Raw genomic sequence first — 72,089 nt, forward strand, 5'->3', positions numbered from 1 at the left:
TTACGGGTGGTGCCCTAACAGCCCCCGCCACACGCCCATGCGGCGGCTTTATAAAGTCTTTTGTATTTGTGAATTTGTAACCTATTTTAAAACACCCTTATCACTCACCTAAATTGATCAGAGTTTCCTTACGCTGTCTGTCGACCGCTTTCTCAAAGTTAATTGGTATCCATCATGAGTTTCAGTCTCCAAATTTAAAGGTACGTGTGCATGATACCACTACCCCCGCAGTCATCAGCCCAAAGGTCGGTTTGGGGAGTGAGGATAGACCGAGTATCATACTAAGCCTTATACTGCGTTTTGAATTCACACATTAGCAGGGTTATAAGGGGATCAGTTCCTTAAACTTGCCTTGGATTCGCAGGTAGACCTGGTTTTCGAAAAATCACACAGCTTGGGTGGAACTAAGGGTACCCAGAGGTGCGCCCGGGAATCAAACCTGTGCCCTACAATCAGTAGCCCGACGCACTACCCACACATCTACCGAGTTACCTCTTGATGGGCAGGACGACTCGCCCCACCCGTAATTACAAGAATGGCGATGAAGAATTTGAACGGAATACTTAAACATGCCCTCTTAAAAATCTTCCTCGTGGGCACTCCCTCCTCCTGGAAAGTTTAAGGAATTTTTTAACATTATTCATACGATTGATCCATATTACGGATTTATCTAAAGTGAGGTCTAAATATTTTATAATTTCTACTGCTCGATTAATAGACCGGAAAATTTTTGTCTAGGGTATTCTGTGACCTGATGAAGCAATTATGCTCAACAGATTCAGACGAGATGTAGTGGAAGTTCGTCATTATGAGAAAAAACAAATTTGCACTTTTCATTAGTACGTTACAAGAAGATCAGTTGAGAAGTCCAAGTTGGTTATAGCACTTTTCAAGTTACAATGCATACATTGAAGTGCTTCCTCAAAACAACATGCTCTTCCGAGTGTCCACACTTGTACTCTGACTTCCCTCTGAAATGCGAGGGTTAATACTCCTACTCAAGTCTACTCCCTAAGAATTAAAATTTAATAATTTTCATCCATCTCTAAGACCTAACAACTTTGTTCAATACGAGGGCCGTCCAGAGAGTAACCTCCGATTTCGTGTAGCGTGAGAAGTAAGTAGTGGCGGGCGCCGAATGGTCGCTGCACACAGTATAGGTCAGTACGCCTCGAGCTGCAGTGGTTGGAAGGTCATTGTTTTACATTGTCGTTTGTTTACAATAGCGAGTCAAAATGAACAATGCAATTAAAATTCCCACCAAATGTGAAGTCCGTTCCGTGATAAGGTTATTACAGATAAAAAACTTCGAATCTATTGACATTCATCGGGGAATGGGTGCTCCGTACGGACCAAATGTGGTGAGTGGCAGTGAGAGTTGTGCGTCCGTGTTGTCATGTGCTTAAGAGTGAACACAAATGCCCATGATGATGGCAGAAGTGAGACCCCCGCCCGTCTCTGATGAACAATAAACTGCACCTGAAAATTGACGAATATTTTGTGAAAACAAGCGTTTCACGACATCTGAAATCGCAAGAAAGATTCCCACAGATTTCTACGGCTCTGTTGCACGGAAATACGATTGAAAAATTAATCCACTTCATGTTTTGCGCTCATCTCGACGAGGAACTTCCAGAGATGCCGTATCATCGGTTGGCTGCAATCTCAGGCGACAGAATTGAAATCCAGATTAGAGATATGACACATTTTTGAATCTCTTTGGCGTATATGTATAAAATAGTAGAGACGAGTAATTTTGAGATCAAAATAATAAATTTTCTCTATCTATTCTCGTGTGTTTTGTATACCATAACGGAAATCATTTTCTCGACAGCCCCCGTGGGATAGTAGCCGCCGTAACGATCAGATGGCCGACTGCATGTTGCAATTATTCTGACTCTATGTGTATCGTTCGTCCCATGTCCTTCAAAGACGCAATCATAGTATGTATGCATGACGCAAACTTTGCAGAGCATGTTACTTATTTAATGGATATATTATCGTTCTTTCTGTGTCAATTTATTAACTCATAAAATAGTTACTACCCTTTTTCATAGTTAATCTGAATTTTTCTTTACCAAACGAATTTTTGTGTTTTTCATTCAATAGTTTTATTTTATTGATGACGTATTTCCCTTTCACAAAAATGAAGAAGGGATGCCACTGTACTTGTGTGTATGCATACGCCCGGGTATGTTTCCGCGAAGTGAGTTCTCTTGCAAGGTTAATATGCCTGAGAGTGGTCTTCGCTGTCCTCATGAACCTCTTCACGGCGTCCCATCCCCTTCCTTCCCGTGGGAGGACGCCCCCTTTCCAAATCACCCCCCCCCGCCAACCCCCGCCCTTTTTACCCGCTTCCTTCCCCTCGCAGATGACGCACTCATACATTATTCCGTTTCCGAATGCTGCTGCTGTGCAAGACAAACTATTTAGGCGTGAAGCACACGAGGGAGCGGAGATATGCCCAAGAGCAAGCAGCATTCCTTCTCTAGACTTGTTGAAAACGATACGTTCCTTTGGCAAAGTAGAAACACGACATCATCCAGGAACCAATGGTTGACGCCCAGGTGGAGTATTGCCGGAATTTTCGGCAGCCTCACTGCATACAATGCGAAAGTGGTTAACTGAAGGAAACTCTCTTTTCGGTACTTCTTATTTATTCTTCTATTGAAATATTTAATTGAGCATTGTCGTATCCATGATTTAATTTCAAACCGAATTTTATGCTCACTCACCTAATCATTCAGTGTTTAGATATTTTGCTCACACTAAACTGATCCTAAGTAACAGTTTTACTGTTTATTCTTGTAATTCTCTATGCTGTGTTGTTTTTAATACTTTTTTATGATCCTTTGCCTTGAAATTATGTAATCGAAAAAACATAAATATTTCTTTATTTGCCGTTGGATTCACGTTGTTTTCATCCCGTCGGAATTGTTGGTCCGAAAGTATTGTATCGGGTCATTGTCGTTCAGGAAGCGGTTTACCGAATTTTGACCCTTTCCTTTGTTTTTTGACCTGAAGGAATTTGTTTTCTTTGCGTTGAGTCTGCAGTTAAATGATAACCTGTCTCTTAATAACTTATATTAAAAAATTGCGCATGAAATGCTTGTGCCATCATAACTGGTGACAATATTTTGCACGTATTTTAATATTTCAGACATATTGCCGAATTGTTTCAATGTTGTCGGTTATTATGCCGGATTCTGCGCAACCTACCTCAGAACCTGTTCGAAATAAGGCAATCGGAATAAAAATGGAGACGTAAAACATTTAGTGTTTTGGAAATTTTTTTCAATCTTGGAAAATGGTGTAACGATAGATCAGAAATTTCGCAGCGGAGTTTTAACAGGTTCAAAATTCAGATTACAGTGAAATTCATGATTTGGGTGGATTTAAAATTCATTGGAAACGTATTTTAATATGGTTTTATTTTGACTTTTGCCACAAAGGCCTTATTTCAGATTATACAAATTAATATTATTTCCTATGACATGATGGTTTTGGAATTAATAATGGTCATAATCTGCTTAACAACGTATCTTATTCCAATTTTTTATTATAATCTTCGAAAGAATCTCATTGTCTTCCGGTTGCATCCAAGCCAATAGCTAAGAAACTCCACTAGGACGTCCTGTTGTCTGCACGTGAGCAACTCAAGACCCACCGTGCAAAAACACGTCTCCTGTGACATTTTTCTGTTGCCAATTCAATTTACTGATGCTACGAATGTGGTGGTGCCATTCAATGCAAAATGCACATTAAATGACAGTGCTTTGAAACTTTTTTCGACGATCTTCTCGAATAATAATGTCAGCAGCACTATCACTGTTTCCTTCCGTTAAAGTGGTGATTTAAGTCTGGGGTCAGCCTTCATGTGAAATGATTTAATCTCCTCTTTGAACCATCTTTGAGCTGTGCTATAGGGATGAAAAACCCTCCCACTAGCTCCTGCAGCGTTACATAGGTCTCAGCTAACGATTTATTGAGGTGAAAGCAAAATTTCAATGGAATCTATTACTCGTCCCGTGTTGTTACCTTCTTCGTTACCATTGGCGAAATAAACATGTTTCAACTTCCAATGAATGCCGTTGACTTAATACTCGAGTCCATCCAATTAAATTGATATCGCATATATATTACGTATTGAGCTAACAAAATGATATAAAAACAAATTTTTGCAAAATCAATTGGGCTAGTAAAATTTAAGACCAATATTTAAAAAATAGTCGTTTTCCAATTCTGAGGGAATTGATAATCTTTGAGGGATTTTTTATGTACCTATAGCTTTGAGATACGGAGCGATATCAGGAGCTAAATGTTTTATAGCTCTAGCTGGTATGTTTTCGGGATCCAGGGACTTGTTGGGTTTAATATCATTCAGCAATTTGACGATTTTAATTATATTCTATATTCCTCTTGATTAATAATCTCATTACAGCAATAGCATCACGAGTACCTCTTCCCTTCCTATTCCCAAACTGATCATCTCCTAAGAAATCATTTGCCCTATTCTCTATCCTTTTTTTGATGACCTTGAGAATAACTTCAGCTACGTTGAACTTCGTTCTTAAATTCTCACTTGAAGTAGCCTTTACATTTTTCGGAATAGGAACTAACTCTGATCTCACAAATTTTTACGGCCAAAGATTCCTTTCTAATAGATGCTACGAAACAGTCTTTACATCCTGCCACATTTTCCTAATCCTTTAGTAGGTCCGCAGGAATATTGTCTACCCTCACGGCCTTATTGGGTTTCACCTCCCTCAATGCCCTTTCTATCTTGTCGAGTATGCCAGGACCTCACCTATCTTCCTCTACGACATGCTCTCCTTCTTTGTGTAACCTTGTTGGCCTAAGTTCTTTACTATACAGTTCTTCTTTATATTCCTTCCATCTCTCTTGGATCTTTTCTGTGTCAACTGTTGTCTTACCCGACTTATCTCTAACTATTAGCACAGATCTTCCCTTCTTACCTCCCGATAGCGATGTAACCTTGCTGTATAGCGCACCAATTACACTCTTTCTGTGCAAAATTTCGATATGCTCGCACTGCGTCTTCCACCCTGCTTCTTTTGCTTTATTAGTTGCCCCCCTCAATTTTTTGTTTAACGCTTTGTACTTCCTTCTGCCTTGCTCTGCGTTCAAATTCTTATATTATCCTCTCTTGCCTATCTTTGTAATCAACTCATCCGTGATCCAAGGTATTCTTGAACTTTTCCCATTAAAGGTTGCTATAGTTTCACTTCGATATCCCTTTCTTGATGTATTCCCATTTCTCTGAATAGTACTCAGCTCTTTATTCTCATCCATGATTTCCTCTACCGCCTGTTGGTACTCCTTCCTTTTCAAACCATTTAATACTTTTACATTCCATTTTCTAACCAGCCGCCCCTGCCTTATCCTTTTGAAACGGACGCTGCATTTCATAACAACTAAATTGTGGTCTGAGTCCGCATCCGCTCCCGGGAAGCTCTGCGAATTTATCACACTGTTCCTAAACCTGTGTCTAACCAGAATATAATCTAGCTGATGCCTTTCTGAGTCACCTGGCATTTTCCAAGTATACCTGCGTCTTTTGTGGTGCCTTAATCAAGTGTTGGTGATGACTAGAGACAGAAGTCAACTGTTTTCTCCCCACGGTCATTCCTCGTGCTTAAACGGCAGTCCCCAACCTCATCACCATCTCTTCCTTCCCCTACCGTCGCCTTCCAATCCCCCATCACTATCAAATGCTTTCCTCCAGCAACACACTCGATTATGTCCTCTAACTGTTCGTATCTCCTGTCGACCTCTTCCTACGTATGGTTTATCGGTTGCATGTAAACCTTAACAATGACCAAGTTCGTCGGTTCTGCTTTTATCTCTACTAGTAATCTTCTATTTTTTAACTGTTCTATGCTGACTACTTTCCTTCCTACGTCTTTATTAATTATTAGGGCAACCCCTCGTTGGGAACATATTCTCACACAATTTGTGAGGGAAAAAAGTTCTTTAATTGCTCAGTCGTTCCTGGTCTCCATTCTGAAATATAAATGCTACATTATCGGTTTTCCAGCCACTAGGAACCTTGTCGTTTACTAGGGACTTCTTTGATACCACCTATAATTACCACTCTATTTCCGAAGCTTTTCCTCAAATATATGAGTTGGTATTTGATCATATTCTTAAGATTTGTTAGTGTTAATATTTTTCTGAAAACTTTGTATTCCATGATATGAATTTTCAATTTGGAGACTTCAGTTGGCGGAAATGATTCCGTAACCTATCGGCGACATTCGGTGAGACTTTGTTTAAAGTGCTTTGTAAGTAAGAATTGAATAACTTGGCTCTTTCTAAATTGGTGGTCACCCTGTTGCCAAAATAAAACAGGATACAGTGGAAAAATTGTTCAAAATTCTTCTTGAGCGAACAAGAACCGTCACTCTATTATCAGTCGCTCTTGTTAAGGAGTAGCACCTAGTGCCTGCACAGAGAATTAATAACCACATGACCCTAACCATATTTTGGTCCCGCCTACATTGCCTTAGCAGGCGCGACCTAAACGAGAAATCTAGGGCCAAAGAGAATATAGAAGAAAACCCTGTATCCCTCAATCAAATGTTGACCTCAGGGAGAGGTGAACTTCAAGAGCGACAGTTCGAAACCGACGACACTCACATATGTGTTGCGCAAGTAAAACAATCCCAAACTATTCCAAAGGTTGCAATCTAAAACACAGAGACAAACTCCTTGGTCGAAGAGTTTGATCTTAAGACGTAAGAAAAGTGTCCCGGAGACTGAGCGTGTATAGTTGGGGATGAATGGACTTCATGTCATCCCTTCAGAGTCAAATGAGAAAATTAGCTCAACCAATTGTAAATGTATGAAATTCGCATGTAGTGTACGAAGATCAAGTTCCATGGATTTTATTGAGCACATGTAATCTGAAAGAATCTCGTGTCGAATTTGAATAAACAGAGTGACTTTGTAAACACTGAAAGACAGAATTTAATGTACGTCCACGAAACGAAAGATGGGGATAAAGTAGATAATTCAAAATTCTTATGCGGATGAATAGGGAAAATCATCCAAATATGGCCATCATTGGCTCATACAGGAGAGGGATTTCCACTAGGATTTTAATTGGCCACCTACATCGAAAACAAGCATGCATATATCGATTGCATTTCAAACACAATTATTGATGATCGGTTATTAGGACCCTTTCAAGAAAGATGAAGAGAGCAATTTTATGCTTGGAAAACGTACTTCTTTTTCCACATGGATTTTTTTCTAAATATTTGGCTAAAATTGATTTGCATAAGCACTTTGCATTAACCGGCGGTTAGAGAATAACTCGAAGGGCAAATAAACGCATTCTTTACTTTGAGCTTCCTTAAAAGACTCTTGTAATGATATTTAAGTCAAAACTACTTTCTGTCCGCGATAAAATTATTTGTTCACCCCTATTTTCCGACAATTATGAATTTTCTCCCTCGTAACTAATTTCTCCATGCTTACTCCTTCCGTACGGACACTTCTCGCCCTGGAGAAGTAAGCTTCACAAGTGCAGACGTAAATTATCCTACGTTCAAGATGTATGCCAGGCGTAAACATTTGAAACAGCAGGAGGCCGGAAGCGGGCGACACGGAGAGAGAAAGAGATAAAAGAATGCGGAGGACAGCGGGGGAGGGCTGGATGGAGTGCTGGGGTGCAGAAGGGCGAGGAGAGGAATAGGACGACCCTTTTATTTTCGGTGCAAGTCCCGAGGGGGGCGGGGGAAGGGGGGGGGCGGGTGTTGTCGCACATTTCCTGTTTTATTTCCCTCCTGTCACAGCATTGTGCTCTGTGCAGCCAGGGGCGGAAGCTGAGCCCTGGGACGGTCCACGCTACATCAAGGAGATATTTTTTGGGAAGGAAGGATATCGTGTGCGAGGTTATGAAATTATTCTCTTCTCCAAGAAAAGCCAAATTTTTCACATTCTATTACATATGTTAAAAACCCCTTTCCCTCATTGTGTGTTGTTATTATTTTCCGCATCCTTATGTTGGCAACATCTTGGTATCGCATATCGAAATAATCATCCATAGCACACTCTATGATCAATATCGATAATTTGACGACATTTATGACATACGACCATATGTATCAGAATCATTATCCATGGAGAGTTATTTATCAAAATTAGTTCGGTATTTTTAGGAGTAGTCAATAAAAATCTTTTTTTTTTCAAAAGAATAAATTGCAGGAAGGTTTTCAGTGGATTTAATACTCGCTTGCCTCGCACCTTTTCCGTCTTCTGCTCTTTAAAACCCCTCCTTTTCTGCCCTACTGCCGTCCAAAAAACATTTCCTTTTTTCTTTCTTCCGCTAATCTAACATCCCCCATTCCATCACAGCCCTGTCAACATCCCACTCTACCTCCCAATATCTCCTCCACCCACAATATTTTATTCGAAATTACAACTGCTTTCCTCTCACTTGTTCTATATTTAAAAATGTGTCGTTTATTGTCCCCCTATTGCATTAGCTTTTCCCCATTTTCCAAGAATCCATTTTTAAATCCATACTAATCCACTTTTACTAATTACCTTCTCCGAACGCTTCCGCAAACGATTCTCTCTCATAATTAATGGATTTTTCCGTAGAATCGCAAAGTTACTATTTTTTTCATTTCTGATTCTTTCTTAATCGGTACTGCGTCGCAAAACAGGCTTAAATACTTATCCAATGACTTTATCTGCACCTCTTATTCCACTTCTAGAAGAACCTTAAACTCCTATCCCATCCACACTCGCGCAGCGGCGTCATTTACCGCGAATATTTTGCCGCCATTTTGGACTTCGGTTGGGCCAACGTGGTTGGAGGCCCGTAGTCGATCACTTCTCTCCCGGCATCACGTGAGGTGCGGCCTTAATTCAGGTAAGCAGTTCACCTTTACTCAGCGGTCGCTCCCTCCGATTTAAACCCGGAAGTATACTTAGGCAACACTTTAAGCGGGAACGAATTAAAACCTGATAAAATTTTAATGAAGAGCCCTATTGCTGTTATCGTCTATACCGAGAGAGAATTTGCTGTTACGCTCTTTTATGGATGGGGACCTAACACCCCCCGCCACACGCCCCTGCAGCGGCTTGCGGGGAGTAATGTAGACGTAGATGTATTACATGTGAGAGAACTGCCGAGGCAACATCGTTCATGAATACGCTTGGGAAGAATTTATTGTAAATATTAGTTTTCTCCTCTCTGTCATTGTGAATGATATTGTTAGAATCCCTTAATAAAGCCACTGTTTACTCACCCCCTTATACTTTCCCAACATTTGAGCAGGACGATCACTGTCCAAATAATCGCACAAGAGACTTTTTTATTTCACTTAAAGAATATCTACACTTGTCCAGTAACTGTTTATTCTCCGAGGATGTATTCATACCTGTTGTCTTTACCCAAGGGCGTAACATTTTCTGCTTTCGAAGGGCTTGTCTAACGCCTTTATTGTACCACCTGGGATCGCGAGTTGTTGCAACGTACTTTAAAGAGATGAAGTCTGTGATGCCTCTTTGGATTATATTGACAAATTGTGTCCAAGTTTCTTCCACGTTGGTATGACTTAAGCGGGTTTTGAACTCGGGCAGTGAAGCCTGAACCGTAAAAATATTTCCTTTGCCGGGACTTGAACACCGGCCCATCGGTTGGACAGATGCTCTAACCCCTAGTTGGTGTCTGGAAAGGCTAAGGATCCGATGTTCAAGTCCCGGTCAAGGAAATATTTTTGCAATTGTGATCAGCTCGATACCGCATTCCCCACCTTTCCTGTGTTCGTCCTTAGAGGCTTGCCCGGAAATCGAATCCGGGCCCTCCGGTCAGTAGTCCAACTACTACTGACCGCACAACAAATGGACTATCGCGACCCACTATATGTATGTATACTATGCAATAAATTGAGATCCCCATAGTTAAGGTCCAGGCATACTCGACGATGACATAGAAATGGCACTGAGTGAGATGAAATCAAATAAAGCCTTTGGGGGATAACTTTCCTTCGGAACTACTAAAAGGTTTCGGAAAATGTGGGAGGAAGAGGCTATATCGGTGATTCGTAGTATTTATCAGGAAGGAATCTGACCGGAAGACTTCGTGAGATCAGTTCCTATTCCGAAAAGGTAGAGGCCTACGGATCAATAAGTTTGATACCCCACGCAGCTAAATTGTTCTCGGGATCATAAACAAAAGGTTAGTGAGTAGGGCAAGTGATTACTTAGGGGATGATCAGTTTGGGTTTAGGAAGAGGAGAGGTACGCGTGATGCCATTGCAGTAATGAGATCACTAATCGAGAGGAATATTGAACACAACCAGGAGGTATTTGCCTGTTTCGTATATTTCGAGAAAGCTTTTGATAGAGTGAATTGGGAAACACTAATGAGTATGTTGAAGAAGAAAGGAATAGATTGAAGGGACAGGAAGGTAATCCGCAACCTGTACATGTCTCAGACTTCTCAGGTGCGAGTGGGGAACGGGGAGTCCGGATGGGCAGTGTTAGGTGTTATCACCGTTGTTGTTCAACCTGTATGTGGAGGAAATGATTAAAGAGGCATGGGAACAACGTTGAATGGAACAAGATATTCAAGATGCAAGAAGCGCTTGAATTTCCGTACAACGACAGACGAATCAGCCATCACCTCTACAATGATCAGGTTACAACAATGCAAACGAAAAATGGAAGAAAAAAAGAAGCCAAAATAAACAAAGGTGTAAGACAAGGATGCAACCTCTCGCCAACAGTATTCAACGTATACCTGGAAGAGGCGATAAAAGAAGCCCAAGAATTGGGCATCAAATGAGTAAAGAAGGTAAATGGAGAAGAAATGAATATCCTCCGGTTTGCAGATGAGTTCGGAGTAGTGGCGGAAACGCGAGAGGACTTGTTAGCAACTCAAAGTGCTATCTATGAATCAAGTACTGGGGAATGTAAAATGAACTTCAACAAGAAGAAAACTAAAATCCTTGATTGCGGAAGAGAGAGGCTGGATGCGGATGTCACCATTCGAGGGGTTACACTAAAACAAGTGGAACCCTTCATCTACATGGGCAGCAGCAAAACAGATGGAAGTAGGTCGACCGACATCAAGCGAAGAACACCACAAACTAAGAATCCATCCATAAAGAAGAGGCAATTACATGTTAAAAGACCCTAAGGCGGGAAACAAGGAAACAATACGTCAAGACTTTCGTCTTTGGTGCTATATGTTTCCGTGATTAGGAATATAAACCATAAATACAGTAATCAACCCGAAGGTCGGTTTGGTAGGTGATGGTAGAGTTCACCCAGTATTAAGCCCGATACGGCGTGTAAAATGGACACATCAGGGTAGGGAGGCAAGTTCCTTTCCCTGTGCCGGTTATGGTTTCCCAGGCAGATCTGGTACCCGAAAAATCACTTTCGCTTGTGTGGAGCTACAGGTGCTCAGAGTGCCTCGCCCGGGAATCGAACCCGGGACCCTCCTGTCAGAAATCCAACGTTCTACCCACTGGACTACGGCGACCCAGGATTAATAATATAATAGAAGAAAGATGAAAAGGGAAAATTCCACGAGGAAGATCAAGAGACATCTACAAATGAGATATTATGAAGGACGTAAAACAGAGAAGGTATGAAGGATTGAGGGCATTGATATTAACTGGAGTAGAATGGAGGGAGGGCTGCAGTAAACCAATCCAAGGATTCAAATACTGATGATATATATATAACAAACTTGGACAGCAACAAACAATATAAGAACACATAAAAAGATCACTCACACGTTATTTCTTGATCATTTCGACGGAATTCAGCTAAACCTTCATCGGAGGAAATAAACATATATATATTATTATTATTATTATTATTATTATTATTATTATTATTATTATTATTATTATTATTATTATTATTATTATTATTATTATTATTATTATTATTATTATTATTATTATTATTATTATTATTATTATTATTATTATTATTATTATTATTATTATTATTATTATTATGCGGTAATCTACCCGTTGAGGTGGGCTTTTGGATGGACACAGCTCCTAAATAAATATTTTTTGACTCCTAGCAAAACACAACATCCAGCATCCTACTCTATACCAGGTCCATCCTCATCTCTGAGTACCTTCTTCCTCCCTTCACCCCGTCCAGTATCCCTATCCTGTCCTTCCCTTTCCTCGTCTGCCCAACATTCTCCCCTCTATCACAGTCTTCAACATCCCACTGCCGGTCAACACCCCCTTCATCCACTTTTCCTGCCTCCACAGGATTTCACGCAAAAAACCCGTCCTCGCCCACCATACCAAGTACTTCCTCATTTGTTTTCTTCTCTGTCCATTTCACCTTCTCCATTCTTCTCCACACCCACATTTCATAAGCCTCCAATCTACGTCTATTCTCTTGCTTCAATGACCAAGTTTCCACGCCGTACACAGCTACGCTGCATAACAAAGTTTTTGCGGGTCTTTTATTAACATCCTTACTCAACGTCCCCATCATCAACTCCCTCCTCCTTGTGAAGGCCTCTTTGCCTAGCGCAATTCTTCTCCTTACGTCCCTACTACTTTGACCGTGTTGGTCCAAAACACTACCGAGATACGTAAACTGTTCTACCTGCTCTAGTTTTTGCCCTCCTATTTTAATGTTAAGCTTAGCTTTTCTCTTTCTGGAAACTCGCAAAATCTTTGTTTTATTAAAATTGATTCTCATCCCATACCTGTCGCATTGAATTTCTAATTCACTAAGCAATGCTTACAGCCCCGTGGCTGACTGACAAACTAAGGCTTGGTCATCAGCAAACCTAACTGATTTTACGAATTCCCCGCCCACCTTCATTCCTACCTCCAGTTCTTCCCATGCCTCTTTAATCATTTCCTTTGCATACAGGTTGAACAGCAACGGTGATAATGGGCAACCCTGCCTTACACCTCATCCTAACACTGCCCATCCGGACTCCCCGTTCCCCACCCGCACCTGAGCAGCCTCAGACATGTACAGGTTGCGGATTAGCTTCCTTTCCCTCGAATCTATTCCTATTTTCTGAAATATACTCATTAGTTTTTTTCAATTTACTCTATCAAACGCTTTTTCGTAATCTACGATACAGGCAAAAACCTTCTGGTTTTATTTTATATTCCTCTCGATTAATTATCTCATTACTGCAATGGCATCACGCGTACCTCTCCCCTTCCTAAGCCCAAACTGATCATCCCCTAAGTAATCATTTGCTCTACTAAACAAATTCCAAAGAAACTGTGGGAGATGCCGCTGCAGTAACTTTTAACGGAGTCATCCGCTAATGTGCATTTCAATGCAACAATTTCAGAGTGTAAAAATCATTCGCCTTGACTGGGATTCGAACCCAGATCCTTTTCAATATCTTTTTTTTCGATTTTTTTTTCGAATATTCGATTTTTACACTCTGAAATTATGTCATTTTCTGAGAATTTATCGCCCCTATTGTTTCCATTTACCTTGTTACCAAAAGTGATGGATTTGCATTTGCTAACAATATCCACTTTCGGTGGCAAGACCACTTTCCTCTACGGAAAGAAGAAACTCCATCTGCAGGCAGAGGGAGGTCCTTCTGGGGTGTGGCGGGGGGAGGAAGGTCCCCAGCCGGTCATTATATATATATCTGTAATAAAATGTCATGCCTTAAAAATATTTTCTGGAAGTTCCATTTCTCTCAAATACTATTGCCTGCTGCCGTAGATGTAAACTGTGCTAGGGAAAGAGGACAGCTCGAAAAATGACAATTCGTCCGGCGGTCTACTTCACTGGAAATTCAATCCCCGCCAATTTAGCAATGCATTGATAGTGATATTAAAAGTACTTCCACGGTGAGTGGCGTAAGAGTGAGGGCGGCATAAGAGAGGAGGCATCCGATGTGAGCGCATCCATACCTTGGTGAAAGCAATAATTGCGAGGAACTTAAAGGGAGAGAATTAAAGAGAAAGGGAAAGAATGAACTAACGGGAACAGACAATGGAAACTCTCGGAACTAGGAACTTTGAAGTCATGAGAATATTGGAAGGGAGTACGGCAGAGTTTGAAAACCATATCCTAGGATTGGTAATCAAAATGATAATATCAGAGTTAAGCTCCACTAATTAAAAATTGAAGAATGCATTTGAAATTACACGCATTAATTTAAGGTTCTACCAGTTTCAGCTCGTGAAGGCCCCCCGCAAGTGCCAACGTGTTCAATTTGTCAAGTGTTTTGTGCATCTTCAAACCGTGATTTAACAAATATGAGTCGGAAACAGTCGATTCAGAATCATTGTTTCTTTTTTAAAATTTTACCCTGCTTGTGACCCCGAGTAATTCGCAATTTCAAAGTCTCCCAATCTAGGATATTTCCAGAAAATTGTAACCTTATTTTGTTCGTTAACAACGATTCTTCGCAATACGGAGAACTAATTCTGTATCTTGTTTACTCTAGAAATTAAGACCTTATTTGCCAGTGTCCCAGATTCCCGCAGCGCAATCTACATAGACCCTCCCCAGTGCAAACTTCCCACTCGCCCTTCCGATTTTATTAGAATATTTTCCTCATTTTTCATCAATTTAAACCTTATTCATCTCGGCAGACAGAGAGCCCAGGGAGGAGCGCCGCGTCGCTTCGCACTCCTTCCGGCTTCGTTGTTAACATCTCCCGCCGAAAGACTCCTCCCGGACTGCTGCGTGTGTTCCTCTGTGGCAATAAAGGAGAGCAGCAGCAAACCGTTTAAATAACAGCAATATGAGGCGTGGCGTTAAGGCCTTTGTTCGCGGAAGCGTTGAGTAAAAGGAAAATTAAAATCCCAGACCGGCGATGGAGGCATTTTAATTTCCCCTTTTTAATTTAGCCTTTCCTTACCTTCAGTTATTCATATGTGCGTTTCAAGACTGGCATGGTGGAACTGATTCAAAGAGAAATAAAATGGTTCTGAAGTTATACACATAACAATTATTTCTTTAGGCCCTTTTGAATGTCCCTGGGAAGCTTGTTCGTGGAGACGAGAGGAAGCACGGGGACGCGAGCGTGAAGGAGAATGCGGAAAATATAACGGACTGGAAGGGAAATGAAACGGAGTAGTTCCAGGAAGAGTATGAAATATCGGAATGGAAAAGTTTTGCCGGGGAATAATTTAAAGGAGGCAGTGATTTGAATGTTGAATACAGGTCATAGAGAATGATAATTAAACTCGGAAGACTACGCGATGAATTTAGAGAGAAATTTAAGCACAATGCAATTGCATTTACATCATAAGGTGGAGTGCGACAGAAGGCCACCGGCCACTGGAGCAATTGGCAATTGGAAGTCGGTAATGGCATTCGGAAAGTTCAAATATGTCACATTATAATTCCATGCTGTTGCGTCCTCGAAGAGTTTGAGAGAAATCTGATTCCTTATCCCGTTCATTGGCCCTGCGGGCACTTCTGTCCAACTTCGCCCTGCCCTCGCCTTCCAATTCTATTCGACGATAGGGGCATTCCTTCTGTCGGATAATTTCCTCCGCAAGTAGTTTGGGGTGAGCGAGTCAGGGGGAAGGGCGTGAGGATAGACTGACTATTCGGAGTGACCCCGCATTCACGCGAGGCGGCGCCACGGTGTGCGGAGGCGACCCAAGCCAAGTGTCACTTAATGCACGCATTTCAATATCTTTCTTATCACATGAACACGCAGTCATGCGGGTCTCCGTTGACCATGCGAGATTCACTAAACCATTAAATTATAATCACTGCGCGACTTTATGAGAACGCTTGGGTTCGATAGAGTCAAGATTGCGTATCGCTCGGGGAAAGAACGGGTACTTGAATCAGTGTGCCTCTCTTAATATGGCCTTGCCTTACCTCTTTGTCGCAAGAAATCTCACGTTCCTTCCTATTCCTTCTAAAAGTCTTCTTAATCCATGCATGCTCCCTTCGAGAGGGTCATGGCCTTAACTTCCTTAAATGCACGCTCGTCACGCCCACTCTATTCTCGTGGCCATTTTCATCAAACTTGGCGGATTTCCTCCGAACCTGTTGCTCCAATTCCTACAATAGCATTTTCTCCATCGGATCCCGAATAATATGGCATGACTGGAGCGTGATTAAACCTCTCTCTTGCTTTTCCATCACACTTTTCTACTACCCGTCGTAAGGGTTCTACTTCCTTTGAGCCTTGAGGCCGGTGGAGCATTCTCCTACCGACCGAAGGGCCCCGGTGGGGTTCGGGTGACACCCATGGGCATCCCATCATGCTCCAACCAAGCAGGATAATTTTTCAGTGCCTTACAGCTCTTCCTGCGAAAAACTACAGGTGGCAAAAATGGAATACAAACCGGCGCCGCCGCCCCCTATTGCATGAAATCGAACATAACAATGAAAAATTGAATTGAAAACATTCATTTTTTAAACACTATCTTGAGAATGAACACCCTAGCATAAAAATACAATGCATATTATGCGTCGAGCGACATCATTTTCTAGAGGAACTACTTTTTGAAAAAGTAACCCGCACTCAGGGCGGTGTTCAAACAAGCGGCATCATCCAGACTCGTCCAAATGACGTCACGGCATGGCGTCATTGTCTTCCTTTGGCAAAGTAGCTGCGAATGCACTGTTTGTTTTCGCATATTTGACTACTACCATTGCCTTCGTATTAACGTTTTTCGAAAACCATAAGAAAAATTTTTATATTTCCGTTCTTTCAAACAATATGGATCGTTACGAGAAAAGCGCCCATAAAACGAAAATAAGCCATGTTTAGTGCCTTGCCTCTCTTTCAAATCGATTATCACTCTTTTCAAAGCTTTGAATGTTCCAAAGAACGAAAACAAACCCGAATAACTGCTGTATATTAATGTAAAAAATATGGCATCAACAAAATTTTATCCTTAAATTTAAGAGAGGCGCAGCGGCGCCTCGCCCACGTGGTCTCTCAACCCGCAGCGGTTGCCCTGGTACGGCGCGACAACCATCATCTGATTGCAGGGAAGAATGTCAAATGGAAATGGCGGTCGTTCGGAAAGTGTGTGCAGTATCAAGCCGTAGATCACCTCAGTCACTCAAATATAAGTACGGTCGGAAAATCGTGCCCTTCTTGTCGGAGAAACGGAGGGAAGAAAACTGCCAAAATTACGCAGAGGCGCACCTCAAGAGGAGGGGTGAAAGAGCTTTCGAGCGACATGGGAAGCGAGGGAATTTGGAACAGGAAACCAACTTCCTAATTCCTGGGTATTAAGATGACGATTATGATACATTAGTAAGAATAATAATATATTGCTGAAATTTCATATCAATTTCAAATAAACTTTGATTTCGAAGTCATAATTAGGGGTGCACATAGAAGACTTTTTCGCTCACAATACCCTAGACTGTTGGTGGATAAGGATGAAGGGGGTAGCAGCGTTGTTGGGAGGCCGAAGGAAAGGGGAGAAGGGGTGTGCTTCCGCCGCTACCACCGGCGAGCGGTTGTTTCAATGTTGCCTCGGTCCTCTGCTCTCGTTGGACGAAGGGAGGTCCCGCTGAAGTTTCAGGCGTGGAATTTCAAGGAGCGCTGAGGGAGATGAGTACAATGCACATATGTAGTGGCAATATGGTCCTGTGGAAATTGCGTATGATTTAAAAAAGCTTCAAGCATATTACCTCGACCATGATACTTGTGAGACTGGTGTTTAAATTAAACTGTTGTTATTGGAACGGATTCAGATTTATTTTTACTCAAAATTGGTGATTTTCACGAAGTGACTGTCTCGTACGTTGATCGCAGTAATGATAGATCAGTCTTAGTAATATTCGTTAGTCTTTGCATACGTCACTCTAAGCATTGTGTGCGTATATATATACGTACATACCCGGTATAAGGATAAGGGATAGGAACACACATAAAGGACAAACTCTGGAGAGGTGACGAAGGCGGAATCGAAAGGATCACAAGAGAAAAAATATTGCCTTGACCGGGACTTGAATCACGGATCTTTCCACTCGCCGGGGCGATGCTCTAATCAGTTGAGCTATCGATGAAACGTATTTTACTCTGAAATCTGCTAACGGGGGTTTGTGCCATAAAGTGCCCCGATTCTTTTCCCAGGAGATGGCATTAGTTTTACCCACCAAAGGAGGAATGGACAACGACAAGAGGAAAAGACATAAGTAAAGCAATCTTACAGCGCCATAAAGAACACATATCATAGGAACAAAACGTTTCGTGGCACGCATGTTCCCCATTTGGCGGGCTTTCATGTTAGAGTGTGTATTTGGCCAATGCGGCTCGTCTCCTTTTTCTGGAATTCTTCCAGTTGTCAGCATTCCCCTTCCACTCCTTCCTTAGATATCTCGTTTTTCCTTATTGTTGTAGTTTGCATTGCAAATGAAACGAAATTCCCAAATACATTAATCACCCTTTTTACATTTTTTTCATAAACGCAGCCGTAATTTTCTTTTGAATACATTTAAGGTGGGTGAGACATGTGGCTATATATTCATGGAACCCTGTGAGCCTCCGGAAGTATGTACGGCAGGGGTGATTCAGCATCAGGCACGAAGCATCGAAAATTAAGTTTTCCTTATTTGTTAGTATTAATAAATGACTCCAATGATTCAAATAATAAAATATGGAATGTAAAGGCCTTCGGGAGATTGCGCGAAAGTTACTTGCACTAAGTTAGCATGAAATCTGAATTAAACGGCCGTATTTTCTGTCTTTCGTTCCCCAACGGTTTTCCAGCAACCCGGATCCCTTGATGACGGCCAAGTGCTTTAACAGATCCAGCCACCGACGCGCCCTCTCAATCTGTGAATATCTATCTTGATCTCTTTCATCGGACCCTATCCTTACTTCGGACTTCAATCCTCATTATCGGACGAGGCATTGAAAGTAACATTCACAGCATCTCCCGCAGGAAAGATACCATGTTAAATCCATCCGTTCTGCACTAGATCTCTCTTCTTTTATTGGCATGATCCTACCGCTCACTGTCGATCGCTGATTGTTAAACGATGAGGTTGATAACACATTTTCAACATTGTTAAAAGAGACATCCTCACAATTAATTCAAGAGATCAGAAAAAGATAGCGTTTGCCCGACCAGGCTAGGAAGCAAAGATGTTTTCGGACTAGGGTAGTCTGGTGTGTGCCCACCCCCTGCCACACACTCTGGCGGTTGCTCGCAGGTATTATATGAAAATAAAAACTAAAACCAATGATGTGCTTTCAACATCATTACTATAGAGGCATCCTTTCAATTTATTCTAGAGGTCTAATCTTTACTTTCGCTCCGTCTGAGATTCCCAGCCTAGCTCTCCTAATTATCATAGGTTACCGAGTGTATCAACTGATTAGGCAGTGAGTCCAATAACGTTTAGTTATAATTTCAGCTCTGATGATGAACCATGACAGATGATCACACACGCGGCGGAAAGTGGATGGATTGAAGTGTATTTGGAATATTTGCCGCTGTGCTTTCCTGGACGAATGTTGCGCCGAGCTGAGGAGTCGCCCGAGAAGCGACCGCCGCCGCGCCCCGCGGCCGGGGCAACCACGGCGTGATGCCGGCGCAGGGGCGCAGCCGGGCCTTCTTTTTTTAAGTTCGCAAAACGCCCTCACTCTTAGCAAAAGGTGAAACTCGGTTCATTTGGCTGACTCTCCGGGCGTGCATGTAGTTATGTGCATTTCGCCTTTGGGAGTCCCCACGGAATTTCGTAATATAGGGGCGGCTGGCTTTCAAAAGCTTTGCTGAAGGGACTTCATGGTACTAATGGAAGATCGGAGGACAGGATCGTTTTGTAAGAATGACAAACTTGGTAATGTGATAAAATAACTGATCAAATATTTGAAATTCGACATAATTTCCTTAGTTTTCGACAGGATAAACTGGTTCCTAAAGTTAATTAATGATGCCTGCCTTTGTTACCTTGGGCACTTACTAATGCAATGGAATAATTTAAACGTGCGAAGTCATTTATTCTATGTTTATTGCAGCTTATCCAACTTGCAAAATTTCGTTGGTCCCATCGCAGATTGGGAAAGGTTTTCTACGAATTACTAAATGTAACGTCCCGTTTTACAACAAAAACGTAGCATTGATTGACCAAAGGGACACCACTATTTTGCACAGAATGTTAATTTAAGTAAAACTGAACCGATATTGTAAAGCACTTCCATCTGCTTTCGTGCTCAGGGGGCACCATATCAAAAATCAACTCTACACAATTTTTAAGGATGGGTGATATTTTAATTTCTTAGGATTTTTGACTACTCATTTAATCATTTCGTTTTTTAACCAAAATGTTTATTCTTCAAATTACAATCCATTTGTTTCTCCCTGTTCTACAACACATTGCTCGTCGTGCTTTTATTACTTCACCTCAAGCTGATATCATTTGATGATAGGCACTTTAATGAATGTTATATAAAATGTAATTACTCGGAGAATACTAAGAAGAAAACTAGCGTTTTATTTGTGATTATTTTCAGATATTTTTGGCGGAATGCAAAGGTAAAAATGGATAACTACTGGTGAATTCATGTTAAAGCAAAAAATGTTTTAATGTTTATCAGTAATGAGGCATGCGATGGTTCAGTACGTAGAGCCATTAGCCGAGGTTCCAAACCAAACTGTGCGGTATCTTTGGGGTAAGCAATGCCATGTAATGTCTCCTGTTTATCATTGGAAACCGCATTCGATGCACAGAGAAGAAGAAATTGGCCAACCCTATTAATTAATACCCAATTACAATAAGTTGAGTTTGCAGTAACAGAAGGTATTAGATGAGTTTAAATACATCCGCCACACCAGCTGTGCTATCCGTACAGTATGTTTGAATATTGTCTTCTACCAATTTTAAAAGTAATGATCTCTCTTGGTGTGACAAGCGATTTATAGCAAGAAATGCCTTCTGTAAATAGCTTTTTCTTTCAGGCAAAAAACGTGGCCCGAGATGAAAATATTTTCAAGAGCAGACGACACTTAACTCTAGTCCTGAACTCTCTCAAGTGTGTTTTTATGGAAATGAACTCCATGGAAGGGAATCGCTTTTTGATGTCTCCGGCTGTAACGGACATTCGGGGAGCTAATGGGAATTTCCAGTGCACTTCCCTCTGGCCGTTACAAGTCGAAAACTTGGCAAACACTTCGATTTAATCAGTTGGAGTTCGTAGAATGTGTTTAGGATCCATGCGATATAATACTAAGTGGAAGAATTGGAAAAATGTTAGGATATTTCCTTCTGCTTTGCTGAGAATTGCCAAAATGAGACAGAAGGCGTGACATTATGTAAATATTGGAAAACTTTGGATTGTATCCCGTTGATTTACGAAGAGACCGGGCAAAGCAATTGTTTTAGAAATGCACGGAATACCCGTGCTTACCAGTGACACCGAGGGGATTCCTGTGGCTGCGAATGTCAATGAATCGCCAGGATGGGATTATTTATATGCCATTGCAAGCATCTCTAAGTACTCGTTCTTCTAAATGTACAAACTTACATTCATTTTTTTGCATTTTAAAATTTAAAGATGGACGTTGATATCACATTTTAATTTTTATAGCATGATACCGGTCAAATTGAATTCAGAAAAAGTAAATTCATAGAAGCAGTATTCTTTTATAAAATTCAGTATAAAAGTGTAAATTCCACCACCAAATATTTTCCTCAGGTTTTTTTCTTTTTTAAATTATCAAATTTATATATATATATATATATATATATATATATATATATATATATATATATATCAAATTTGGTGTGCGCCAAGTATATATCAAAAAGGTGTGCGCCAAGGTGGTGCCGAAAATTCTGCCATGGCGCGCTCGTCGTCAGACATCTCCTGGCCAAATACGGCGTTGCCACGTTGCCGCACCCGCCCTATTCTCCCGATCTGGCACCACCGGACTTCTTCTTCTTCCCCCTGATGAAAAGACAGCTCAAGTGACGACGTTTTGACTTGATAAAGGCCGTTCAAGAGGCTTCGACGAGGGTCATCAACGGCATCCCCAAAGAAAATTTCCAACGGGCGTACGGGGAATGGGAGCAACGTTATACTTAGTGTGTAGCAGCTCAAAGAGCATACTTTGAAGATTATTAAGTCGATGTAAGTATATCGTCAATAAAATTCTTGTAAAAAAATCAGTCCTACCACTTTTGGCTGCGACCCTGTATATATATATATATATATATATATATATATATATATATATATATATATATATATATATATATATATATATATATATATATATATATATATATACTATAAAGTACAATAATACACTACTTCATACAGAATTAAGAATCTTTTTTATTTAACAACTGTTTATAAACTACATTTTTTGTTTCATATCCAGGAGAAAGAATTTATAAATTTTTAGGCGAACCTACTCTGGAGCAAGCAACATAAAGTTGCCCGTGGCTAAAACATGGCGATCTTAGATGAACACCACAAAACTTTAAAGACTGTCCCTGTGATTTATTAATGGTAATTGAAAAAGCTAGCCGGACTGGAAACTGTAATCTTTTAAAGTTGAAGGGAAGATCAGTTGGGTTTAGAGGTATCCGTGGAATATATATATCTGATATAATAGCGTTGATTTCTGTTGGTTGAATCTTCCTTTTCAACCAAAATAAATTATGTGAATGTGGTAAACCTCGTTTCTGCCATTCAATTGTGTACATCCAGCATCTCAACTCTCCAAAGATGTGACCTTTTGCTATAATATTAATGAGATTTTGTTGCTTTTGTTTAAAAACTCTCGCAATTAAATCGTGGCGATCACTGGATGACTGACCGTTGATTAGCATTTATTTAATCTCTGACCAAATCGGGTTGCAGGTAAACGTAATAAACAAATCTGGTCTCCTGTATGTCCTTGCATAGGTCATTGCATCTAGTGTGTACTCATGCATGTGTCTAGGACTGCCTGTAAACGTCGCTGGCAAAATAACCAAAGTGCCCAGATTCTCAATATTTCCGTCATTTGCTACCGCATCTCTTAGGTGGTCCACTCTTAATTTTTTTTGATTCGAACGAATAAACTGAAGACGTTCACTTTCAATCTTTATATACATATCCATGATAAATTGATGGAATAATTGTCTGCAATTTATCACGTGGTTCTGTTTAGTACCTCGTATCATTAGACGGTAAGCATAATAATCCATAGCAGATACCTTTGCACTTGTTGAAATACCTGATGTTGGATTAACTTGCCTCAGATTGAAATGATACCCATCTTCACCATAGGGAAATAAAATAGGATATTGTAGAGCATCATACGACCTGTGAGTTTCGCAAATTCGCTGCAATGATCCACTATGTAATTGAAGCACGGTACCTCGCTTTTCAAATTCATTACCCGATATCACAACTGCAACTTCATCCACTACAGGAGCGTTGAAGCGCCGTTCATGCTCTCCTGCTGGTTTTCGATCTGCTTTTATAATAATTTTATATGCATCTGTGGGCATATGATCAATTGAAGTTGCAAACGTTTTAATGTAAATATTGTGTGCATGGAGCATTTGTTGTAAATCAGATACAATCTCACGTCTTGTTCCTGAATTGTTGGCGCATCTTTGGTCGGTCTCAACTTGGTCGTTTCCAATAAAATATAATTGTAAAAATTTTGGTTGCTGATCAGGCAACGGCAACAACGATCCTGCTTTATGGTATATCTGCCCTTGTACTGTGAAAATGGAATGAAATCCAGGCTGATTAATAACAGATGTGGCTCCAAATGAGGTCATTTGAAAACATGAGTTGTATTTTCGGATATTACTCAGAAAATGTCTTGACTGTGGTGTATCACCAGTTGTATATCTTAAGAGTTCTTGTGGTAATGGGTCCAGTTGGTTAAGTTTTAATTTACCATTATTGCAGCAAAGACCGGGAGGTTCTGATTTAAACTTTTTGGCTTGGCAATTGCGGCAAATTAAATCCATTTTTCCTATATTGATACTGGCGTGATGTGCGTAATCTATGTGAGGGTCATAGAATAATGCTTCACACTGTAAATCGGAGTATTCATTAGTTCGTGAACGTCTCGTTCTATCCCTGATTTGTTGCAGCCTGACCTCTCGTTTATGTTGTGTTTCAGAGGCTCTGGATGTTGTAGCTCGGTTTCATTGATCGTTTAGTCTGGCCTCACGTTGTTGTTGTGTTTCAGAGGCTCTGGATGTTGCATCTCGGTTTCATTGATCGTTTAGTCTGGCCTCACGCTGTTGTTGTGTTTCAGAGGCTCTAGATGTTGTAGCTCGGTTTCATTGATCGTTTAGTCTGGCCTCACGCTGTTGTTGTGTTTCAGAGGCTCTGGATGTTGTAGCTAGGTTTCATTGATCGTTTAGTCTGGCCTCACGTTGTTGTCGTGTTTCAGAGGCTCTGGATGTTGCAGCTCGGTTTCGTAGATCATTAAGCCTGGCCTCACGTTGTTGTTGTGTTTCAGAGGCTCTGGTTTTTGCAGCCCTGTTTCTCATTTCTTGGAGTCTGGCTTCACGGTGTTCTGCTGTTTCTGAATTTCTAGATCTTGCAACTCTTTCAAGTATCGTTGCTAATCTTTTATCTTTATTTATTTTTATTCGAAATTTATTTTTTTTGTTTCTATGACAGCAAAAAAGTAAACAAATTGCATACATACAAACAAACACTCTCCTTTATATATATATACACATAAACTATTCCCTACTCGAACTACAAGCTTAACGTGGTGGAAAGGCTTGTGCGTTCCGATGACCCCCGGAGCTGTGCTGGCGGGAGTAATAATTATTGCTCCTGGTAAGGTCACACAGAGTGGCTCCTGGTGCAGGTGCCCAGAGTGCCTAATCGAACCCGGGACCCACCGGTCAGCAGCCCAAAGTACCCGCTGGACTACTGTGACCCATATATATATATATATATATATATATATATATATATATATATATATATATATATATATATATATATATATATATATATATATATATGTATATATATATATATATATATATATATATATAATATGGGGGTGTTGTCAGGTAGTGGGATGTTGAAGACTGTGATAGAGGGGAAAGGGAAGGAACCGGATAGGGATGTTGGACGGGATAAAGGGAGGAAGAAAGTACTCAGAGCTGATAAGGGACCTGATATACAGTAGGATGATGGATTTTGTGTTTTGTTAGGAGTAATAAAATGTTTGTTTGGTAGTTGTGTCCATCCAAAAACCTACCTTAACCGGTAGATTACCTTAAAATTTTATTAGGTAATTTGCCGATTAAGGTATTTTTTTGGATGTACACAATTATCAAATAAATATTTTGTGACTCCTAAACAAATCAAAATCCCGCATCCTACTCTACATCAGGTCCCTCTTCATCTCGGAGCACTTACTTCCTCCCTACATCCCGCCTAAATATCCTATCCTTTTCCTGTCCATTCCTCGTTTGCCCAACTTTCTCCCTTGTATTACAGTCTTCAACATCCCACTGCCAGTCAATACGCCCTTCATCTATTTCTCTTGTCTCCATAGGATTTCTCCCAAAAAACCTCTCTCTTCGCCCACCAACCTAGTACTTTCTCCTTTGTTTTCTTCTCTGTCCATTTCACCTTCTCCATTCTTCTCCACACCCACATTTCAAAAGCCTCCAGTCTACGTCTATCCTCCTGCTTCAATGACCACGTATCCGCACCGTACATAGCTACGCTCCATATCAAAGTTTTTACGAGTCCTTTCTTAACATCCTTACTCAACGTCCCTGTCTTTAACTCCCTCCTCCTTGTGAAAGCCTCTTTGCCTAGCGCAATTCTTCTCCTTACGTCCCTTCTACTTTGACCGTGTTGGTCCAAAACACTACCGAGACACTTAAACTGATCTACTTGCTCTAGTTTTTGCCCTCCATAAATAAATAAATAAATATTTATATATATATTTATATAGAAAGATAAATATATGTATATATATATATATATATATATATATATATATATATATATTTTAATTAAACTTTGATTATTTTGGAGGAAAAGTGTATCACCATGGTTAACAAGACTTTAGTGGAACTCGGTCTTTTTGCACCTGTACAAGATCAACAGGGTGTATTTTATCCAGATTATATACGTGAAACTAGCTACAATGTCTTAGACTTAGAAGCATACCACGCGGATAAAAAGCCACTTCTTAATGAAGATCAGAAATTCGCGTACGAAACAATAATGGATCAAGTAGATAAACAAGAAGGAGGTATCATTTTTCTTGATGCTGCTGGTGGCACGGGAAAAACATTTTTAATTAATTTAGTTCTCGCTGAAATCAGGGTTCATGGAGAAATTGCTCTAGCCGTTGCATCTTCAGGTATTGCAGCGACATTAATGGAAGGAGGAAGAACAGCCCACTCTGCCCTTAAGTTGCCACTTAATATTTCCCGACAAGAAAATCCCACATGTCATATAAATAAAACAAGCGGCCAGGCACAAGTTCTTATAGAATGTAAATTGATAGTATGGGATGAGTGTACGATGGCTCATAAAAAATCTCTTGAGGCCCTCAACGCAACACTTCAAGATCTTAGAGGAAACTGCAGTTTAATGGGAGGAGCTCTGGTACTCCTGTGTGGAGACTTCCGTCAAACTCTGCCTGTCATTCCAAAATCGACTTCAGCCGATGAAATTTATGCCTGTTTAAAACATTCTGTTCTATGGAATCATGTCCAAGAAATTAGCCTTAAAAAAAACATGCGAATCCTCTTAAGAGATGGGAGTGCTCAAAATTTTGCAAATAAACTTTTGGAGATTGGAGAAGATAGATTAGTTATTGAAGCATCTGGTATGATAAAATTGTCATCAGATTTATGTGTATCGGTGAAAACTGTCCGCGATATGATACAATCAGTCTATCCTAACGTTAATCAAAATTATAAAAAAATTAGAATGGTTGCGAGAAAGAGCCATTCTTGCTCCTAAGAACGATGATGTTGATGAAATTAACAAGGAGATACTAGCCATGCTGCCAGGAGACGTGATTGAATATAAATCGGTTGATACCGTAGTGGATGCTGACGAAGCCGTCAATTATCCAACGGAATTCCTAAATTCACTTGACCCAGCTGGATTGCCACAGCATCGCCTTATACTTAAAGTAGGATCTCCAATCATTTTATTGCGAAATTTAGATCCACCAAAACTCTGCAATGGGACACGATTGTGTTTGACATAATTAATGAAAAATATAATCCAGGCAGTCATTTTAACTGGAAAAGGTGAAATAATTTTTATTCCACGGATACCTCTAAACCCAACTGATCTTCCCTTCCCTTCCAGTCCGGCTAGCTTTTTCAATTACCATTAATAAATCACAGGGACAGTCTTTAAAGTTTTGTGGTGTTGATCTAAGATCGCCATGTTTTAGCCACGGGCAACTTTATGTTGCTTGCTCCAGAGTAGGTTCGCCTAAAAATTTATATATTCTTTCTCCTGGATGTGAAACAAAAAATGTAGTTTATAAACAGTTGTTAAATAAAAAAGATTCTTAATTCTGTATGAAGTAGTGTATTATTGTACTTTATAATTTGTTGTTTTTATTTATGTAGTATATTTATATTATTGTTTCTCCCTAACCCGTGCAAAGCCGGGTATTCAGCTAATATATATATATATATATATATATATATATATATATATATATATATATATAGATAACCATGAAATATGATGGTGTTCGTTAAAACATATGTAGAAAGAAATGTATCAAAGAGGATCCATATGTGTATATATATATATATATATATATATATATATATATATATATATATAACCATAAACACGGTAGTCAACCCGAAGATTGGTTTGGTAGATGATGTCAGAGTTCACCCAGGAATAAGCTCGATAGCGTGTGAAAGTTACACATCAGGGTAGGGGGGTTAGTTCCTTTCCCTGTGGGTTATGGTTTTCCCAGGAAGATCTGGTACCCAAAAAATCACATAGCTTGGGGCAGCTGCAGATGGCCTTGCCCGGGAATCGAACCCGGGACCCTCCGGTCAGCAGTCCAACGGTCTAATACATTTTTTTTAGAGTACAGAGACACCTTAACCAATTATCTTCTACCTCTTACATTGCCAGAAACATTTGGAGGCAGTGGTGGTTGGGTATTTCCCCTTGAATGATTGAGGGCGTATAATTCCATAGCAGCGTTATTAGAATCTATCTCAGGCGTACCGACGGTAGACGGTAATTGTTCATTTGAAACATGAAATTTGCTTATACTCTTAGGTTTGAAGAAGAGGCATATATCCCTGCAATCTGGGCTGGGCCCCTTCTCCTGGTTGGTAGCGCCAAGTTGTGTCAAGGGATATTTGTTGTAAACTCTGTCTGCCTAGAATGCATTTAACTTGGGTTAAATCGGGATCGCCGTTGTGCGCTTTTTTAGTTATTTCTTTTCTCCTATTTCCATCAACGGACTCCTCTCCACGCCATAACCCACCAAACTGAAAGCCCCCGTTTACCCTCGAGGCAGCGACTCGACTCGTGGGGTACTTTTCGTGTCGCCAATATCCCCTCGAAGACGCGGGGATACGACAACGTTGTTCTAGAAGCATTTTGGGCATGGTTCCTGCGTGTAACATGTCTCAGTAACGTTAATTCAAGAGACTGAAAGGAGAAATTCTAAACTATCGCCGTCTCCCTTAGCGAATCGTTTTTAATTAAGGGCAGCGAATATTTAGCATAGCCAAGGCACTTTCACTCCTTGCGCCTGAAATGAAAGATGGCTCGGAAATTACCTTCTGGGGTTTGGGGATGGCCTCGGTTCACTCATTAAGGCTGCTGGGTCTCAGGGTTTGACCCCGGCCGGCTCTGGAAACTCACACGGAGTTGACCGGTGGAATTAATTATTTGACGATGAAACGGTTTAATCCTTTAGTGACAAAAAGAATAGCTGACCTTAGTAGCTTATGGGGAGGACTTACACTCTTCCAAGTGTTTGCCTAGGTGAACTTGTAAGTTGGTAGCGGTGTACAGCACCATTTCTAAGTTCATAGACGAGCGAATCTCCCAATATTCATGGAAGAATGGCCGAAGACCCTTGATTTGGTGGGAGACGGTGTGCGACAAGACGATTTATCGAAACTGTAGCGATTATTCATACCGTCTTGATATGGATAATGTGCGGGTTGCTTTATATTGGGGATCGACAATTATTGCTCCAAATGTTAACTATAAAGGGGCGACCGATTTAGTCGGTGTTTACTATGTGCTCGGAGTAGATTATGCAAATTACGCGGGAAATTTTGTCTATACATCCATTTAATAAACTATCACGGCGGGTTACATAAGCGGTCAAAAAACTAGTCATATTTTGGGAGAATATGAGATTGGTAAGTACATTCCCAATCCTAATATTATGAGAAACGACTCTGGTCATATGGGTAGCATAATTCGGTCGCAACGTAAGTATTGAAAGAGTCGAGCAAACGAAGATTAACTGGCCAATGCTCTCCTTAATTATGTCAATGGGAATTCGCTGAATGTCCGTGGGTAACTTGGGGAAATTTTTCATCTGCGAGAAGATTTATTGTCCATCCTAATTCCACGCCACCTATGATAATATCTATATAATTGATGCATAATAAAATATGTAATAAAATTCAGCAAGAGTTATGACGCTTTTCTAATTTATACGCACAAGGATTTATCCATACTAAAAAGAAAGACTCGTACTTTTCCACGGATTTAAATTAAGATTAAATCTGTGGAAAAGTACGAGTCTTTCTTTCTTTTTAGTATGGATATTAAATACTTCCACCAAGTGGAGCCTGAAACAATAGAATATATTCACAAGAATTTACTTTATTACGTTTTCTGCGATACATAGTCAACTTTATTTTGGAGTCATTGTTACTTAAGCGAAATCTTAATCGGAAGTAACGACAGAGAATTATATGTTCGTAGAGTTGTTTCATCCAATTGCGATAAGAGTAATATTTTTTATAGAATGCAGACAGGAAAACCTTATGCATTCTGACACAAAGAGGAATAGGAGGTATTTCAATGTTTTAGAACCGCATAATTCAAAAGGGTTGACTGGTGGGCCTTCACACTTTTCGTGGATGTCGTCACTTTCCTCTTCCTGGATCCTGACTTCCGTCCTCCTCTCATATCTCATTCTTGGTGTCAGTCGAATGGGTTTAACCGTGACAGAGGTCGTGCGGATTGACCAACGCGGAATTCGCCGTCACTATATCGTTATCGTCTCGTTATTGCCATTGATAAGGGGATTGGGTGAACACGGACTTCTTTCAGCATACGCTATTCTGCGGCCTATGCGGATTTTCGTCTAAGAGCCCCGAGCCACACACAGCTCTATTATTTCTTAGCTTTTACGTTCGATGTACTAGTAAATTCGTGTACTCCATCCGCAGTAATCCTCTCTAGTTTTACATTTCCTCTGAAGCTACACTCAACGGACAACGCCGTTTTAAAAAGGGCCAGAGAGGTTTATCTCATACTTTTCACTTTTTTTTCCATTTATTTCTGTCTTGTTTCACTTTTTGCTGATCGTCTACGTTATCAATTCGGTCATTCCATTTTATGTTTCTTGCGATTTAAAGAGTCCATAGTATACAGAATACAAAGTACCCCTCATAATATTAACTTAAATAAATTGGAAAACATTAATTAGTCTTGCACATGCCGATTTGGGTCATTTTCTTTCAACATTTCAGCTATCCTAACACCATTCGTGCGTTCTTCATTCCGGTGTATTCATTTTTAATAAATATGTTTTGTATTCATTAAAAGTCTTTTTGGAAGGGCTAGAGTGCCTCAAATTGTTTCCGATATTACATCCGAATCCCTCTCTTTATTTTACACGCACACGTTCCATCTTCTTCTTCCAGTCATTGGAGAGCTCTTTCAGTCACCATTCGATGAATACTTTTTATGTACCCAATAGATTGCGAAGTTATCACAAGGAATAGAGAATTTAATATACTTTATCTTCACGCCTTCCTTTCCTTTTCTTCCGGGATATGCAAAACCGAAGTACCGAAGAGGACCTGCTGAAAGCTTTTTGTCTAACGCACATTGTGTTTTCAAAAATGTTTTGTCATTGCGTATTTATTTCACCCTCATGCGCTTTCTACTGTTTCTCCTGAGATTCATAACATTCCTCGTTTTGAGTTCTCTCTCGGCCCGGTGACCCTCTCGGTGGGCGGCTTCCTCCATCACACATTTCGCCTACTCTCTCCTCCCAGGGATTCCATCAATTCTCCCTTAACATGGTCATTGTCACCCTTGTCTACACCCCAAATATTTCCCACCTTCAGTCTGCATTTATTTTTGCTTATCCCTTCGAGTAATTTGGGAAAATTTGACTTAATTCCAATTTGGATTTCAATTTGGGGGCTAGTAAAGGCGGAGGGAACCAATTAGTCGTTTTTGGCGTGAAGTGGCGTCGTGGGCGGGGCAGTTGGTCATCCCCCGAGTGGGGGGGGGGTGGAACAGGAATTCCCCTTCGTGTCCCATTTCCTCCCTCTTCCGCCCCAAGATTGAGTGTGTGACCCCCCCCCCGATTAACGACCGGTCTCCGCCCCGCCTCCTCGGGCCCTCCTTTGAGTCGGAGCGAGCAGCCGCGGTGATTAAATTCAACCCGCCCCCTCTTGGAAGCACATCCTCCCCCGAAAGACCCCCGGACCTTCAGATTTGGCCTCCGAGACTGCCCGCCCCACGCCGGGGGAAACTCCTTCCCTCCCCTGCCCTCTCCCCCCAACGCCCCAGACTTCACGTTTCCTTCGGTCCAGCCCACTTCATTCAGACTCCTTCCTTTGCGATTCCCAAAGACTCTGACGTGGCCAACATCTGGCATCCTCCAAACGGGAAACATCTATGAGGGGGGATGTTATTTTCTATTCTCATTGCTATTTTATCAAAGTTTTAGTTTATTGTTCCACATGTCACTAAAAGCTCCTCCAATGTGATTTAAATGATATATTCTACTAATTGCTTACTAGTTGATATCATAGTCTACATTTTTTCATTATTACACAGATATTGTGGCTAAGACATTTTTAATTTAAAAGGAAAGGTTAGTTTTTGATGCTCCATATCTGGTGTTGAATCAACCTTTGCCATCCCCCTACCGGGGTCTCGCAAGGTACCATGGGAATTTACTGTTTTCCTGCGCATGGCCACAGATGTAATTATAGTATTTTTTATAATTGACGCTAACTTAATTCTCTAGTAACGAAAATTATTTGTTTTCATTTTTTCTCCAGGAAGACGAAATAAAAAAATAATCTCAAAATAATCTCCTTTTTATATTTGTTCTGAAGTCCGTCATAAAATTGTACTACGAACAGTTAACAGTATATTTTTCCAAAATGGCCTTTGAATGACGACGATTATAGTGTCAAGGTGAAGAGACTACTGACGGAGGCAATGAGAAACCACCTCAACTACTTCATCCCTATATCAATGAGGAGGAGTGCAGAGACCTGGCAACTACGGGACTCGGCGGTGAGTGTTGTTCCCGTGAGAGATGAAGAACAAGATGCGATACGGCTGCTCGAAGTGAGATGGAAGGATAGTATTATTAGCATTAGAGATATTTATATAATATTATTAGGGAATCTGCAGGTCAAGGTAGGTTTTTGAATGGACACAATTATCAAATATATATTTTGTGACTCCTAACAAAACACAACCCCGCATCCGACTCAACATCAGGTCCCTCTTCATCTCTGAGCACTTTCTTTCTCACTTCATCCCGCCTAACTATCCTATCCTTATCCTGTTCATTCCTCGTTTCCCCAAGTTTCTCCCCTCTTTTACAGTCTTCAACAGCCCACTGCCGGTCAATACACCCTTCATCTATTTTTCCTGTCTCCATAGGATTTCTCCCAACAAACCCCTCTCTTCTCCCACCATACCAAGTACTTCCTCATTTGTTTTCTTCTCTGTCCATTTCACCTTCTCCATTCTTCTCCACACCCACATTTCAAAAGCCTCCAGTCTACGTCTATTTCAATGACCACGTTTCCGCGCCATACATAGCTACGCTCCAAATTAAAGTTTTTACGAGTCTTTTCTTAAAATCCTTACTCAACGTCCCCGTCATCAACTCCCTCCTCCTTGTGAAAGCCTCTTTGCCTAGCGCAATTCTTCTCCTTACGTCCTTACTACTTTGATGGTGTTGGTCCAAAACACTACCGAGATACGTAAACTGTTTTACCTGCTCTAGTTTTTGCCCTCCTATTTTAATGTTTAGCTTAGCCTTTTTCTTTCTAGAAAATCGCATAACCTTTGTTTTATTAATATTGATTCTCATCCAATACCTGTCGCACTGAATTTCCAATTCACTAAGCAATGCTTGCAGTCCCTTGGCTAACTGACAAACTAAAGCTTGGTCATCAGCAAACCTAACTGATTTTACGAATTCCCCGCCCACCTTCATTCCTACCTCCAGTTCTTCCCATGCCTCTTTAATCATTTCCTTTGCATACAGGTTGAACAGCAACGGTGATAATGGGCAACCCTGCCTTACACCCCTTCCTAACACTGCCCATCCGGACTCTCGGTTCCCCACCCGCACCTGAGCAGCCTTAGACATGTACAGGTTGCGGATTAGCTTCCTTTCCCTCCAATCTATTCCTATTTTCTGCGATACACTCATTAGTTTTTCCCAATTCACTCTATCAAACGCTTTTTCGTAATCTACGATACAGGCAAAAACCTCCTGGTTGTGTTCTATATTCCTCTCGATTAATAATCTCATTGCTGCAACGGCATCACACGTATCTCTCTCCTTCCTAAACCCAAACTGATCATCCCCTAAGTAATCATTTGCCCTACTCTCTATCCTTTTGTTTATGATCCTGAGAACAACTTTAGCTGCGTGGGATATCAAACTAATCTTCCTGTAGTCCTCACATGATGTAGCCTTTACCTTTTTCGGAATAGGAACTAAAACTTATCTCACAAAGTCTTCCGGCCAGATTGCTTCCTCGTAGACGCTACGAATTCGTCCATATAGCCTCTTCCTCCCTCATTTTCCTTAACATTTTGTTGTTCCGCAGTCATGCATTCCACCCTTACGGCCTTGTTTGGTTTCACCTCCCTTAATGCCGTTTCCATCTCATCATCGAGTATGGGTTCACCTAACCTATCTCCCTCAACGGCAAGTTGTTTTTTTATGTCCAACCTTGTTGGCGTTAGTTCTATACCATACAGTTCTTCTTTATATTCCTTCAATCTGTCTTAGATTTCTCTGTGTCAACTATTATCTTACCCGCCTTATCTCTACCCGTTAGCATAGATCTTCCCGTCTTACTTCATGATAAATATTTAAATTTGCTGTACAATGCACCAATTTCACCCTTCCTCTGCAAACTTTCCATATCCTCGCACTGCGTCTTCCAACATGCTTCTTTTGCTTTATTGTTGCCCGCCTCAATTTATTGCTTAATTCTTTGTACTTCATTTTGCCTAACGCTGTATTTACATCCTTCCATTTTCTTCTCCTTCCTTGTCCTTTTTCCGCTAAAGGAAAGGCTTTGAGAGAGGAACATAGACGGCAGTAAGAACGTATATGCCTGTTTCGTAGATTTGTAAAAGGCTTTTAAAAGAGTGAATTGGTAGAAACTCATGAGTACTCAAACATTGAAGAAGATTGAGTAAGGCAGGGTTTTCCACTATAACCTGTGCTCTTCAACATATATGTAGAGGAAATGGCTGAATGGGCGTGGAAAGAACTGGAGATGGGCATGAAAAAAGGACTATTCATAAAATCATTTAGGTTTATTGATGATGAAATGGTTCAAGTAGTGGAGACAAAAGAGGAAGAATTGCGTCATGCAAAGAAATTTTCACAAGGAGGAGGGAAAGATCACGAGGACGTAGAGTAAGGGTATAAAGAAAAATGTGGATATGGAGCGTGGTTATGTACGGTGCGGAAACGTGGTCACTGAGGCAGGATGATAGATTGGAGTAATTTGAAATTCGGGTGTGGAGAAGGATGGAGAAAGTGAAATGGACGGAAAGTAAAACAAATGATGAAGTGCTAGGTATGGTGGGCGAGGAGAGGGGTTTGTTGGGAGAAATCAGGAGACAGGAGAAATGGATGCTGAGACCATTCTGATTGTGCCTGTTGTGGGTGGGATGTAAGGTTGTGTTTTGTTAGGAGAGGCAAGGGAACGTGTCGTTGTACCATTGTATAGTCTGTCCTCATAGCCCTTAGCCGGTGGATTACCGATAATGTGACCTCAGTGACCTCTTTCCTCCGTTCGTGGCACGGTTCCATCCTTGACTCTGGAGAGGAGGATGGGCAGGCGCCGGCGCCGAGGTTTCTCCGTTCACCACATTCACATCGGCCGAAAGCAAAGCATTAATTTCCAAGCGACCGATTTTCAATAATTTTTTTTTGAGATTCACCCAAAACGGTGGAAAGAAATGCTTTGAAATTATAGCAAGAAAATGATAAATTTTACCCGCAGAGATCCATATCAGAATAAATAAATGCAGTTTTCATGTCGTTTCTTTCTTTTTCACATGTTCCCAGGATTAGTGCCACAGACGTTCAGGTGGCCTGGAAAAGTAACTTCAGGTTTATTAGAACTCCCGAATGGTGCCTGACTGCGAGCCCATGTCCTTTTTTGGGCAACGCCACTGAAACACTGTTGAGGTGAGTGAACCAGAGCTTTATATCCAATATTAATGCCTAAGGGTATTTGAGTGATTAAATTTTGAACTTAATCCACTGATTGCAAATAAAAAAATCGCCCCTGTCTCAACATGCGTCCATGGCGTCGTGCAGAATATAAATGATTAAAAGATGTTTTGAACTAATATTTTAAAACCATAGTCTGTAAATTTCAGGGCACCAAAGTTTTAATTTTCTCATAAAGGTATGATGTGGGTATGGAGTAAACAGCGTGTTTGACGATCTGTTACAAGTACGGATAAAATTATCCGATTTTGTTCGCCGTCGGTCGTATCTCCAAATAAGAATTGAATACATCAGAGGAGAAGAAATGAGATACATGTAAGATATTCGGAATTTCAGTTAACGTTGGCTCTTTTGCATGCGGTCGCCATGGAAACCGCCTTGATTCTCTTAAAAGGGGAATTACCGAATCTATTTCACCTTAAAAGTTAAAATAACTCCAGAGGAGTTAGACCTCATGAATAAACTATGAAAGAATATGAACTTGAGACAATTCCTTCATTTTGACTTGAAGGGGCACAAAGGAAAATTTTTATTATGACAGTGTAATTTAATAAGGTACTATCAATGCTGTGCTTCGTACTAGCCTTGGACAATGACACTAAAGAAAACTGTCCTTTTGGTGCCCTCAAGTCATGGGCTGGCCGCATTGGATGTCATTCGCCATCTCTACCTCAGTTTTCGATCCGTTGAAGGCCACCGTACCGAGTGAGGTGTCACCCCCCTCCACTCGCCCGTCCATTCCCTATCCCGCCTCCTTCCTCTCGCATCCGATGCCTCGCAACGTCTCCCTCTTTCAAATATTTTCGGGTGGGAACCATAATGGAGGTCCTCATGAGAACCTCCTCCTCGGGATCCCTGATTAACTTAAAACTCCTTAAGCCTCCTCCATCTCATCCCGTTTCCTCTTTCGCCCCTTCGCTCCCTCACCATCCCCCTCCGACCCCCATCCGAGTCAGCCCCCCCACCCCGCTCCAACCCACACCCTCTCCCCTTCCGCAGCCCTTCTGAACTGACGAAGAGGATTGGCTGGCTCCATTCCCAGCCATCGACAACCCGCCACTTCCCGCCGTATTACTCTTGTGGACATTTCAAGAACATTAAATTGCACAATTTATGCAAATTTGAGAAAATTTTACGTCTGCACTTTAAGCCATCATCGGCCCCACCAATGAAGATTTTTTTTAAACAATCAAGATGCACCATGAGCAAAGCAATTTGGAATTGAAGGATTAAATAAACCTTTCACAAATATAGCATTTGTCCACATGTAAACTGCGATGCAATGCCGCACACGCGCAGTTTCGAAATACATTGTCTTCTTAAGACTCGTTGAGTCCAAGATATCGGTCGGAGGGAAGTACTTTTCCGCAGACCTGGTGTTGAATCAATGCCTCGCGTAGGTTGGAGCAACGCCTCACCACGGCGGTGTGGTACACGGTGATGTGGAATCGCCGTGAAAGGGTGGAAGAGTACTTTGCTCATAGCTACACTATGGATGTGGATACGATTCCACAAAGTGAATCTTGAAAGAATTAAGTTTGCTTTTGAAGTTTGTGTTCTTTAAAATCCAGTTCATAAAATAAAAAATTTGCCCATCGATTTATGCAGTTCCTCCAAAGTTAGGGCGCGGTGTGCAATTAGTGTGATGCATCCTACTGATCAGTTCAATTGAACTCATTCGGTCGATTTATATGCTAATTCGTTCTATCATAATGTATCTTTGATGAAATCTCTTTCGATCGAAATCCGTCCTCTTAATTTACTTTGACTCAGTAGAAAAGCTAAAAATTTCCATTGTGTCGAGCGTGGACCCAAGGCATGACTTAAGGATGTCCATTAACAGCAAATATTTCGTCTTACTACTCGTAATTAAACCGACACATAGGTCATGTCGTTTAAAAAAGGGTCGCCATCTTTTATAACGGGCCATCGATTAAACTGTCATTACATATTCTGCAACAGTATTGCAGCAAGAGATTTGGTTCATCACTGAATTTAGATGAATGGTGCGGAGAAGGCAATGGGGATAAAGATGCGAAGGCCCAGCCGAGTAACAGCCGAACTTTTCGATATTTTTTCAATTTCATTTTCCACCCTCGCTTCGAGCCCTAACTTCAATCCCATCCCTCTTCATCTCTCCTTTTACGATTCCGCTTGTTTCATCCATCCATCCATCCGCCTATCTTTTTGTATTCCAGCGAGAATTCATAATTCTTATCACCAAACGATAGATATCAGGATGACCCCCCAACGCCGGCCAGGACTTTCTCGGTAAGCCTCAGGGAATGGGTCGAGCTCCCCTTTATCAGGACCAGGTCACCAATTAAAGTCGATCCTCAGTCGAGTCCACAAAAGGTTTAAAAAGTTCTTCTGGCTGGTCCCGTGTCTCTAATGGAGACTTAGAGCGGAGTTCCTACTCGGCGGTATTGAGTGCAAAAATGTTCTTCCTTTTTCTTAGTCTGCACCGAGATTCGTCTTTTTCCAGGGTATAGCAGCTCCACCCTATTCCTTCCAGCAAAAGCTCTGCCTGCTTGTTCCTGCATATGCGCACACTGCAGTGATTCAAGCTGTGGTGAGGGACAGCATCAAATGGAATGACAGGGAAGGGATATCAGGGGGCTGTAAAAAAAACATGAGTGAGGGAAATGAGCGGAGTACCATCGAGGAAAAATGGATATATATCAAGAAGTGGATCACTGAAGTATAAATAACAATGTATCTTTCCGGCCAATTTTATTCGGTACAACTCCGAGTTGTACCGAATAACATTTAATGGTAAGATACATTGGTATTTATACTTCAGTGATAATGGATTTCCATGAATTCAAGCCTGAAAACATAAAATACGATATATCAAAAATTGACATCGAAAGCCGCAAAATAAACTATACACACCGTTAGAAGGAAAAGGAAACCATGAATTACGGATGAGATGATAATTAGAAAGATAAATACGAGAAAAAAATGAAAGAACATGAATAAAGTATTCGGCCGAACGAAGTATAAAGGAGTTGAATAATAAATTTGGTTGCCCACTAAATGAAGCAAAAGAAGCATGGTGGAAGACTCAGTGCAGGGATTAGGAAACTTCGCAGAGGAAGGGTGAAATTGGTGCGCTATAAATAAAAGAAGGTTAAAATACTATGGGGAGGTACGAGGGTGGTCTATAAAGTATCCGAACTTCCGAATATCCAAATCATAAATTTTTAAGAAAAAAATTCTTCTATGTTTGTTAGGTCGGATACTTTTCAGACCAACCTCGTAAAAAGAGAAGTGCGTTAACAGTTAGATAAAATTAAGGTAGGATAATAGGCTAAACAAAAGAGATTCAGCAGAAATGAGAGGGCACTATTAAGAAGAACTGTATGGTAAGGAACTAACGCCAACAAGGTTAGACATAAAAAAAACCTTGCCGTTGAGAGAGATGGGTTAGGTGAAGATAGGTTGAGAGGGATAGGTTATACTCGATGATGAGATAGAAAGGGCATTAAGGCAGAGGAAACTAAATAATTCCGTGGGGATGGATAATATTCCCGCGGAACTATTGAAATGTTTAGGAAAACGTGAGAGGGAGAGGCTAAATGGGCTGATTCGTAGTATCTATGAGGAAGGAATCTGGCCGGAAGACTGGGAGATCAGTTTTAGTTCCTATTCCGAAAAAGGTAATGGCTACGTCTTGTAAGGACTACAGGACAATAAGTCTGATATCCAACACAGCTAAAGTTGTTCTCAGGATCATAAACAAAAGGATAGAGATTAGGGCAAATGATTACTTAGGGGATGATCAGTTTGGGTTTAGGAAGGGGAGAGGCAATAAAACCAGGAGGTATTTCCCTGTATCGTAGATTACGAAAACGCGTTTGATAGAGTGAATTGGGAAAAACTAATGAGTATATTGCAGAAAATAGGAATAGATTGGAGGGAAAGGAAGCTAATCCGAGACCTGTACTTGTCTGAGGCTGCTCAGATGCGAGTGGGGAACGGGGAGTCCGGATGGGCAGTGTTAGGAAGAGGTTTAAGGCAGGGTTGCCCATTATCACCGTTGGTGTTTAACCTGTATGCAGAGGAAATGATTAAAGAGGCAAGGGAAGAACTGGAGGTAGGAATGAAGGTGGGCGGGGTATTCGTAAAATCAGTTAGGTTTGCTGATGACCAAGGTTGGACAAGGACTAACAAGCATTGCTGTGTGAATTAAATATTCAGTTCGACGGGTATGGGATGAGAATCAATATTAATAAAACATACGTCATGTTATTTTCCAGAAAGGAAAGGGCGAGGCTAAACATCGAAATAGGTGGGTAAAAACTAGAATAGGTAGAACAGTTTACGTATCTCGGAAGTGTTTTGGGCCACCACGGTCAAAGTAGTAAGGACGTAAAAAGAAGAATTGCGCTAGGCAAAGACGCCTTCACAAGGAGTAGGGAGTTAATGACAGGGACGTTGAGTAAGGATATTATGAAAAGACTCGTATAAACTTTGATATGGAGCGTAGCTATGTACGGCGCGGAAACGTGGCCATTGAAGCAGGAGGATAGACATAGATTAGAGGCTTTTGAAATGTGGGTGTGGAGAAGATTGGAGAAGGTGAAATGGACAGAGAAGAAAACAAATGAGGAAGTACTTGGTATGGTGGGCGAGGACAGGGGTTTGATGGGAGACATCTTATGGAGGCAGGAAAAATGGATGGAGGGCGAATTGATCGACAGTGGGATGTTGAAGACTGTATTTGAGGGGAGAATGTTAGGCAAACGAGGAAAGGGCAGGAACAGAAAAGGGATGTTAGACGGGATGAAGGGAGGAAGAAAGTACTCAAATAAGAAGAGCGACCTGATGAAGACTAGGTTCCTGGATTTTGTGTTCTGTTAGGCGACACAAAATTATTGATGTGGTAGTTATGTCCATCCAAAAAAACCAAACTTAACCGCTAGATTATCTTAAAATAATATAGTGAAATACGTATGTTAGTCTACATATGCAACACAAAGTAGTAAAACGTGTTACGTGCACCTTTTATAACTAAAGAACGGCTGTACCGATTTTTATTATGACTCGTTTTTTCAATACGACTCTGCCCAAAATAGCAGAATGACCATTAAAATATCGTATATACATCGTATCGTAAAATATCGTACACTATTGTTGGTTTTAATGACATTTGGTTCTGAGGATTCGTCTCCCAAATTTGCAGAATAAAAATTTCAATATTATTAAAGTATTGTATTGTAATGCCCATTGTAATAATATTTGCTTTTTTATATTCGTCTCAATAATTCGTCCGTAGAATATATATATATATATATATATATATATATATATATATATATATATATATATATATATATATATATATCTATTTATATATATTTTAAGGTAATATACCGGTTAAGGTAGGTTTTTGGACTGACACAACCACCAAACAAATATTTTATTACTCCTAACAAAATACAAAATCCATCATCCTACCCTATATCAGGTCCCTCTTCATCTCTGAGTACTTTCTTCCTCCCTTCATCCCGTCCAACATCCCTATCCTGTTCCTTCCCTTTCCTCTTTTGCCTAGCAACCTACACTCTATCACCGTCTTCAACATCCCACTGCCGGTCAACACCCCCTTAAACCACTTTTCTTGCCTCCATAGGATTGCTCCCAACAAACCCCTCTCTTCGCCCACCATACCAAGTACTTCCTCATTTGTTTTCTTCTCTGTCCATTCCACCTTCTCCATTCTTCTCCACACCCACATTTCAAAAGCCTCCAATCTACGTCTACCCTCCTGCTTCAATGACCACGTTTCCGTACCGTACATAGCTACGCTCCATATCAAAGTTTTTACGAGTCTTTTCTTAACATCCTTACTCAAAGTCCCTGTCATCAACTCCCTCCTCCTTGTGAAAGCCTCTTTGCCTAGCGCAATTCTTTTCCTTACGTCCCTACTACTTTGACCGTGTTGGTCCAAACACTACCTGCTCTAGTTTTTGCCCTCCTACTTTAATGTTAAGCTTGGCCTTTTTCTTTCTAGAAAATCGCATAACCTTTGTTTTATTAATATTGATTCTCATCCCATACCTGTCGCACTGAATTTCCAATTCACTCAGCAATGCTTGCAGCCCCTTGGCTGACTGACAAACTAAAGCTTGGTCATCAGCAAACCTAACTGATTTTACGAATTCCCCGCCCACTTTCATTCCTACCTCGAGTTCTTCCCATGTCTCTTTGATCATTTCCTCTGCATACAGGTTGAACAGCAACGGTGATAATGGGCAACCCTGCCTTACACCCCATCCTAACACAGCCCATCCGGGCTCCCCATTTCCCACTCGCACCTGAGCAGTCTGAGACATGTACAGGTTGCGGATTAGCCTCCTTTCTCTCCAATCTATTCCTATTTTCTGCATAATACTCATTAGTTATTCCCAATTCACTCCATCAAATGGTTTTTCGAAATCTACGAAACAGACAAATACCTCCTGGTTTTATTGTTTATTCCTCTCGATTAATAATCTCATTACTGCAATGGCATCACACGTACCTCTCCCCATCCTAAACCCAAACTGATCATCCCCTAAGTAATCATTTGCCATAATCTCTATCCTTTTGTTTATGATCCTGATAACAATTTAAGCTGCGTGGGATATCAACTTAATCGTCCTGTAGTCCTCACATGACGTAGCCTTTACCTTTTTCGGAATAGGAACTAAAACTGATCTCACAAAGTCTTCCGGCCAGATTGCTTCCTCACAAATACTACGAATCAGCCCATATAGCCTCTTCCGCCCACATTTTCCTATACATTTGAATAGTTCCGGGGGAATGATATCCACCCCCGCGGCCTTATTTAGTTTCATCTCCCTTAATGCCCTTTCTATCTCATCGTCTAGTATGCCTGGACTTAAGCTATCTTTCTCTACGTCATATTCTTTTTCATTGTCTAACTTTGTTGCTCTGAGTTCTTTACTATACAGTTCTTCTATATACTCCTTCCGTCTCTCTTGGATCTTTTCTGTGTCAACTATTACCTTACCCGCCTCATCTCTTATTGTTAGTATGGATCTCCGTTTCTTACTTACCGATAAAGATTTAACTTTCCTGTACAGCGCACCAATTTCACACTTCCTCTGCCAACTTTCCATATCCACCCACTGCGTGTTCCACCATGCTTCTTTTACTTTATTTGTTGCCTGCCATCGCACAGCTTCCTGGGAGCGGATGTGGACTCTGACCACAATTTAGTTGTTATGAAATGTAGCGTCCGTTTCAAAAAGGCAGGGCGGTGCGTAAGAAAATGGAATGTAGAAGCATTAAATGTTTGAAAGGGTAGGAATACAAACAGGCGGTAGAGGAAATCATGGAGGATTGTAAATAGCTAAGTACTATCGAAGAAAAATGGGGGAGGGGGAAACAACCAGGAGTTATTTGTTTGTGTTGTAGATTTCGAAAAAGCGTTTGATAGAGTGAATTTGGAAAAACTAGTGAGTATATTGCAGAAAATAAGAATGGATTGGAGGGACAGGTGGCTAATCCGCAACCTGTAGGTGCGAGTGGGCAACGGGAAGCCTAGATGGGCAGTGTTAGAAGAGGTGTATGGCAGGCCCATTTTATCCGTTACTGTTCAACCTGTATGAAAAGGAAATGATTAAGGAGGCATGGGAAGATCTGTAGAGTAGGACTATATATATATATATATATATATATATATATATATATATATATATATATATATATATATATATATATATGTAATGGGTTATTATTTTTTAATGAGGAATTGCCAATTTAAAGAAAGGTTCACGATGGATTCCACTGAAGGAATACCCGCTGCCTGCAGTCCATCAAATGGGCCGTTTTAATTGCTGCGCCTTTCAATCCGATGATTGATGTTGACCCCTGCTGCCCATCTTTTTTCCCTTTACATAATGCTAACAATGCCCCAAGGGACCCGTATCTCTTGGCCACGGGGCAGATTGAGTGAGAAACGAGGAAAAATATGAGTTAACAAATCCTCGAATATGGTCGATGCAGGGAGTTGGCTGCTGATAAATGGAGACAGCGCCTCAGCTGACCTCTCTTCATTAGAAGTGAGCATATGCTCAAATGGTGTAGTTTTTGCTACGCGGAGGGCCATCATAGTTCTTGAGCTTTTACACCTCAATACTTCTCCTTATTCGCATTCTTGTATGGCTGTTGAAAATGTAACGAAGGAAAGTGCTTTGATAAAAATTTAGCCATATTTTTTATATCCTCTCATTCAGGCAACGCTCAAACTCTTTCTCTAGCATTGATTCGTGCATCGGCCGTTGCTCAATGTTCCAATTTGACGAAGGAGTGAAACATGTGATATCGCCGCTTAGTTTGGAGTGAATCACGAAAGGGAAGGAGGCTCAAATTGCCGCATGAAGAGGCCCTGCTCGCAATGAGTCCCTTGGACTTGATTCTAAGTATTCCTAAGAAAGTATCCAGAAGTATTTCTAAGAAAAACAAGGTCTGAAAGAGTGATGGCAAAATGGAAATCAGTGAACGTACGCAATTTTTACGAAGCTCTTTTGAGAGGGCATTTATTTTTCCTCCTTCGCATGCTTTTCGCTGACATTTACCATTTTTGCTTTCCTCTAACATTCTTCAATAAACCAAGCGTAAAAGGTGAGCCTTATTTCATGCATTCAAGAATGATGGAGGAGTCATTTTAAAACTTTCTTTCATAAAAATAAGAATTAGGAATTAAAGGTACAAAGTACGTATAAGTTAATGCAATCATAATTTTTAAAAGTGCCATCTCTAGCGTATAATACGGCGAAATAAACTCATGGTTGTCATGTTATAGCTCGTATGCTTTTGTACGTGGCTAAAAATTATTTTTTTTAGATGGAGTAGGAGATGAGACAGATTGGAGGATATGCGTGGATTGGAGGCCTTTAAGATGTGGCTCTCAAAAATAACGTGGAACATAAAATGGAAGAAGACAAACGAATGAGTCTCAGGCGTGGCAGGGGAAGGGAGAAGGCAGGGCGGGTGGGTGTCTTCGAAGTCTTCAAACGGCATTTACACAAATGTTTGCGTTATTTGATAGTTTTTACCAAATATTAATTGCTTTCTTCTTCCTATCCCATATCCTACCTTATCACCTACCCCTTCCCACCTGGTGCTTGCACCCCCTCCCACACACCGCTCTGGTAGATTGCGGAGTATTTAAGTGGATTTCGAACCAATTGATACGACGATGTCCTCTGGTCCGGGAACGACACTGTCGTCAACTAAGGAATACCAATAAGGAGGAGCATCGGAAACATTTCGGTATTACATCACGAAATATTGTATAGGTCTACGCCGGAACTACGGTTAATACTCTCTCCATTTGCTTCATGTGTAGATATTAACCTAGGATAGTTTTTATTAAGAGTAAATTCCATATCCAATATTAGTAAATTTATATTAAATATTCTATTCTCTACTAATCATAACTCATAACGAAGTGGAAATGAATTGGAGTATTTTGCGTGTGGGTAGGTTCCAAAAGGAAACTTGAAATGTTTATATTGTATCTAAATTCATTCAATCATAATTTGGCATTCACTTGCGAATTAGAAGTTAACAATTCCGTCAACTTCCTTGAATTAAATATTTCTGAAATTAGCAACCACCTAGAGTTCTCCATCTTACGGAAAAATTCTTTTCCTGTCCATGTGATTCACTGTCACTCTAGGCATTGTTTTTCCCAACAGTTATCCACTTTTTACTTCACGATTCACAGGTTAGTGAACATTCTCATGTCAAAAACCAATTTCGAAAAATAATTAGCTGCAATCAAAACAATGGCTAGAAAAAATGGATACAATGAGCAGCTCATTTATGAATTGAATTTTTTTAAACTTAATCAACTGGTAGTCAGAGACATTTATAAAACCCAACCGCCACAAGACTCCTGCCATATGACGTAGAATCCTATATCTGGATCACATTACTGTGAGAATTTGCTACAAACTAGGCCATTGGGTGTTTTGAAATATTTACCGTTAAATCTGATATAATTTTGTGAAATACCTGTTTTCAAGAGCTCACACAGTTAAAAGATTTTTGAATTTATTTGTATGAACTGTTAAAACCCAACCACTTTCCTCCGCCAATAGGAAAGACGCTCTTCATAGGGTGCCTCATGTTTTCTACCTTCCCCCAACTATCATTGCTCAATTCCCTCCCCCACCCACCCTCCGACCTTCTCACCTCCCCGCCCCCACCGGAGTGTAATATATGTATAGATGGATGTCCGTCAGAGTTGTCACCTGAGGATGACGTTGAACGTCGAAACCCGGGTCGTCTCGTATTAAATTTTCAGTGGAATCACAAAGTTACTATTTTTCATTTCCAATCTGTATCGATTCCATTAAGTTACGCCGGAAACAATCAATTACTCATAACGAAGTCACCCTTGTGCCTGACATGTACAATTAATAACAATATAAAGTACAATGAAACTGATGGCGCATTATGGAACTTGCCTCCCCGCCCTATGTCAACTCCCCGCCCTCTGCATTTCCAAATGCCTTGCCACATTCGGAACTCGAAGGGCTCCAGAATCAACTCCAACACTCCAACGCCCTTCACTCACTCTCAGCGATTCCTCTGCTGCTCGGCGACACCCGATGCGATCCCTCGATGTCGTGCACCAACAGAGATCGCCTTTCGCCCCCGTGCGCCTCTTGGCGGAGCTAAAAGAAGAGATGGAGCGCGGTGATTGCTCGAGTGGTGCACGGACCCCGGAACTCCTTGGATGCACGGGTCGGCTGCGGGTCCAATTGCCGCCCTGCACACTCACACAGGGGTAGCAGCCCTTAGGGATGCTGGGGGAAGAGCTATTGAGTGGTAGTACATCGCCTCAGTAATGCGCATCGACCCCCAGGAAAGGCCTCAGACTCACGCCGAAAGCACAGCTTTGAGTTGTTCTCCTCTAAAGTCGAATGACACCCCAAATTTATCCTGAAAATTTCAAGAAATAATCTCGATAAATACGGAAACACTACCCAATCGATGTTTAACTGATTACTCTCTCAACTGTTTTCGTAATTCGTCCCTCAGTAGTATACGCTTAACGGGGGCCCTCGTGGACGACCGTGGTATTATCAGTTGCAAAAAATATTATTTAAAGAGTGAAAACATAAACAATTTTATATACTATTCTTTTACTGATCATTCAAATATTTTCACATTTGATTGAGAATATACGCGCCACCCTACGTTACCACGGGAGGTGTTTGTTTAGGGTCCCGCTGTTTTCGAGAGATGCGTTGCGGAGGGCAAAATGGTGCCACGATTTAAATACGCGAGACTGCTATTGGCTCGTCCTCTTTACTCAATTTAACTTTATGTGCTAGTTTGATTTTTTAAATCTTGCATTCCTTTTATAAATATATGATGCGCAAATATATTGTGTGTAACATAATTGCAAATCATAGATATTAAAATGAACATATTCAGTAAATATCTATCAATGTAACAATTGTGTGAATAAATTTTAGATGTTGAAAGTTAAATTTTACTGAAATTTACAATGTGATTCCATTTTAACGAATCTGCATCAGCGAAATCAGTTGGCCGTCATGTTAATATGAAATGGACATTCTGCACTTGCAATATGCTCAACCCCTTAATGTGACCCCGCAGGCATGTTGCATCCTCAGCAGATTGCCGAGACCCTTTTTCTGCAGATCGGGCCCATCCCACCCGTCATTACTCATGCCCACAATCGATTCGTCACTTTTCAACATAACCCGCCTTTCAGAGATTTGGGCCCACTCCAATGCGGTGGTTTGCTACGTTTCATTCCACATTCAAAGCATGAAGGGATTTTTGCAGCATAATAAATTTCCATCTCTCCCATTGAAACATTACAATTAGCATCATTTTGTTGAAATGAAATTTCACCGTGTAACCCAGGCAAAATAAAAGACTTTATGGCCATTAAAGGAGAAGACTCTTACATTAAATTCATTGCTTAAAAGGTTCAAGAAGCACCAGATTTTTTTTAGTTCAAATTAAAAATCACAAAAACGTATTATCCATTACCCGATGGGAACTGACACACTGAAAAATAACATGAACTCTTTTTAGAAAATCCTAAGTATTTGAAACTCAAATATAATTACTTAATAAAATCAGATATGCTAGAGAATGCTATTTTATTTAAAATACCTAATTTTATAATAGCTATCCGATGATTTTCTTAGTTTAGTACAGATAATTAAACGCTTCATGGGGTTGCGCAAAATTGACTTTAATGCACGTATATGTCACTAATGGCCAGAGCGTGGACTGAGCTCCGACGGCGGGAATATTAGTGGAGGAAATCCTTATCTTCCCAGTTGGCCAAAAATTCTTTCTTTGGACTATTCTTTATGTTTTTATTTTTTGAGTATGAACTAAGTTCAGAGGCCAAATACCCGACCCCACTGTGCGCGTCATGCCGTATCATATCGCGTTACTTTTCATTGATCACCAATTTCATGCGGAACATATTAGAAATGGAATCTAAAAGGTCGATTACTTGAAAGTCGATGACAACTTTACCACAAAATATTGCGAAAGGATTGTAAAGTATTTAGTGCGAATGTGAAGTACGCTCCTTTTGGAATCGAGCAGATATTTTGCCACAGATAGACCTCGAGGAAATTCTTTCGGAGTTTCAAATCATTGATGACACTTCCAGAAATTTTTTTGGCACGAAGCAAAGCCTAAGAGTTTCTTTCATGCTTTTGATTTGATATTTTCATTGAAATTGCTGTTTTTTATTTTGTTCACGTTGAATTACAACCTTGGTGAAAAACCGCTAGGTTTCAATGCCAGCCTCTGATTTGTAGGAACGTGTTTTCAAAGAAATCATTACGAAAAGCGCTTGGCAGCATTTTCCAGATGAGCGTATTAAAAACATTTCGGAATTTCCACGGCTGATTTCATTTTGCGATGCGTGGTGCTCGCACATGGGAGCAACGACACGAGTAGGGACGACAAGGGACTGCGGCTGCCCACGGGGGACTGCCGGGCGCCCATTTAAAAAGACCAGGCGCTCTCAATCCTAAAGTTCGAAATGGAAATTATGCATTGATGAGGCCCTCCACGCCAAACCTTCATTCGTTTTGCTGAGAGGAGGCGATGCGGGGCTCTTTCAATGCAATCTCGTTAACGGCGACTAGGGAGGAGTTCTCAATTTCGGAAATGGTGTTGAATATTTTGATGATGCTGTGTGTTTTTGGTTCTACAAAGAGAAGGTTGTCGATGGAGAGACTTTAAGAAAAGGTCGTTGAAAGGTTTGACGGGCCTTACACCGCACGTTTCTGAATTTTAGACATTGAGGCAAGAGGTTGAACGGGAATTGGACGTCTTTGAGATGTAGGCGTGGAAATGGATGGGAAAAGCGAACTTGACAGGTACAGAAGAAGAAGTTCCGGGCAGGTTTAAGAGTTGGGACAAATTCAAAGAAAAGATTGTTGGAAGAAATTCGAAAAAGAAACTAAAGGTGAGATCAGGGAATGTTGATATAAGTTAAGGGACGTTGAAGACTATGAAGGGAGGGACAGATCGATCGTGCCCGGTGAATTTCAGAAGTAGAAGTGAAAGGTACGTGATAATATATATGAATAGTCGCAATGCGGTAATTCTATTGTAATTGTCTTATTGCAAATATCGAGTAATGTGTGGCTTAGAATAGTAGCAACGCTCAATCCCCGCGTCCATCATTAACCTGTTTTAAATGATAAACAACTGCCACTAATAATGAATTCCATGCGTTCCCCGAAAACATTACGAATCAACACCGCCGACAGATGCCTTCGACTCTATTCAGATATCAAATGTCTCTTTAAATTCCGAATAAAATCACGCTACGCGCTAAATTTCATTACACTAAACTGGTAATTACACTTCCTGAACATAATTGGTTGGATAAGAGCCCAAGTCTGTATGTAATAACGCGTATTAAGCGCATATCGAGTACAACTCGGAAAAAATATCACATTCAACGGTTGCGGCAATTATATATGCAAATGTTATTCTCTTAGGACAAAGTAATTGTTTTAATTGCGGAACATATCATTTCCCAACCGTTATGATCGTATTTGGTTATATATTTTCGTAACAAAAAACGTCAGCAATTACTGAAAGAGGGGAAATGATGGCCTAAATGCAATGTACGTCGAATGAAGTGTATTAACGAGTGTTAGGACCATTCATTTGTTGAAAATCTCTATAAATCTTAATTAGCGACTTCTGCCAGGAAAGCGTGAAAACTAAAATCGAAAAAATAAATAATATTATTCTGTAATCTGTACTTCTCCAGATTTCTCCGGCACTAAAAATGGTGACATTGACTCCAAGATGGCGAATGTTGCGAATTAACCCATTAGTCTATTAAACATAGCATTATTATTTTTAAGTAAAATGTAAATCATTGCATGAGCCGATGAATTTCATACGAGGTAGCGACAATCCTCCCGTCATTCTATGTGTGGTTGAGCTTATCATACAAATACTACCCATTGTTGGCCACGGGCAACCAGCAGGCCAGATTGGGTTATAAAAATTCCATGCGACCCGAAGGAAAAAATTAATTAATTCCGGGATTACTTTTTAACCAACCTGCAAATTTCTTCATTCGATCATTCATCTTTATTTTTTAGATTGAAGTTTAGCAAATATTTCCGACACATTACTAATTTTTCAAAGTGGTGCGCTTACTTCGGATTTGTAAACCATAGCGAAGTGGAGATGGTTAGGTCGCGATGGAAGGGCGAGCGAACGTTAGAAGGAAAAAATGGGGAGGGGGTCTCTCAGAAAGCGTAGGGAGGAGTTCTTAAGAAGAAAAGGAGAAACAAATAATGAAACCCAAAACAAGGAAGTTCTCGTGATTTGTAGTCGCATGCTCTTCCGTCATGAGTTCTAGATGTACCCAGGTATTAATATTAGGTATTATTTACCCCCGACCGTCACATATTTTCATCCCCCCTCCGCCCCCAACACATTCCACATTATCCCCGCACTTCGAAAAATCCCCCTCCTAACCCTCCCAACTCTTCCCCTTTCCAAACTTTCCCCACCTTCCCCTTCTATATGGTGTTTCTAGCCCTGGCTTTTCCCTAGTCCTGCCCTCTTCCTTGAGAAATGTAGCGGGGGCGACCAAAAATTTGAAACTTTGTGAGTTTCTTTTCTTATTGTATGTTCCTGTGTTTTTATCTTTGCCAACTAGTGCTAATTTCATATACATTATAAAAACTAAATATATACTATATATATATAAATAAATATAATGTGTTACTGTGTATTATATATATATATATATATATATATATATATAATACACAGTAACACATAATATAGAAACACAAAAAAAGAGAACACTCACACGTATTTTCTTGATATTTCGACGGAAACAATCCGTCTCCCTCTGAAGATATAGAAGTAATGTTATTACTTCTATACGTGTGAGTGTTCTCTTTTTTTGTGTTTCTATATTATGTGTTACTGTGTATTGTACTATTCGGCACTTCCGTGTTACGTCTATGAAAGCATATATATATATATATATATATATATATATATATATATTATTCTTAGGTAATCTACCAGTTAAGGTGAGTTTTTGGGTGGACAAAGCCACTAAATTTAAATTTTGTGACTCCTAACAGAAAACAAAATCCAGTTACCTACTCAAAATCAGGTCCCACATCATCTCTAAGTACTTTCTTCCTAACTTCATCCTGCCCAACATCCTTTCTCTGTTCCTTCCCTTTCCTCGTTTGCCTAACTTTCTCCCCTCTGTAACAGTCTAACACATCCCAGTGCCGGTCAATACCATCTTCATCCTCTTTTCCTGCCTCCGTAGATTTAATCCCAACAAACCCCTCTCGTCGCCAACCATACCAAGTACTTCCTCAAATGTTTTCTTCTCTGTCCATTTCACCTTCTCCATTCTTCTCCACATCCACATTTCAAAAGCCGCTAATCATTTTTATCATCCTGCTTCAGTGAACACGTTTCCGAATCGTACTACGTACTACGCACCATATCAAAGATTTTACGAGAATTTTCTTAATATCCTTGCTCAACGTCCCTGTCATCAACTCCCTCCTCCTTGTGAAAGCCCCTAGCCTAGCGCAATTCTTCCCTTTACGTCCCTACTTCTTGACCGTGTTGGTTCAAAACACGACCGAGATAAGTAAATTGTCCTACCTGCTCTAGTTTTTGGCCTCCAAATTTAATGTTAACTTCGCCTCTTTCTTTCTAGGAAATCGCATGACCTTTGTTTAATTATTTCGATTCTTATCCCATACCCTTCGCACTGAATTTCAAATTTACTCAGCAATGCTTGCAGCCCCTTGGCTGACTGACAGACAAAATCTTTGTCATCAGCATACCTAACTGATTTTACGAATTTCCGCCCACTTTCATTCCTACCTCGAGTTCTTCCCATGCCTCTTTAACCATTTCCTCTGCATACACGTGAACAGCAACGGTGATTATGGGCAACCCTGCCTTACACCTCTTCCTAACACTGCCCATCCAGACTCCCCGTTCCCCACTCCCACCTGAGCAGTCTGAGACATGTACAAGTTGCGGATTAGCCTCCTTTCCCTCCAATCTATTGCTATTTTCTGCAATATACTCACTAGTTTTCCTGAATTCGCTCCATCAAATGCTTTTTCGAAATCTACGAAACAGGGAAATACCTCCTGGTTTTATTGTTTATTCCTCTCGCTTAATAATCTCATTACCACAATAGCATCACGCGTGCGTCTCCCCTTCCTAAACCCAAACTGGTAACCCCCTAAATAATCCTTTGCCCTACTCTCTATCCTTTTGTTTATGATCCTGAGAAAAACTTCGCTGCGTGGGATATCACATTTAATGGCATGTAGTCCTCACATGACGTAGCCTTTACCTTTTTCGGAATAGGAACTAACAATGATGTCACAAAGTCTTCCGGCCAGATTCCTTCCTCATAGATACTACGAATCAGCCCATATAGCCTCTTCCTCCCACATTTGCTTAAACATTTCAATATATCCGCTGGAATTTCATCCACCCCCACGGCCTTATTTAGTTTCATCTCCCTTAATGCACTTTCTATCTCATCATTGAGTATGCCTGCACCTAAGCTGTCTTCCTCTACGTCATATTCTTTTTCAAGATCTAACTTTGGTCGTCTAAGTTCTTTACTATAGAGTTCTTCTATATATTCCTTCCAACTCTCTTGGTTCTGTCCTGTGTCAACTATTATCTTACCTGCCGTATCTCTGTTACGATACATCTCCCTTTCTTACTTCCCGATAAAGATTTAACTTAGCTGTAGATTACACCAATTTCACCCTTCCTCTGCAAACTTTCCAAATCCTCGCACTGCATCTTCTTCCATGCTTCTTTTGCTTTATTTGTTGCCTGCCATTGCACAGCTTCCTGGGAGCGGATGTGGACTCTGACCACAATTTAGTTGTTATGAAATGTAGCGTCCGTTTCAAAAAGGCAGGGCGGTGAGTTAGAAAATGGAATGTAGAAGCATTAAATGGTTTGAAAGGGAAGGAATACAAACAGGCGGCAGAGGAAATCATGGAGGATTGTAAAGAGCTATTCTTTAACTTTATTTGTTGCCCACCTGAATTGATTGTTTTATTCTTTATACTTCATTTTGCCTAATTCTGTATTTACATTCTTCCATTTTCTCCGCTCATCCATTTGTGTAATCATCTCATCCGTGAACCATGGTTTCCTAATCTTTTTGGCGTTAACGGTTCCAATACTGTATTTTGCGGCTTTCGATAATCCTTTCTAGATCCTTTCCCATTTTTCTTCGACAGTACTTAGCTCTATACCATCCTCCATAAATTCCTCTACCGCCTTATAAACTCCTTCCTTTTCAAACCATTTAATACTTCTACATTCCATTTTCTAACCCGCCGCCCCAGCCTTAACTTTTTCAAACTTACGCTAAATTTCATAGCGAATAAATTGAAGTCAGAGTGCAAATCTTCTCCATGTATACCAGTGTCTTTTGTGGTGTCTAAACCATGTGTTGGTGAAGACTTACCCCCGTCTCCTGCAGAACTCAACTGCTTTCTCCCCGCGGTCATTCCTCGTGCCTAAACCGTAGTCACCCAACCTAATCACCATCTCTTCCTTCGCCTACATTCCAATTCCCCATCACTATCAAATATTTCCCTGCTGGAACACACGCGATTATGTCCTCCAATTGATCGTATATCCTATCGACCTCATCTTCCTTATGGTTGCTCGGTGGCATGTATACCGGAATAATAACCAAGTTCGTCGGTTCTGCTTTTATCTCTACTAGTAGTATTCTATCCGTTACCTGCTCTATGTTGACTACGCTTCTTCCTACCTCTTCATATAATACAATGGCAACCCCTCGTTGGCTCTCGTCCCTGCCGATGTATATTATTCTATAGTGATCACTCCAGTAAACCCGCTATCTTTCCATCTAACCTCGCATATACCTAAAATATCTTTAATTCCCCTTTCCATCTCTCGCTTAACATTCTCCAATTTCCCTGTCATCATTGCGCTAACATTCCACGTTCCTTTTCTAAGCAATGTGGTCTTCTACTCCTGCGTCTTCTGTCCTGCTGCTGCTCGTTTTCCCTTGAAAGGGTTTCGTGGGATGACGACCGCGGAAGCCTTGCCCCCCCGCTGCCGGGCAGGACACGGCCGATTGGGCCGAGCCCCGTACTTGTCGGGACACAAAATCTTTGTAGTGACCATCATATTTATCTTGGGAAAGATTATTGAGGTAGTTTCCTGTTGCCTTCCCAAATAGTGTTTTTAACGTGATACCATAACTTACTATCCACCCCACTGGGGCCAGATGCCATTCTAGCCGCCTCACTGAGGAACAGAACTTTCGGCCTATCTGGCTTGGGTTACCCAACCAGGAGCAATTATTATTACTCCCGCAAACACAGCTCCAGGGGTCCTCGGAACGCACAAGCCCTCCCACCACGCAAGATGGTGAAATGGACAGAGAAGAAAACAAACGAGGAAGTACTTGGTATGGTGGGCGAAGAGAGGAGTTTGTTGGGAGAAATCCTTTGGAGGCAGGAAAAGTGGATGGCGGGGTATTGGCCGGCATTAGGATGTTGAAGACTGTAATTGAGGGTAGAATGTTAGGCAAACGAGGAAAGGGAGGGAACAGGATAGGAATGTTGGACGGGATGAAGGGAGGCAGAAAGAGTTCAGATGTATATCATCTGAGAATATCATCGATCATATATACATAAATAAATAAATATTTATATATATATATATATATATATATATATATATATATATATATATATATTATATATATGTATGTGTGTGTGTATGTTTGTGTGTTTGTGCGTGTGGGTCGCAATAGTCCATTTGGTACAGCGTTGGACTGCTGACCAGAAGGTCCCGGGTTCGATTCCCGGGCAAGGCACTCTAGGCATCTTCAGCTCCAGCCAAGCTCGAGTGATTTTTTGGGTACCAGATCTTCCTGGGAAACCATAACCGACAGAGGGAAAGGAAATGGCCCCCCTACCCTGATGTGTGAAATTTCACACGCCGTATAGGGCTTAATACTGGGTGATCTTTACCATATTATATAGAATTATATTTATATTTAGTATATTGCAGAAAATAGGAATGGATTCGCGGGAAAGGAGACTAATCCGCAACCTGCACATGTCTCAGACTGCTTAGGTGCGAGTGGGCAACGAGAAGCCCAGATAGGCAGTGTTGAGATGGGACGTATTAAAAAGAAAGAAAAATGAGTCCCACAAGGCAGTGTTCTAGTGCCATTACTCTTCCTAATTTACGTGAACGATCTACCAAATAATTTACACTACCAAGTAAGACTCTTCGCAAATGATTGCATTATATACAGATAGAGCATGTAAATGACCGCGTAGTATTTCAAAATGAATCGATCGCCTTGGTGACTGGGTTACAAATAATAATATGGGCATTGATATACCTGTACGTAAGAGAGAGTAAGCATATAAATTCATCAAATAAAAAGAATACACAAAAGCATACAGGGTTTCACCCAAAAGTGGTAGGACTGATTTTCTCTGGCGCGAACGGAGCGGTAGAGGGGGGTATGCCTGGCAGGGTAAGGTGGAGGGGGCTCTTAGCAACAGACCGACACCAACGTTAGTCACTTGCTGGCTGTCGTTGAGTGAGGACACCGTTTTTAGTGAAGCAAGTTCCAAACCAAAAGTTCGTAATGTGTTAACCTGGAGTCATAGAACCACAGAAATGTTTTAATCAATCATGTCTTGTTTTTGCCATCAACTGTGAAACATCACGGGATTCCAGAATTACAGCTTTCCGGACAAAATAAATTCCCACAGTTTTACAACTTTTTTTCTTGTTTCCAGCACCTTTAGTTGATTTGGAATACAGCCATTGATGATCAAAATGAATAAACAGCGATTTGCATTCCGAAAGAAAAACAAACACTCAAAACCTTGCGAGACTTTTCGATGCAATCCGACATTGAAATTCGGAAATTTGGCGGACGAACTCAATCACACACGTCGAATTTCATTGATTCTCTGAAAGTATGAATGCCCAAGAGATTTTTACCAGAACTTCCGTGATTTCCTCGATAACACCGAAGTTGAAATTCAAGTTGCAAAGGAAACGCCTGAAGCTATCTCCTTTGAAATTCAAGTATTGACATTCACTTTAAAAACATAAGAATTCCATTGCCATGCAGAAAGGAAGCATTTTTCATCCACCCCTACCATCCCTGCAGAGTTACTGACGAACTCAAGAGCGTTTCATTTATCACTTGATGAAATAACTATTGGAAGTTAACCTTGGAAATAATAGGAAATTTGTAATTATGGTTATTATTAAAAATCATTGGTTTTATAAAAATGCCATTATTTCTTTGAAAATATTAAGGTTATGCAGAGGAAGCTATTTAAATTTCCCGCCCTAGTTTAGCAATGGCTGCAGATATTATATCCGTGGATATCTTCGTCAAACTATCCGCACGCTCCAAATTTCCCAACATGATAGGACACCACTAGGGCATCTTTGCTTGAAACCATCAGTATTTTTTAGTCAGCTTGAAAGTGTAATTCAATTAAACTAAATATTTCTTTTACCTTAATTCCATTAACATTTTCCCCATGATAGCCTACTAATAAAATTTTCTATATATTTTATTTTTTAAGAAAAATGGAAAAATACCAATATTTCCAGGACGTGCTATCAAGAAAAATATCACAAACAGAAGGTTATCAATAATATCCCCTCTTCCAATAAAATAATTTGAACATAAACATTTGCTGAAAGAGAGTTTTTTGTAAAGGAAATACTTTTTAATTTCGGTTTTTCATGTGGACTTGTTCCACAAATACGGAAATAAGATTTCAATGAAATATCTGAATTGGAATAAATAAGAATGTATCCCTTTCCAATTCAAGTATTTTGCTTAAGGGAGTTTCGCCCATCGCCGGGTGCGTCAGTTACACTTAAGAGAATCATATTTGATTTAAAAAGATTATTGAAAAATCTATTCCTTAATTTTACCGTAAGAAGGAATACTTACGGCACATTTCCCGTCGATATTGTTCGTTGTGTCACAGATACTCATTGGATAATTTCCAATGGTCGCAGATAAATTGAGTGCAAATCCCGGCAATGCTAAGGTGTAGAATCCCTTCCGATTATAATATCCACTTTGAAATATTTCCAATTGGCATTATTAATTTTGACAAAAGGCCAATTGATTAGTTAAAAACAAACAATGGAAAAACCCCACGGTCAACACCACCATCGGCAAACTTAAACTTGCCTTAGCCGTCTGTGAATATAATAACCTCATAGTTATTACGATGCTCATTTGTTGCTGGTATGACGATCTTCCTCTCTTGTGGGAGTGAGTAATTCGGTTTGCTGCTCTTGCAGAATGAAGTACAGGAAACAAAAAATGATTCAAAACCTTGAAGGATTAAAAGTATTTTTTTCCATATTTATTTTAAAGCTGTTTTATATTAACTTTGATATGTAATTATCTTTGAATTTTGAAATGTTGACTTTCACGCGATTAGCAATGTCTCCATCCAACCTAATTGAATTACTCTTCACAGTTCGCACATCCAAGTCAGCGGAGTTGTATGGATAAGATAATGGTATTATGTGCATTGATCACTTGCGGCGTGCTTCAGATCTGTGGTGAAGTCTTCTGAGTGCAGAAAATACTTTCAACGCATGCAAAGTTCCTATCTAGAGTGTCAAGAGGTCAATCAAATGAGGATATAAAATGTTTTCATTGGATTTCTCTTAATTGCAATGAAACTCATTATTCTCTACTTATAAAGCTTGTTGAAACGTTAATAATTAACGATGTAACCTTATTATTTTCATCATTATATTAATCTCGTTGCAATTAGGCAATTGTCCTGGTGGCAACGTTGAAGTCTGGTCAGCGGTAACAATGAACATACGCAAGTAGAATAGATATGAGACAAAATGCTCTCTTATATACAATGGCGCGTACACTCAAAAAGGGCCCTTACTAATAGGCACTTAGACACTTTACCAACCGCACCACACAATGGCTAGGGTCATACCATACCTACAACGCTCCGTCCATTACCGCACTTTGCCCATCACCACGCAATCTTTCATTTCATACACGAGTATTCTAGGATAGGGCTAACCAGTGCCTTATGTGTTTTTTTTGTGGCTACGCCACTACCTTTTAAATTTCTCATTACCCAAAGAAGTACTTTAAATACCTTCCTTGGCACATTATCTACTTGGACTCCCCACCCAAGATGTCTAGTCAAGTAAACGCCTAAATATTTGCAATGACTACTACATGGGATTCTTTCTTCTAATATCCTTTTGGGCATTCTTTTTATTTGATAAAGTTTTATGATTACTCTCACTTACGTACATTAATACCCATATTATTATTTGTAACCCAGTCATCAAGGCGATCGATGTTATTTTGAAGTATTACGCAGTCATTTACATTCTTTATCCGTCTGTTTATAATGCAATCATTAGCGAACAGTCTTACTTGGGAGTGTAAATTATTGGTAGATCGTTTACGTAAATTAGGAAGAGTAATGGCCCTAGTACACTGCCTTGTGGGACTCATTTTTCTATCTTTTTAATATTTCCCACCTCATATGGATCTAATACAATGACCGAGTATTCTAGTATAGGGCTAACCAGTGCCTTATGTGCTTTCGTTCCACCAGTGCTTACGTGCTAACGTTCACCTCATGTGGAAATGTATCCCCTATTTTCACTTTTTGAATTCTGCCGGTGAGAAATTTTTTTATCCATTGATTTACCCTAAAATCCAACTTCAACTTTTTCAGCAATCATTCGTGAGGCACTCGGTCGAAAGCTGTTGAAAAATCAATGATAACAGCGTAAACATCCTTTCCGTCATCCATTGCGTCGCCGATATATTGGCTTAATCCCAAAATCTGCGTTAACACGAGTATCCCGTTCTAAACCCATGTTGGGTTTCCTGAAAGCCGTTGCTGAATTATAATTTACGAAATACGGCCCTATTGATGACATAATGTAAAATTTCACTCACCGTGATTTCACCGGAAACTTTACAGCGAATGGGAAGAAATAATTATTTATTTCTGGTATAAATAAATATTATATTATATTTTTAACGTACATGGCATTCAGTCCTAAAACTTTAGCTTTTTGCCTCACTAATTCATAAATTATCCATCAATAAATTATATTATTGTTTCTTTGGCAGTGATTAACGAAAAGACTGGTTTACCCTTTAGCTAAACATGTCAAAAAAAACAAAAATATTTGAAATCATCTCGTCTTTCCATTTCTCGACGAGAAAATTCGTAATATTTTCACTTCTACAAACGATTTTTCTCTCGGAATAAAAGACGTGAACATTTTTCCACAAAAAAACATTAAAATACTCTCTAAAATATTTTTCATAGAATCAGTGTGCTTCATTATGTTTTGTTACCAATGATACAGTCAATTGGATCGTATGTTTCATTTGAACAAATTTGGGAAAAACTAGGGTAGTCATTAAAATTTCTAGCAGATGAAACAGTTTACATTTAGCTCTACTAAGATAATATTTTCAGGCAATCTTTTTAGGGTCATCAGTGGCGTAGTCACGGAGGGCAACGTGAGGCAATAGGCTCTCTGCCAGCATCCAAAACCCCAACCACGCGTATTTTGCCGAAATCCTCTTCGAATATTAATTTGGAGGGGATTTAATAATTGATGTCTGGAGCAATTGAGTTTCACATGCAACTCCAAAGTCTTCCACGCCACCGTTTGAAACGGAAGGTCATTAAAATCCCCTTACTTACCAAAGTATATGATAACCATAGTTCTAACCTTGCGATAAGTAACAATTTAAGTGTCACGCCATTGATACTAGTCTACCACTAGACTGCTTGACACATCAATTAGAATTGCATATATTGTTCATGGAATTGAGCCAATGCTAATTAGAGTACTTTAAAGCTGAAATTATAATGCTAATAATTATAGACCACCCCATGCTGACGTTAACTCAATACTACATCTAGAAAGGATATACAAAAGCTTTACATCCCACAACAATGAGCATAGACTAATAATCGGTGACGATGTTCCCACAGTAGGTTGGGATTCGTACAGTTTTATAAATGGAGATAAGACAAGGATTTATGCGAGTCCCTCTTATTGACGTTCGTCTCTCATTCCCTACATCAATTAGTCATTTCACCAGCAACCCCTTGTTGGTGAAATGACTAATGAAAAAAGATTCTTGATCTATTAGCTACTATATACCCGATAGGGTTTTAAATGTTGGAGTTATTGATGGAATCAGTGATCACAGGGCTGTAAACGCTAAATTATCCCTTAGCGTAGAAAAAGTTATCAAACCTAAGAGAAAAATTTATTTATTCAAAAAAGCTGACTATGATGGCTTAAAATGTGAGTTAACCTGTTCCTTTCTTAGATTTGACGCATTAAGCAAAACCAGGAGTGTCGAGGATACCTGGAATAATTTTCTTGCGATGATACGTTCAGCAATACAGAGATTCATGCCTAGTAAATATATAAGAGAGAATAAGGAACCCCGTTGGTACAACTCTGAAGTTCGGAAATCACTAAGACGGCAAAGGGCGTGCCATGCCAGAATGAAAAACGCGGTTAAAGATTCCTCCCCTGATAAAATCAACGAAACCTTACAGAATTACAAAGCATCTAGGTCCACTGCCAAGAAGGCATTCCGGAAGGCGCTAGCGGAATTCAAAAGGAAAAAATTAGGTGAGCATTTAAACGATAACCCAAAGATGTTTTGGTCCTACGTCAAGGAAGTGCAGGGAAAAAAGTCCACCGTAAACTCATTGAACAACGAAAAGGGGGATAAAGTAACAAGTAGTTTAGATAAAGCCAACATATTAAACTCATTCTTCCACAGTGTTTTCAACAAATGCTCCCCGAATATACCAGAGAACCTTCCGAAAACATTTCTACAGCCAATGCACCCAGTGCTTCGACTTATCCACCCGCGGAATAGAGTTACTCCTTAAAAATATCGTCCCCAACAAATCTCCGGGACCTGATGAGATACCGGCTCGCGTGTATAAAGAACTGTCGTCTGAAATTGCTCCTTATCTTAATATAATATTTAAGAAATCATAAGCAGAAGAAAGCGTGCCAAGCGGCTGGAAGATAGCTTCTATGACACCCATATTTAAAAATGGAGACCGGGAGGACCCCAGTAATTATAGGCCAATATCGCCCACCTCCATCTCCTGTAAGATTTTTGAGCACATCATTGTTAGTTCAATAATGAGGTATCTCGATAACCAAGATTTATTGATTAATAACCAACACGGGTTCGGTAAAGGTAGATCCTGCGAAACTCAACTCGCACTGATAGAATGCATTCCGGTGAAAGTACGAGTAATATTCCAGTTGATGCAATATTTCTAGATTTTAAAAAAGCTTTTGATAAAGTCCCTCATTGCAAGTTACTCGCTAAGTTGGACACTAATGGAATACACGGGAGTATTATATGCTGGATCAGACAATTTTTAAAAAATCGTGTTCAAACGGTCGTCCTGGACGGTGTAATGATACTGTCAAGGTCACGTCGGGTGTACCACAGGGAAGTGTCATAGGCCCCCTCTTGTTTCTTATTTACATAAATGACCTCAGCGCCGAGGTTAATAGCAGGCTCCGTCTTTTTGCTGACGAAGTGGTGATTTATGGGGACATTCGAAGTCGCGATGACAGAGTCACGTTAGCTAACGACCTAAATGCAATCCAGACTTGGTGTGATGCATGGCAATTGGAATTAAATTTGAAAAAAATGAGTAGTAATACATTTTCGGGAAAGGAGTAATTCCCACCCATTTAGTTACAAAGTGAAGCAAACAGAAATCGCGAGGGTAGATTCCTTTAAATACTTGCGTGTAGCAATTACTCACGATCTGTCCTAGGGAAAGCACATACGAGAAATATGCGGTCTTGCTAATAAAAAATTGGGATTTGTAAAAAGAGTGCAGAGTAAATGTGACGAACAAGTGAAGGAACGATGTTTTCTTGAACAAATTCCAAAGAAACTACGGGAGATGCCGCAACAGTAACTTTTAACGAAGTCATCCGCTAATGTGCATTTCAATGCAACAATTTCAGAGTGTAAAAATCATTCGCCTTGACTGGGATTCGAACCCAGATCCCTCTTTTTCCGGTCGAGTGCTTTAGCCACTTAAGCTACCGAGGCGTCCTCTTAAACTCTGAAATTTTGGGGCTTTTAAAGGCACAAGATGTTGTGACGAAATACCGTACATAAAATGTCACAGGCATTCTCGAATCCCAGTCAAGGCGAATGATTTTTACACTCTGAAATTGTTGCATTGAGATGTTTTCTTGCCCTAGTCAGGCCCCACCCAGAGTTTGCTGTTAGTATATGGGATCCTCAAGAAATAAATTTGATTTCGGAATTGGATCGAGTTGAGTGGATGGGTGGGGGCTAGATTTGTCAAAAATTGTTATGACCAACGCAGTAGCGTAACTACTTTGCTAGAAAATTTAGGCTGGGATTCCCTTACTCAGCGGCGTTTACAACATAGTTTAAACTTATTAAAAACATTTAAAGATGGGTCCTTTTCCGATGACATCAAGAACATAATACGAACCCCAACGTATTACGGGCGGAGGGATCACGAATATAAGATTAGAGAGATTGGATGCAAGGCAGACAGATTTAAATGTGCATTTTTTCCAGGAAAAATAAGACACCAGAATGCTTGTAATTGAAATCCCCCAGGAGCCGGCTCGACATAATAAGTATTAACCTACAAGGTAGCGACTGCGTATGGTTTTACGATTATATTTACATATTTTTTATTGCAGGTTCCCCTTACCTTTCCCCATCCATTTGAAAAACCCTAACCCCCTCATCCCTTACCCTTTCCTCCTGGTGCTTCACCCCCTGCCACACACCTTTTGGTGGCTTGCAGGGTATGGATGTAGATGTAGATGAATGCTTGTGGCACGTTTGTATTTTATTTTGATGAGCATTGAATCAGTTGTAAAACTTTTTACACCCTGAAATGAATTAGTCCATTAAATAATGGTCTCCTAATCTTGTCGTTTTCTCAAAAATCTCTAACCTGTACATGCAAAGCATACTTACGGGAAATAGCGAATATTGATCAAGATATGTCAAATAATAACTATTACGTGAAGTTTAATTGATTTTTACCGCAATTTTAGTTAGTTACATCAATTAATTTACCGCTATTTTTATCAAGATAACTCTCATGCCAGCCATACACACAGTTATGTCTAAACATATTTATTAACCTCAATTTTTTATTGTTATTTTTTAACTAATATTGAATTTTATTTCACTTATTAAATAATTCTTTTACATATTTTATTGGCAGTCGTTTTTTAAAGGCTCATGCTATATAGCTTAAACTTTCTTAAACTATTTGTATGTTGTGTCCACTGATTAATAAAATATCCTAAGATGTCATCTAGAACTCTTGAGCGGGATAACATCCTACCGGTCGCTTTTGATAGGATTAAAGATGGTTTCGTGGGTTGTACGACATCGATTGTATTTGTGCCACCCCCTCCACCGACCTTAAAACCCTGGCTACGGCCCTGGTGGTCTTTCGGGAAGGGGCACCCTTAATTCGTTGAATCCCTAGCAAGCACAGCGGAATGCCCAGAGGATGTTCTTCCGGGTCCACATGTCTTCCCGGGCACGCTCAAGGAGTAAAGAACGCGCTCACCTTGAGGAGTTGGCCAGGGAGGGGTGAGTTGTGGGCTTCCCACAGGATCAGGGTGGCGCCTAATGCACATTCCTTGTCACCTCCGTGGGTATGTAGCCGAGCAAGAGAGGCGTCGATCAGAGTTAGTTCAAGCAAGTGACGGGGAAATATCCTGGAAAATTTTATATTGTGCGTGTGCTACAATATTATATATATATATACCCACAAACACACACACAAACACACATTTATATATATATATATATATATATATATATATATATATATATATATATATATATATAATACACAGTAACACACAATATAGAAACAAAAAAAAGAAGAACACTCACACGTATTTTCTTGATATTTCAACGGAAACAATCCGTCTTCATCTGAAGACATAGAAGTAATGACTGCTGGAATTGTTGAGGTGAGGGATGCGAGAGAAAGGGAAGGGGGCCAGGGGAAGGGGAGAATGGGAGGCGAAGGAGGGGTGAGAGGAATCGTCGGGGAGAGGAAAGAGAGAGGGAAGGGGTGGAATTGACGCAAAATCACAAAATCAACCACAGACTCCCAGTCTCTCTCAATCTGTACTACCTACTTCCCAGGCATTCAGTCTCTCAAATTCCTCCTCAGAGACCTATTCCCCATCCTCAAAAATCACAACACTTCCTCCAACCTTCTTCCCAATTGCCCCTCTGTCACATTCAAACGTCCCGCCAACCTAGCAGATATCCTCAAATCCACCAGGCCACTCTCAAAATCCCCTCACACCCCCAGAGCCATACCCACTACATGTCATCGAGCAAGATGCAAAACCTGCCCTATTTCACCACTCCACCCCACTCCATCCCACCATTTAACTCTCTCCCGCCCTTCCCCTATTCCTCTTGCACTTCCAAGAATGTTGTTTATTTTTTTACCTATAAACTCTGCCCATCCTTTTACATAGGCCAATGTTCCACACCACTTAACATTAGGATTAATAACCACCGCGCCTCGTGCAATCCCTCCTCCCCGTCCGCGGGTCTCCCCATCCCTAAACATGCTTCCCATCATAATACCCCCTTCAACCAGTGTGACAGTGTTTCCGTCCTAGCGTCCCTTCCCACATCCGATAACCCTATAGAATTAAAAACTCTTGAAATGGCATTCATTTACATCTGTATGGCCTATCAGAATCCGGGCCTCAATGTCGTTCACGGATGGGAGTGGCCTAAAATCGTTACTTTGTGGAAGCAGAGCATATCGGGGGGTGGACACTGTGTTTTTCCGAATGAGTTTTGGTGTACGTGGCCTTTGTTTTGACTTGCGAGGTCTTTATCCATACTTTGTAGGTTGAAACATGAGTCTCGTATGTTGCAATAGTTGCGGTGAGCATGTTGTTCTATTTTCCGATTTTGTGTCAATTCCACCACTTCCCTCTCCCATTCCTCTCCCCAACCATTCCTTCACCCCTCCTTCGCCTCCCGTTCTCCCCTTCCCCTGGCCCCCTTCCATTTCTTTCGCACCCCTCACCTCAACAATTCCAGCAGTCATTACTTCTATATCTTCAAATGAAGACGGATTGTTTCCGTCAAAATATCAAGAAAATACGTGTGAGTGATCTTTTTTTTGTGTTTCTATATTGTGTGTTACTGTGTATTGTACTATTCGGCACTTCCATGTTACGTCTACGAAAGCATATATATATATATATATATATATATATATATATATATATATATATATATATATACAGAAAATATGTGAGCTCCACCCTCACCTACCAAACCGAACTTCGGGTTGATTGTTGTGTTTGTTTCATATATATATATATATATATGTATGTATATGTATATATATTTATATTAATATATATACATATATATATATATATATATGGGTCGCGGTAGTCCAGGGGGTAGAGCGTTGGACTTCTGACCGGAAGGGCCCGCGTTCGATTCCCGGGTAAGGCATTCTAGCACCTGCGGCTCCATCCAAACCATGTGATTTTTCGGGTACTAGGTCATCCTGGGAAACCATAACCGGCACAGACAAATGAACAGACTCCCCCACCCTGATTTGTGAATTTCACACGCCGTCGGGCTTAATACTGGATGAACTCTACGATCACCCAGTATATTCATATATATATCAATATATATAAAGGAGAGTGTTTGTTTGTATGTATGTAATTTGTTTACTTTTTTGCTGTCATAGAAACAGCATTTTTCCAACTATGCCAGCAGGATAATTTTGCAAGAACACTATTGTATTCAGAATTTCCGAGGTATTATACGTGGAATACATCAAGGAAAGTCTTTTGTAGAAGAAAAATGGGCAACTTTGATCCTGAGAATAATATTTATTCATGTGACGCATTGGACCGAGTCTACACAGTCCATCCTAACAACGCCGAATGTTATTTTTTAAGAATGCTTCTACATACCATTAGAGGACCTCGCTCATTTGGAGAATTAAGAACGGTAAACGGAGAAATACTATATGTAAGACATTCAGAGAAGCTTGCCAGAATTTAGGGTTGCTATAAGGAGATCAACACTGGGATGACTCATTGCGAGAGGCCAGTTTGATTTCTCTTCCAGGACAAATCCGAATTTTGTTTTCCATCATAATAACCTCCTGTAATCCATCTAACCCAAAAACATTATGGGAAAAATATAAAGAATCAATGAGTAAGGATATACTGGCTAAAGTTCGAAGTGAAAATCCTACATTGGATATAACGTTTAACTCCGACATTTTTAATAAAACTTTGATTATTTTGGAGGAAAAGTGTATCACCATGGTTAACAAGACTGAAGTGGAACTCGGTCTTTTTGCACCTGTACAAGATCAACAGGGTGTATTTTATCCAGATTATATACGTGAAACTAGCTACAATGTCTTAGACTTAGAAGCATACCACGCGGATAAAAAGCCACTTCTTAATGAAGATCAGAAATTCGCGTACGAAACAATAATGGATCAAGTAGATAAACAAGAAGGAGGTATCATTTTTCTTGATGCTGCTGGTGGCACGGGAAAAACATTTTTAATTAATTTAGTTCTCGCTGAAATCAGGGTTCATGGAGAAATTGCTCTAGCCGTTGCATCTTCAGGTATTGCAGCGACATTAATGGAAGGAGGAAGAACAGCCCACTCTGCCCTTAAGTTGCCACATAATATTTCCCGACAAGAAAAATCCCACATGTCATATAAATAAAACAAGCGGCCAGGCACAAGTTCTTATAGAATGTAAATTGATAGTATGGGATGAGTGTACGATGGCTCATAAAAAATCTCTTGAGGCCCTCAACGCAACACTTCAAGATCTTAGAGGAAACTGCAGTTTAATGGGAGGAGCTCTGGTACTCCTGTGTGGAGACTTCCGTCAAACTCTGCCTGTCATTCCAAAATCGACTTCAGCCGATGAAATTTATGCCTGTTTAAAACATTCTGTTCTATGGAATCATGTCCAAGAAATTAGCCTTAAACAAAACACGCGAATCCTCTTAAGAGATGGGAGTGCTCAAAATTTTGCAAATAAACTTTTGGAGATTGGAGAAGATAGATTAGTTATTGAAGCATCTGGTATGATAAAATTGTCATCAAATTTATGTGTATCGGTGAAAACTGTCCGCGGCACGATGCAAGCAGTCTATCCTAACGTTAATCAAAATTATAAAAATTTAGAATGGTTGCGAGAAAGAGCCATTCTTGCTCCTAAGAACGATGATGTTGATGAAATTAACAAGGAGATACTAACCATGCTGCCAGGAGACGTGATTGAATATAAATCGGTTGAAACCGTAGTGGATGCTGACGAAGCCGTCAATTATCCAACGGAATTCCTAAATTCACTTGACCCAGCTGGATTACCACAACATCGCCTTATACTTAAAGTAGGATCTCCAATCATTTTATTGCGAAATTTAGATCCACCAAAACTCTGCAATGGGACACGATTGTGTGTGACAAAATTAATGAAAAATATAATCCAGGCAGTCATTTTAACTGGAAAAGGTGAAATAATTTTTATTCCACGGATACCTCTAATCCCAACTGATCTTCCCTTCAACTTTAAAAGATTACAGTTTCCAGTCCGGCTAGCTTTTTCAATTACCATTGATAAATCACAGGGACAGTCTTTAAAGTTTTGTGGTGTTGATCTAAGATCGCCATGTTTTAGCCATGGACAACTTTATGTTGCTTGCTCCAGAGTAGGTTCGCCTAAAAATTTATATATTCTTTCTCCTGGATATTAAACAAAAAATGGAGTTTATAAACAGGTGTTAAATAAAAAGGATTCTTAAATTAGTATGAAGTAGTGTATTATTGTACTTTATAATTTGTTGTTTTTATTTATGTAGTATATTTATATTATTGTTTCTCCCTAACCCGTGCAAAGCCGGGTATTCAGCTAGTATATATATATATATATATATATATATATATATATATATATATATATATATATACATACATATATATATATATATATATATATATATATATATATATACATATATATATATATATATACATATATATATATATATATATATATATATATATACGTATATATATATATATATATACATATATATGTATATATATTTATACCTACAGATATACATACCATAAACATAGTAATCAACCGGAAGATCAGTTTGGTAGGTTATGATAGATTACAATCTTGACGTGTTAACAGGGCTTGTGCGTTTCCTTGGCCCCTACAGCTTTGCTGGCGGGAGTAATAATAATTGCTCCTGGTAGGGTCACCCACGCCAGATAGGTCGAAGGTTATGAGCCAGAAGAAAGGTAGTCCACGAAGCGTCTGTTCCTCCGTGAGGCGGCTGCAATGATGTGCAATGATGGTGTCACGTTAAAAACACTATTGAGGAAGGCAACGGGAAACCTATCAATGATTATTCCCAAGAATTAAATGATGAAAATTCCGAGATTTTAAGTCCTGACAACTACGGGGTTCGGCTCTATCGGCCGTGTGTCGTGCCCGACAGCGGAGGAGGCAAGGCTTCCGCGGTCGTCATCCCACGAAACCCTTGCAAGGAAACCCCAGCAGCAGTAGGACAGAAGACGCAGAAGAAGAAGACTTAATTAGTTAGAAAGGGAACACGGAATGTTACGATAGGGAAATTGGAGAATGTTAAGCGAGAAATGGGAAAGGGAAATATAGATATTTTAGGTCTATGCGAGGTGTGATGGGGGATTACTGCAGTGATAATTATAGAATAATATTCAGCGGCGGGGACGAGAGCCAACGAGGGGTTCCTATGTTAATAAATGAAGAGGTAGGAAAAAGCCTAATCAACACAGAGCAGGTAACGGATGGATTATTACTAGTAGAGATAATAGCAGAACCGACGGACTTGGTTATTATTCAGGTAAACATGTCAACAAGCAACCATTAGGAAGAAAAGGTCGATAGGATATACGATCAGTTAGAGGACATATTCACGTGTGCTCCTTCAGGGAAATATTTGATAGTGATGGGGGATTGGAATGCGACGATAGGCATGCATGCCACCGAGCAACCGTACAGAAGGAGAGGTCGATAGGATACACGATCAAAAAGACATAATCGCGTGTTTTCCTGAAGAGACATATTTGAAATTGATGGGGATTGGAATGCCACGGTAGGCGAAGGAAGAAGGTGATGACGTGGGGGACTACGGTTTCGGCACGACAAATGACCGCGGGGAGAAAGCAGCTGAGTTCTGCAGAAGAGAGGGGTTACCAACTCTTGGCTTAGACACCACAAAAGACGCAGGTACACATGGAAAATGCCAGGTGACTCAGAAAGGTAGCAGCTAGATTATATTCTGGTAAGACACAAGTTTAGGAACCGTGAAAAAAAATTCACACAGCTTCCCGGGAGCGGAAGCGGACTCTGACCACAATTTAGTTGCTATGAAATGTAGGGTCCGTTTCAAATAGAAAAGACTAAGGCAGGGGCGGCGAGTTAGTAAATGCAATGTAGAAGCATTAAACGTTTTGAAAAGGAAGGAATACAAACAGGCGGTAGAGTAAATCATGGAGGATGGCAAAAAGCAAAATACTATCGAAGAAAATGGGAAAGTATCAAGAAATGGTTGTCCTAAGCCGCGAAAGACACTATTAGAACCGTAAACGCTAAAATGACTAGGAAACCATGGATCACGGAGAAGATCATTACAAGGATGGATGAGCGGAGAAAATGGAAGAATATAAATACAAAGTTGGGGAAAATGACGTACAAAGAATTAAACAATAAATTGAGACGGGCAACAAATTAGGCAAACGAAGCATGGTAGAAGATGCAGGGCGAGGATATGGAAAGTCTGCAGAGGAAGGGTGAAATTGGTACGCTGTACAGGAATGTTAAATCTTTATCGGGAAGTAAGAAAGGAAGATCTATGCTAACAGTTAGAGATAAGGCGGGTAAGGCAATAGTTGATGCAGGAAAGATTCAAGAGAGATGGAAGGAACTGTATAGAAGAACTGTATGGTATAGAACTTCAGAACAAAGTTAGAAATAGAAAAGGAACATGACGTAGAGGAAGATAGCTTAAGTCCAGGCATACTCGACGATGAGATAGAAAGAGCATTACGGGAGATATAACCAAATAAGGCCGCGGGGGTGGATAACATTCCCGCTGAACTATTAAAATGTTTAGGAAAGTTTGGGAGGAAGAGGCTATATGGGCTGATTCGTAGAATTTTTGAGGAAGGAAACTGGCCGGAAGACTTTGTGAGATCAGTTTTAGGTCCTATTCCGAAAAAAGTAAAGGCTACATCATATGAGGACTATAGGATAGTAAGTACCATATCCCACGCAGCTAAAGTGGTTCTCCGGATCATAAACAAAAGGATAGAGAGTAGGGCAAATGATTACTTAAGGGATGATCAGTTTGGGTTTAGGAAGGGGAGAGATACGTGTGATGCCGTTGCAGTAATGAGATTATTAATCGAGGGGAATATAGAACACAACCAGGAGGTATTTGCATGTTTCGTAGATTTCGAAAAAGCGTTCAATAAAATTAATTGGGAAAAACTAATGAGTATATTGCAGAAAAAAGGAATAGATTTGAGGGAAAGGAGGCTAATTCGCAACCTGTACATATCTCTGACTGTTCAGGTGCTGGTGGGAAACGGGGAGTGTGGATGGGCAGTATTAGGAAGAGGTGTAAGGCAGGGTTGCCCATTATCACCGTTGCTGTTCAACCTGCATGCAGAGGAAATGATTAAAGAGGCATGAGAAGAACTGGACGTAGGAATGAAGGTGGGCGGGGAATTCGTAAAATCAGTTAGGTTTGCTGATGACCAAGCTTTAGTTTGTCAGTCAGCCAAGGGGTTGCTAGCATTGCTGAGTGAATTGGAAATTCAGTGCGACAGGTATGTAGTGAGAATCAATATTAATAAAACAAAGGTCGATTTTCTAGAAAGAAAAAGGCTAAGCTAAACATTAAAATAGGAGGGCAAAAACTAGAGCAGGTAGAACAGTTTACGTATCTCGGTAGTGTTTTGGACCAACACGGTCAAAGTAGTAGGGACGTAAGGAGAAGAATTGCGCTAGGCAAAGAGGCTTTCACGAGGAGGAGGGAGTTGATGACAGGGAAGTTGAGTAAGGATGTTAAGAAAAGATTCGTGAAAACTTTGATATGGAGCGTAGTTGCGTACGGTGCGGAAACGTGGTCATTGAAGCAGCAGGATAGAAGTAGATTGGAGGCTTTTGAAAGGTGGGTGTGGAGAAGAATGGAGAAGGTGAAATGGACAGAGAAAAAAACAAATGAGGAAGTACTTGGTATGGTGGGCAAAGAGAGGGGTTTGTTGGGAGAATTCCTATGGAGGCAGGAAAAGTTGATGAAGGAATTACTGTCCGGCAGCGGAATGTTGAAGACAGTGATTGAGGGGAGAATGTTAGGCAAACGAGGATGATGGATTCATTGTTTTGTTAGGAGTAATAAAATGTTTCTTTGGTAGTTGTGTCCATCCAAAAACCTACCTTAACTGGTAGGTTACCTTAAAAAATCACGAAAAGAAGAATAACGACAATAACTGCTGGATGGATACTGGATTTTGTATTTTGTTATGAGTCACGAAATGTTTTATTTATTTATTCAGGGTTTGTCCATCCAAAAACCTATCTTAACCGGTA

Source organism: Hetaerina americana, unplaced genomic scaffold (assembly GCF_022747635.1).
Source record: "Hetaerina americana unplaced genomic scaffold, ioHetAmer1.1.p SCAF_7, whole genome shotgun sequence".
Taxonomy (NCBI): domain Eukaryota; kingdom Metazoa; phylum Arthropoda; class Insecta; order Odonata; family Calopterygidae; genus Hetaerina; species Hetaerina americana.